Genomic DNA, 72,089 nt, shown 5'->3' with positions numbered 1-72,089 from the left:
TGATCGTTCCCTGGAAGACCAGTAGCAGTTTCCGAAGCACATCTGGAAGCATTCTGTAATCTGTGGGCTATCAGAGTGTTGATGAAACACAGAAATTGCATCGCGATAGAATACAACTGTCACCATGCGCACTTTCGTCCATGTGAGTAATGTCTCAAACAGTTTACGCTTTGATCGCTCCCTGGTAGACCAGTAGTAGTTTCCAACGCAAATCTGGAGGCATTCTGTAATCTGTGGACTATCAGAGTGTTGATGAACACTGAAATTTCATCTGGATTGAATACAACAGTCACCATGCGCACTTTCCTCCATGAGAGTAATGTCTCAAACAGTCTACGCTTTGATCGGTCCCGGGAAGACCAGTAGTACTTTCCGATGCACATCTGGAGGCATTCTGTAATCTGTGGACTATCAGAACGTTGTTGAAACACAGAAATTGCATCGGGATTGAATGCAACAGTCACCATGCGGACTTTCCTCCATGGGAGTAATGTCTCAAACAGTCTACGCTTTGATAGCTCCCTGGAAGACCAGTAGTAGTTTCCGATGCACATCTGGAGACTTTCTGTAATCTTTGGACTATCAGAGTGTTGCTGAAACACAGAAATAGCATCGTGATTGAATACAACAGTCACCATGCGCACTATCCCCCACGGGAGTAATGTCTCAAACGTTCTACGCTTTGATTGTTCCCTGGAAGACCAGTAGTTGTTTCCGATGCACATCTGGTATCGTACTGTAATCTGTGCACTATCAGAGTGTTGATGAAGCACAGAAATAGCATCGTGATTGAATACAACAGTCACCATGCGCACTTTCCTCCACGGGAGTAATGTCTCAAACTGTCTACGCTTTGATCGTTCCCTGGAAGACCAGTAGTTGTTTCCGATGCACATCTGGTATCATACTGTAATCTGTGCACTATCAGAGTGTTGATGAAACACAGAAATTGCATCGGGATTGAATACAACTGTCACCATTCGCACTTTCCTCCACAGGAGTAATGTCTCAAACAGTCTACGCTTTGATCGTTCCCTGGAAGACCAGTAGTAGTTTCCGATGCACATCTGGAGGCATCCTGTAATCTGTGGACCTTCAAAGTGTTGATGAAACACAGAAATTGCTTCGGCATTGAATACAACAGTCACCATGCGCACTTTTTACCATGGGAGTAATGTCTCAATCAGTCTATTTTTTGATCGTTCCCACGAAGACCAGTAGTAGTTTCCGATGCACATCAGGAGGCAATCTGTAATCTGTGGACTATCAGAGTGTTGATGAAACACAGAAATTGCATCGGGATTGAATACAACAGTCACCATGCGCACTGTCCTCCATATGAGTAATGTCTCAAACTGTCATCGATTTGATCGTTCCGTGAAGACCAGTAGTAGTTTCCGATGCACATCTGGAGGCATTCAGTAATCTGTGGTCTATACAGGTGTTGATGAAACACAGAAATTGAATCGGCATTGAATACAACAGTCACCATGCGAACTTTCCTCCATGGGAGTAATGTCTCAAACAGTCTACGCCTTGATGGTTCCCTGGAGGACCAGTAGTAGTTTCCGATGCACATCTGGAAGCATTCTGTAATCTGATGAGTATCTGAGTGTTGATGAAACACAGAAATAGCTTCGTGATTGAATACAACAGTCACCATGCGCACTTTCCTCCACGGGAGGAATGTCTCAAACAGTCTACGCTTTGATCGTTCCATGGAAGACCAGTAGTAGTTTCCGATGCACATCTGGAGGTATTCTGTATCTGTGGACTATCAAAGTGTTGATGAAACACAGAAATAGCATCGGGATAGAATACAACAGTCACCATGCGCACTTTCCTCCACGGGAGTAATGGCTCAAACAGTCTACGCTTTGATCGTACCCTGGAAGACCAGTAGTAGTTTCCGATGTGCATCTGGAGGCATTCTGTAATCTGTGGACTATCAGAGTGTTGATGAAAATCAGAAATTGCATCGGGATTGAATACAACAGTCACCATGCGCACTTTCCTCCATGGGAGTAATGTCTCTAACGGTCTACCCTTTGATTGTTCCATGGAAGACCAGTAGTAGTTTCAGATGCAGGTCTGGATTCAATCTGTAATCTGTGGACTATCAGAGTGTTGATGAAACACAGAAATTGCATCGGGATTGAATACAACAGTCACCATCCGCACTTTCCTCCATGGGTGTAATGTCTGAAACATTCTACGCTTTGATCGTTCCCTGGAAGACCAGTAGTAGTTTCCGATGCACAATTGGAGGCATTCTGTAATCTGTGGACCTTAGAAATGTTGATGAAACACAGAAATTGCAACGGTAGTGAATACAACAGTCACCATCCGCACTTTCCTCCATGGGAGTAATGTCTGACACAGTCTACGCTTTGATCGTTCTAAGGAAGGCCAGTAGTAGTTTCCGATGCACAACTGGAGGCATTCTGTAATCTGTGGACCTTAGAAATGTTGATGAAATTCAGAAATTGCATCGTTGATTGAATACAACAGTCACCATGCGCACTTTCCTCCATGGGAGTAATGTCTCTAAAGGTCTACGCTTTGATCGTTCCATGGAAGACCAGTAGTAGTTTCAGATGCACGTCTGGTGGCATTCTGCAATCTGAACAATATCAGCGTGTAGATGAAACAAAAAAATTGCATCGGGATTGAATACAACAGTCACCATGCGCACTTTCCTCCATGGGAGTAATGTCTCAAATAGTCTACGCTTAGATCGTTCCCAGGAAGAAAAGTAATAGTTTCCGATGCACATCTGGAGGCATTCTGTAATCTGTGGAGTATCAGAGTGTTGATGAAACACAGAAATTGCATCGGGATTGATTACAACAGTCACCATGCGCACCTTCTTCCAAGGGAGTAATGTCTCAAAGAGTTTACGTTTTGATCGTACCCTGAAAGACCAGTAGTAGTTTCCGATGCACATCTGGAGGCATTCTGTAATCTGTGGACTATCAGAGTGTTCATGAAACACAGAAATTGCATCGGGATTTAATACAACAGTCACCATGCGCACTCTCCCCCATGTTAGTAATGTCTCAAACAGTCTACGCTTTGATCGTTCCCTGGAAGACCAGTGGTAGTTTCCAATGCACATCTGGAGGCATTCTGTAATCTGTGGACTAACAAAGTGTTGATGAAACACAGACATTGCATCGGGATTGAATACAACAGTTACCATGCGAACCTTCCTCCAAGGGAGTAATGTCGCAAAGAGTTTACGCTTTGATCGTTCCCTGGAAGACCAGTAGTAGTTTCCGATGCACATCTGGAGGCATTCTGTAATCTGTGGACTATCAGAGTGTTGATGAAACACAGAAATTGAATCGGGATTTAATACAACAGTCACCATGCGCACTTTCCTCCATGTTAGCAATGTCTCAAACAGTCTACGCTTTGATCTTTCCCTGGAAGACCAGTGGTAGTTTCCAATGCACATCTGCAGGCATTATGTAGTCTGTGGACTATCAGAGTGTTGATGAAACACAAAAATGGCATCGGCATTGAATACAACAGTCACCATGCGCACTTTCCTATATGGGAGTAATGACTGAAAAAGTCCACACTTTCATCGTTCCCTGGAAGACCAGTAGTAGTTTCCGATGCACATCTGGTGGCATCCTGTAATCTGTGGACTATCAGAGTGTTGATGAAACATAGAAATTGCATCGGGATTGAATAAAACAGTCACCATGCGCACTTTCCTCCGCGGGAGAAATGTCTCAAGTAGTCTACGCTTTGATCGTTCCCTGGAAGACCAATATGAGTTGACGATGCACATCTGGAGCCATTCTGTAATCTGTGGAATATCAGAGGATTGATTAAACACAGAAATTGCATCGGGATTGAATACAAAAGTCACCATGCGCACTTTCGTCCACGGGAGTAATGTCTCAAACAGTCTATGTTTGATCGTTCCCTCGAAGACCAGTAGTAGCTTCCGATGCACATCTGGAGGCATTCTGTAATCTGTGGACTATCAGAGTGTTGATGAAACACAGAAATTGCATCAGGATTGAATACAACAGTCACCATTCGCACTTTCCTCCATGGGAGTAATGTCTCAAGCCGTCTACGCTTTGATCGTTCCCTGGAAGACCAGTATTAGTTTCCGATGCACATCTGGAGGCATTCTGTAATCTGTTTACTATCAGAGTGTTGTTGAAACACAGAAATTGCCTCAGGCTTGAATACAACAGTCACCATACGGACTTTCCTCCATGGGAGTAATGTCTCAAACAGTCTACGCTTTGATCGTTACCTATATGAATAGTAGTAGTTTACGATGCAAAACTGGAGGCATTCTGTAATCTGTGGACTATCAGAGTGTTGATGAATCACAGAAATTGTATCGGGATTGAATACAACAGTCACCATGCGCACTTTCCTTCATGGGAGTAATGTCTCAAACAGTCTACGCTTTGATCGTTCCCTGGAAGACCAGTAGCAGTTTCCGAAGCACATCTGGAAGCATTCTGTAATCTGTGGACTATCAGAGTGTTGATGAAACACAGAAATTGCATCGCGATAGAATACAACTGTCACCATGCGCACTTTCCTCCATGTGAGTAACGTCTCAAACAGTTTACGCTTTGATCGCTCCCTGGTAGACCAGTAGTAGTTTCCAACGCAAATCTGGAGGCATTCTGTAATCTGTGGACTATCAGAGTGTTGATGAACACTGAAATTTCATCTGGATTGAATACAACAGTCACCATGCGCACTTTCCTCCATGAGAGTAATGTCTCAAACAGTCTACGCTTTGATCGGTCCCTGGAAGACCAGTAGTACTTTCCGATGCACATCTGGAGGCATTCTGTAATCTGTGGACTATCAGAACGTTGTTGAAACACAGAAAATGCATCGGGATTGAATGCAACAGTCACCATGCGGACTTTCCTCCATGGGAGTAATGTCTCAAACAGTCTACGCTTTGATAGCTCCCTGGAAGACCAGTAGTAGTTTCCGATGCACATCTGGAGGCATTCTGTAATCTTTGGACTATCAGAGTGTTGCTGAAACACAGATATTGCATCGGGATTGAATACAACAGTAACCATGCCACTCTCCTCCATGGGAGTGATGTCTCAAACAGTCTACCCCTTGATCGTTCCCTGGACGACCAGTAGTAGTTTCCGATGCACATCTGGAGGCATTCTGTAATGTGATGAGTATCTGAGTGTTGATGAAACACAGAAATAGCATCGTGATTGAATACAACAGTCACCATGCGCACTATCCCCCACGGGAGTAATGTCTCAAACGTTCTACGCTTTGATTGTTCCCTGGAAGACCAGTAGTTGTTTCCGATGCACATCTGGTATCGTACTGTAATCTGTGCACTATCAGAGTGTTGATGAAGCACAGAAATAGCATCGTGATTGAATACAACAGTCACCATGCGCACTTTCCTCCACGGGAGTAATGTCTCAAACTGTCTACGCTTTGATCGTTCCCTGGAAGACCAGTAGTTGTTTCCGATGCACATCTGGTATCATACTGTAATCTGTGCACTATCAGAGTGTTGATGAAACACAGAAATTGCATCGGGATTGAATACAACTGTCACCATTCGCACTTTCCTCCACAGGAGTAATGTCTCAAACAGTCTACGCTTTGATCGTTCCCTGGAAGACCAGTAGTAGTTTCCGATGCACATCTGGAGGCATCCTGTAATCTGTGGACCTTCAAAGTGTTGATGAAACACAGAAATTGCTTCGGCATTGAATACAACAGTCACCATGCGCACTTTTTGCCATGGGAGTAATGTCTCAATCAGTCTATTTTTTGATCGTTCCCACGAAGACCAGTAGTAGTTTCCGATGCACATCAGGAGGCAATCTGTAATCTGTGGACTATCAGAGTGTTGATGAAACACAGAAATTGCATCGGGATTGAATACAACAGTCACCATGCGCAGTTTCAACCATGGGAGTAATGTCTCAAACTGTCATCGATTTGATCGTTCCCTGAAGACCAGTAGTAGTTTCCGATGCACATCTGGAGGCATTCAGTAATCTGTGGTCTATACAGGTGTTGATGAAACACAGAAATTGAGTCGGCATTGAATACAACAGTCACCATGCGAACTTTCCTCCATGGGAGTAATGTCTCAAACAGTCTACGACTTGATGGTTCCCTGGAGGACCAGTAGTAGTTTCCGATGCACATCTGGAAGCATTCTGTAATCTGATGAGTATCTGAGTGTTGATGAAACACAGAAATAGCTTCGTGATTGAATACAACAGTCACCATGCGCACATTCCTCCACGGGAGGAATGTCTCAAACAGTCTACGCTTTGATCGTTCCCTTGAAGACCAGTAGTAGTTTCCGATGTGCATCTGGAGGCATTCTGTAATCTGTTGACTATCAGAGTGTTGATGAAACACAGAAATAGCATCGGGATTGAATACAACAGTCACCATGCGCACTTTCCTCCACGGGAGTAATGGCTCAAACAGTCTACGCTTTGATCGTTCCCTTGAAGACCAGTAGTAGTTTCCGATGTGCATCTGGAGGCATTCTGTAATCTGTGGACTATCAGAGTGTTGATGAAAATCAGAAATTGCATTGGGATTGAATACAACAGTCACCATGCGCACTTTCCTCCATGGGAGTAATGTCTCTAACGGTCTACCCTTTGATTGTTCCATGGAAGACCAGTAGTAGTTTCAGATGCAGATCTGGATTCAATCTGTAATCTGTGGACTATCAGAGTGTTGATGAAACACAGAAATTGCATCGGGATTGAATACAACAGTCACCATCCGCACTTTCCTCCATGGGTGTAATGTCTGAAACAGTCTACGCTTTGATCGTTCCCTGGAAGACCAGTAGTAGTTTCCGATGCACAATTGGTGGCATTCTGTAATCTGTGGACCTTAGAAATGTTGATGAAACACAGAAATTGCAACGGTAGTGAATACAACAGTCACCATCCGCACTTTCCTCCGTGGGAGTAATGTCTGAAACAGTCTACGCTTTGATCGTTCCAAGGAAGGCCAGTAGTAGTTTCCGATGCACAACTGGAGGCATTCTGTAATCTGTGGACCTTAGAAATGTTGATGAAATTCAGAAATTGCATCGTTGATTGAATACAACAGTCACCATGCGCACTTTCCTCCATGGGAGTAATGTCTCTAAAGGTCTACGCTTTGATCGTTCCATGGAAGACCAGTAGTAGTTTCAGATGCACGTCTGGTGGCATTCTGCAATCTGAACAATATCAGCGTGTAGATGAAACAAAAAAATTGCATCGGGATTGAATACAACAGTCACCATGCGCACTTTCCTCCATGGGAGTAATGTCTCAAATAGTCTACGCTTAGATCGTTCCCAGGAAGAAAAGTAATAGTTTCCGATGCACATCTGGAGGCATTCTGTAATCTGTGGAGTATCAGAGTGTTGATGAAACACAGAAATTGCATCGGGATTGATTACAACAGTCACCATGCGCACCTTCTTCCAAGGGAGTAATGTCTCAAAGAGTTTACGTTTTGATCGTACCCTGAAAGACCAGTAGTAGTTTCCGATGCACATCTGGAGGCATTCTGCAATCTGTGGACTATCAGAGTGTTCTTGAAACACAGAAATTGCATCGGGATTTAATACAACAGTCACCATGCGCACTCTCCCCCATGTTAGTAATGTCTCAAACAGTCTACGCTTTGATCGTTCCCTGGAAGACCAGTGGTGGTTTCCAATGCACATCTGGAGGCATTCTGTAATCTGTGGACTAACAAAGTGTTGATGAAACACAGAAATTGCATCGGGATTGAATACAACAGTCACCATATGCACTTTCCTCTGTGGGAGTAATGACTCAAACAGTCCACCCTTTGATCGTCCCCTGGAAGACCAGTAGTAGTTTCCGATGAACATCTGGTGGCATTCTGTAATCTGTGGACTATCACAGTGTTGATGAAACACAGAAATTGCATTGGGATTGAATAAAACAGTCACCATGCGCACTTCCCTCCGCGGGAGGTATGTTTCAAACAGTCTACGCTTTGATCGTTACCTCGAAGACCAGTAGTAGTTTCCGATGCACATCTGGTGGCATTCTGTAGACTGTAGACTATCAGAGTGTTGATGAAACACAGATATTTCATCGGGATGAATGCAACAGTCACCATGCGCACTTTCCTCCACCGGTGTAATGTCTCAAACAGTCTAAGCTTTGATCGATCCCTGGAAGACCAGTAGTAGTTTCCGATGCACACCTGGAGGCATTCCTTAATCTGTGGAGTATCAGAGTGTTGATGAAACACAGAAATTGCATCGGGATTGAATACAACAGTTACAATGCGAACCTTCCTCCAAGGGAGTAATGTCTCAAAGAGTTTACGCTTTGATCGTTCCCTGGAAGACCAGTAGTAGTTTCCGATGCACATCTGGAGGCATTCTGTAATCTGTGGACTATCAGAGTGTTGATGAAACACAGAAATTGAATCGGGATTTAATACAACAGTCACCATGCGCACTTTCCTCCATGTTAGCAATGTCTCAAACAGTCTACGCTTTGATCTTTCCCTGGAAGACCAGTGGTAGTTTCCAATGCACATCTGCAGGCATTCTGTAGTCTGTGGACTATCAGAGTGTTGATGAAACACAAAAATTGCATCGGCATTGAATACAACAGTCACCATGCGCACTTTCCTATATGGGAGTAATGACTGAAACAGTCCACACTTTCATCGTTCCCTGGAAGACCAGTAGTAGTTTCCGATGCACATCTGGTGGCATCCTGTAATCTGTGGACTATCAGAGTGTTGATGAAACATAGAAATTGCATCGGGATTGAATAAAACAGTCACCATGTGCACTTTCCTCCGCGGGAGAAATGTCTCAAGTAGTCTACGCTTTGATCGTTCCCTGGAAGACCAATATGAGTTGACGATGCACATCTGGAGCCATTCTGTAATCTGTGGAATATCAGAGGGTTGATTAAACACAGAAATTGCATCGGGATTGAATACAAAAGTCACCATGCGCACTTTCGTCCACGGGAGTAATGTCTCAAACAGTCTATGTTTGATCGTTCCCTCGAATACCAGTAGTAGCTTCCGATGCACATCTGGAGGCATTCTGCAATCTGTGGACTATCAGAGTGTTGATGAAACACACAAATTGCATCAGGATTGAATACAACAGTCACCATTCGCACTTTCCTCCATGGGAGTAATGTCTCAAGCCGTCTACGCTTTGATCGTTCCCTGGAAGACCAGTAGTAGTTTCCGATGCACATCTGGAGGCATTCTGTAATCTGTTTACTATCAGAGTGTTGTTGAAACACAGAAATTGCCTCAGGCTTGAATACAACAGTCACCATACGGACTTTCCTCCATGGGAGTAATGTCTCAAACAGTCTACGCTTTGATCGTTACCTATATGAATAGTAGTAGTTTACGATGCACAACTGGAGGCATTCTGTAATCTGTGGACTATCAGAGTGTTGATGAATCACAGAAATTGTATCGGGATTGAATACAACAGTCACCATGCGCACTTTCCTTCATGGGAGTAATGTCTCAAACAGTCTACGCTATGATCGTTCCCTGGAAGACCAGTAGCAGTTTCCGAAGCACATCTGGAAGCATACTGTAATCTGTGGACTATCAGAGTGTTGATGAAACACAGAAATTGCATCCCGATAGAATACAACTGTCACCATGCGCACTTTCCTCCATGTGAGTAATGTCTCAAACAGTTTACGCTTTGATCGCTCCCTGGTAGACCAGTAGTAGTTTCCAACGCAAATCTGGAGGCATTCTGTAATCTGTGGACTATCAGAGTGTTGATGAACACTGAAATTTCATCTGGATTGAATACAACAGTCACCATGCGCACTTTCCTCCATGAGAGTAATGTCTCAAACAGTCTACGCTTTGATCGGTCCCTGGAAGACCAGTAGTACTTTCCGATGCACATCTGGAGGCATTCTGTAATCTGTGGACTATCAGAACGTTGTTGAAACACAGAAATTGCTTTGGGATTGAATGCAACAGTCACCATGCGGACTTTCCTCCATGGGAGTAATGTCTCAAACAGTCTACGCTTTGATAGCTCCCTGGAAGACCAGTAGTAGTTTCCGATGCACATCTGGAGGCATTCTGTAATCTTTGGACTATCAGAGTGTTGCTGAAACACAGAAATTGCATCGGGATTGAATACAACAGTAACCATGCCACTCTCCTCCATGGGAGTAATGTCTCAAACAGTCTACCCCTTGATCGTTCCCTGGACGACCAGTAGTAGTTTCCGATGCACATCTGGAGGCATTCTGTAATGTGATGAGTATCTGAGTGTTGATGAAACACAAAAATAGCATCGTGATTGAATACAACAGTCACCATGCGCACTATCCCCCACGGGAGTAATGTCTCAAACGTTCTACGCTTTGATTGTTCCCTGGAAGACCAGTAGTTGTTTCCGATGCACATCTGGTATCGTACTGTAATCTGTGCACTATCAGAGTGTTGATGAAGCACAGAAATAGCATCGTGATTGAATACAACAGTCACCATGCGCACTTTCCTCCACGGGAGTAATGTCTCAAACTGTCTACGCTTTGATCGTTCCCTGGAAGACCAGTAGTTGTTTCCGATGCACATCTGGTATCTTACTGTAATCTGTGCACTATCAGAGTGTTGATGAAACACAGAAATTGCATCGGGATTGAATACAACTGTCACCATTCGCACTTTCCTCCACAGGAGTAATGTCTCAAACAGTCTACGCTTTGATCGTTCCCTGGAAGACCAGTAGTAGTTTCCGATGCACATCTGGAGGCATCCTGTAATCTGTGGACCTTCAAAGTGTTGATGAAACACAGAAATTGCTTCGGCATTGAATACAACAGTCACCATGCGCACTTTTTACCATGGGAGTAATGTCTCAATCAGTCTATTTTTTGATCGTTCCCACGAAGACCAGTAGTAGTTTCCGATGCACATCAGGAGGCAATCTGTAATCTGTGGACTATCAGAGTGTTGATGAAACACAGAAATTGCATCGGGATTGAATACAACAGTTACCATGCGCAGTTTCCTCCATGGGAGTAATGTGTCAAACTGTCATCGATTTGATCGTTCCCTGAAGACCAGTAGTAGTTTCCGATGCACATCTGGAGCCATTCAGTAATCTGTGGTCTATACAGGTATTGATGAAACACAGAAATTGAATCGGCATTGAATACAACAGTCACCATGCGAACTTTCCTCCATGGGAGTAATGTCTCAAACAGTCTACGCCTTGATGGTTCCCTGGAGGACCAGTAGTAGTTACCGATGCACATCTGGAAGCATTCTGTAATCTGATGAGTATCTGAGTGTTGATGAAACACAGAAATAGCTTCGTGATTGAATACAACAGTCACCATGCGCACTTTCCTCCACGGGAGGAATGTCTCAAACAGTCTACGCTTTGATCGTTCCCTGGAAGACCAGTAGTAGTTTCCGATGCACATCTGGAGGCATTCTGTAATCTGTGGAATTTCAAAGTGTTGAAGAAACACAGAAATTGCTTCGGGATTGAATACAACAGTCACCATGACCACTTTCCTACATGGGAGTAATTCTCAAACAGTCTACGCCTTGATCGTTGTCTGGAAGAAAGGTAGTAGTTTCCGATGCACATCTGGAGGCATTCTGTAATCTGTGGACTATCTGTGTGTAGATGAAACACAGAAATTGCATCGGGATTGAATACAACCGTCACCATGCGCACCTTCCGCCATGGGAGTAATGTCTCTAACATTCTACGATTTGATCGTTCCCTGTTAGACCAGTATTAGTTTCCGATGCACATCTGGACTCATTCTGTAATCTGTGGACCTTCAAAGTGTTGATGAAACACAGAAATTGCATCGGGATTGAATACAATAGTCACGATGCGCACTTTCCTCCATGGGAGTAATGTCTCAAACAGTCTACGCTTTGATCGTTCCCTGGAAGACCAGTAGTAGTTTCCAATGCACATCTGGAGGCATTCTGTAATCTGTGGACTAACAAAGTGTTGATGAAACACAGAAATTGCATCGGGATTGAATACAACAGTCACCATATGCACTTTCCTCCATGGGAGTAATGACTGAAACAGTCCACCCTTTCATCGTTCCCTGGAAGACCAGTATTGGTTTCCGATGAACATCTGGTGGCATTCTGTAATCTGTGGACTATCAGAGTGTTGATGAAACACAGAAATTGCATCGGGATTGATTACAACAGTCACCATGCGCACCTTCCTCCAAGGGAGTAATGTCTCAAAGAGTTTACGTTTTGATCGTTCCCTGGAAGACCAGTAGTAGTTTCCGATGCACATCTGGAGGCATTCTGTAATCTGTGGACTATCAGAGTGTTCATGAAACACAGAAATTGCATCGGGATTGAATACAACAGTCACCATATGCACTTTCCTCCGTGGGTGTAATGACTGAAACAGTCCACCCTTTGATCGTTCCCTGGAAGACCAGTAGTAGTTTCCGATGAACATCTGGTATCATTCTGTAATCTGTGGACTATCTCAGTGTTGATGAAACACAGAAATTGCATTGGGATTGAATAAAACAGTCACCATGCGACCTTTCCTCCGCAGGAGGTATGTTTCAAACAGTCTACGCTTTGATCGTTACCTCGAAGACCAGTTGTAGTTTCCGATGAACATCTGGTGGCATTCTGTAATCTGTTGACTATCAGAGTGTTGATGAAATACAAAAATTGCATCGGGATTGAATACAACAGTCACCATCCGCACTTTCCTTCACGGGAGTAATGTCTCAAACAGTCTACGCTTTGATCGTTCCCTGGAGGCCCTGTAGTAGCTTCCGATGCACATCTTGTGGCATTCTGTAATCTGTGGACCATCAGAGTGTTGATGAAACACAGAGATTGCATCGGGATCGAATACAGCAGTCACCATGCGCACTCTCCTCCATGAAATTGTAGTGTCTCATACAGCCTACGCCTTGATCGTTCTCTGGAAGACCAGTAGTAGTTTCCGATGCACATCTGGAGGCATTCTGTAATCTGTCTACTATCAGAGTGTTGATGAAACACAGAGATTGCATCGGGATGGAATACAGCAGTCACCATGCGCACTTTCCTCCACCGGAGTAATGTCTCTAACAGTCTACGCTTTGATCGTTCCCTGGAAGACCAGTAGTAGTTTCCGATGCACATCTGGAGGCATTCTGTAATCTGTTTACTATCAGAGTGTTGTTGAAACACAGAAATTGCCTCAGGCTTGAATACAACAGTCACCATACGGACTTTCCTCCATGGGAGTAATGTCTCAAACAGTCTACGCTTTGATCGTTACCTATATGAATAGTAGTAGTTTACGATGCACAACTGGAGGCATTCTGTAATCTGTGGACTATCAGAGTGTTGATGAATCACAGAAATTGTATCGGGATTGAATACAACAGTCACCATGCGCACTTTCCTTCATGGGACTAATGTCTCAAACAGTCTACGCTTTGATCGTTCCCTGGAAGACCAGTAGCAGTTTCCGAAGCACATCTGGAAGCATACTGTAATCTGTGGACTATCAGAGTGTTGATGAAACACAGAAATTGAATCCCGATAGAATACAACTGTCACCATGCGCACTTTCCTCCATGTGAGTAATGTCTCAAACAGTTTACGCTTTGATCGCTCCCTGGTAGACCAGTAGTAGTTTCCAACGCAAATCTGGAGGCATTCTGTAATCTGTGGACTATCAGAGTGTTGATGAACACTGAAATTTCATCTGGATTGAATACAACAGTCACCATGCGCACTTTCCTCCATGAGAGTAATGTCTCAAACAGTCTACGCTTTGATCGGTCCCTGGAAGACCAGTAGTACTTTCCGATGCACATCTGGAGGCATTCTGTTATCTGTGGACTATCAGAACGTTGTTGAAACACAGAAATTGCATCGGGATTGAATGCAACAGTCACCATGCGGACTTTCCTCCATGGGAGTAATGTCTCAAACAGTCTACGCTTTGATAGCTCCCTGGAAGACCAGTAGTAGTTTCCGATGCACATCTGGAGGCATTCTGTAATCTTTGGACTATCAGAGTGTTGCTGAAACACAGAAATTGCATCGGGATTGAATACAACAGTAACCATGCCACTCTCCTCCATGGGAGTAATGTCTCAAACAGTCTACCCCTTGATCGTTCCCTGGACGACCAGTAGTAGTTTCCGATGCACATCTGGAGGCATTCTGTAATGTGATGAGTATCTGAGTGTTGATGAAACACAAAAATAGCATCGTGATTGAATACAACAGTCACCATGCGCACTATCCCCCACGGGAGTAATGTCTCAAACGTTCTACGCTTTGATTGTTCCCTGGAAGACCAGTAGTTGTTTCCGATGCACATCTGGTATCGTACTGTAATCTGTGCACTATCAGAGTGTTGATGAAGCACAGAAATAGCATCGTGATTGAATACAACAGTCACCATGCGCACTTTCCTCCACGGGAGTAATGTCTCAAACTGTCTACGCTTTGATCGTTCCCTGGAAGACCAGTAGTTGTTTCCGATGCACATCTGGTATCTTACTGTAATCTGTGCACTATCAGAGTGTTGATGAAACACAGAAATTGCATCGGGATTGAATACAACTGTCACCATTCGCACTTTCCTCCACAGGAGTAATGTCTCAAACAGTCTACGCTTTGATCGTTCCCTGGAAGACCAGTAGTAGTTTCCGATGCACATCTGGAGGCATCCTGTAATCTGTGGACCTTCAAAGTGTTGATGAAACACAGAAATTGCTTCGGCATTGAATACAACAGTCACCATGCGCACTTTTTACCATGGGAGTAATGTCTCAATCAGTCTATTTTTTGATCGTTCCCACGAAGACCAGTAGTAGTTTCCGATGCACATCAGGAGGCAATCTGTAATCTGTGGACTATCAGAGTGTTGATGAAACACAGAAATTGCATCGGGATTGAATACAACAGTCACCATGCGCAGTTTCCTCCATGGGAGTAATGTCTCAAACTGTCATCGATTTGATCGTTCCCTGAAGACCAGTAGTAGTTTCCGATGCACATCTGGAGGCATTCAGTAATCTGTGGTCTATACAGGTATTGATGAAACACAGAAATTGAATCGGCATTGAATACAACAGTCACCATGCGAACTTTCCTCCATGGGAGTAATGTCTCAAACAGTCTACGCCTTGATGGTTCCCTGGAGGACCAGTAGTAGTTTCCGATGCACATCTGGAAGCATTCTGTAATCTGATGAGTATCTGAGTGTTGATGAAACACAGAAATAGCTTCGTGATTGAATACAACAGTCACCATGCGCACTTTCCTCCACGGGAGGAATGTCTCAAACAGTCTACGCTTTGATCGTTCCCTGGAAGACCAGTAGTAGTTTCCGATGCACATCTGGAGGCATTCTGTAATCTGTGGAATTTCAAAGTGTTGAAGAAACACAGAAATTGCTTCGGGATTGAATACAACAGTCACCATGACCACTTTCCTCCATGGGAGTAATTCTCAAACAGTCTACGCCTTGATCGTTGTCTGGAAGAAAGGTAGTAGTTTCCGATGCACATCTGGAGGCATTCTGTAATCTGTGGACTATCTGTGTGTAGATGAAACACAGAAATTGCATCGGGATTGAATACAACCGTCACCATGCGCACCTTCCGCCATGGGAGTAATGTCTCTAACATTCTACGATTTGATCGTTCCCTGTTAGACCAGTATTAGTTTCCGATGCACATCTGGACTCATTCTGTAATCTGTGGACCTTCAAAGTGTTGATGAAACACAGAAATTGCATCGGGATTGAATACAATAGTCACGATGCGCACTTTCCTCCATGGGAGTAATGTCTCAAACAGTCTACGCTTTGATCGTTCCCTGGAAGACCAGTAGTAGTTTCCAATGCACATCTGGAGGCATTCTGTAATCTGTGGACTAACAAAGTGTTGATGAAACACAGAAATTGCATCGGGATTGAATACAACAGTCACCATATGCACTTTCCTCCGTGGGAGTAATGACTGAAACAGTCCACCCTTTCATCGTTCCCTGGAAGACCAGTATTGGTTTCCGATGAACATCTGGTGGCATTCTGTAATCTGTGGACTATCAGAGTGTTGATGAAACACAGAAATTGCATCGGGATTGATTACAACAGTCACCATGCGCACCTTCCTCCAAGGGAGTAATGTCTCAAAGAGTTTACGTTTTGATCGTTCCCTGGAAGACCAGTAGTAGTTTCCGATGCACATCTGGAGGCATTCTGTAATCTGTGGACTATCAGAGTGTTCATGAAATACAGAAATTGCATCGGGATTGAATACAACAGTCACCATATGCACTTTCCTCCGTGGGTGTAATGACTGAAACAGTCCACCCTTTGATCGTTCCCTGGAAGACCAGTAGTAGTTTCCGATGAACATCTGGTATCATTCTGTAATCTGTGGACTATCTCAGTGTTGATGAAACACAGAAATTGCATTGGGATTGAATAAAACAGTCACCATGCGACCTTTCCTCCGCAGGAGGTATGTTTCAAACAGTCTACGCTTTGATCGTTACCTCGAAGACCAGTTGTAGTTTCCGATGAACATCTGGTGGCATTCTGTAATCTGTTGACTATCAGAGTGTTGATGAAATACAAAAATTGCATCGGGATTGAATACAACAGTCACCATCCGCACTTTCCTTCACGGGAGTAATGTCTCAAACAGTCTACGCTTTGATCGTTCCCTGGAGGCCCTGTAGTAGCTTCCGATGCACATCTTGTGGCATTCTGTAATCTGTGGACCATCAGAGTGTTGATGAAACACAGAGATTGCATCGGGATCGAATACAGCAGTCACCATGCGCACTCTCCTCCATGAAATTGTAGTGTCTCATACAGCCTACGCCTTGATCGTTCTCTGGAAGACCAGTAGTAGTTTCCGATGCACATCTGGAGGCATTCTGTAATCTGTCTACTATCAGAGTGTTGATGAAACACAGAGATTGCATCGGGATGGAATACAGCAGTCACCATGCGCACTTTCCTCCACCGGAGTAATGTCTCTAACAGTCTACGCTTTGATCGTTCCCTGGAAGACCAGTAGTAGTTTCCGATGCACATCTGGAGGCATTCCTTAATCTGTGGACTATCAGAGTGTTGATGAAACACAGAAATTGCATCCGGATTGAATACAACAGTCACCATGCACACTTTCTTTAATGGGAGTAATTTCTCAAATAGTCTAAGCTTAGATCGTTCCCAGAGAGACCAGTAGTAGTTTCCGATGCACATCTGGAGGCATTCTGTAATCTGTGGACTATCAGAGTGTTGATGAAACACAGATATTGAATCGGGATATAATACAACAGTCACCATGCGCACTTTCCTCAATGTTAGCAATGTCTCAAACAGTCTACGCTTTGATCTTTCCCTGGAAGACCAGTGGTAGTTTCCAATGCACATCTGCAGGCATTCTGTAATCTGTGGACTATCAGAGTGTTGATGAAACACAAAAATTGCATCGGCATTGAATACAACAGTCACCATGCGCACTTTCCTATATGGGAGTAATGACTGAAACAGTCCACATTTTGATCGTTCCCTGGAAGACCAGTAGTAGTTTCCGATGCACATCTGGTGGCATCCTGTAATCTGTGGACTATCAGAGTGTTGATGAAACACAGAAATTGCATCGGGATTGAATAAAACAGTCACCATGCGCACTTTCCTCCACGGGAGAAGTGTCTAAAACAGTCTACGCTTTGATCGTTCCCTGGAAGACCAATATGAGTTGACGATGCACATCTGGAGCCATTCTGTAATCTGTGGAATATCAGAGGGTTGATTAAACACAGAAATTGCATCGGGATTGAATACAAAAGTCACCATGCGCACTTTCGTCCACGGGAGTAATGTCTCAAACAGTCTATGCTTTGATCGTTCCCTCGAAGACCAGTAGTAGCTTCCGATGCACATCTGGAGGCATTCTGTAATCTGTGGACCTTCAAAGTGTTGATGAAACACGGAAATTGCATCGTGATTGAATACAACAGTCACCATGCGCACTTTCCTTCATGGGAGTAATGTCTCAAACAGTCTACGCTTTGATCGTTCCCTGGAAGACCAGTAGCAGTTTCCGATGCACATCTGGAAGCATTCTGTAATCTGTGGACTATCAGAGTGTTGATGAAACACAGAAATTGCATCGCGATAGAATACAACTGTCACCATGCGCACTTTCCTCCATGTGAGTAATGTCTCAAACAGTTTACAGTTTGATCGCTCCCTGGTAGACCAGTAGTAGTTTCCGACGCAAATGTGGAGGCATTCTGTAATCTGTGGACTATCAGAGTGTTGATGAACACTGAAATTTCATCTGGATTGAATACAACAGTCACCATGCGCACTTTCCTCCATGAGAGTAATGTCTCAAACAGTCTACGCTTTGATCGGTCCCTGGAAGACCAGTAGTACTTTCCGATGCACATCTGGAGGCATTCTGTAATCTGTGGACTATCAGAACGTTGTTGAAACACAGAAATTGCATCGGGATTGAATGCAACAGTCACCATGCGGACTTTCCTCCATGGGAGTAATGTCTCAAACAGTCTACGCTTTGATAGCTCCCTGGAAGACCAGTAGTAGTTTCCGATGCACATCTGGAGGCATTCTGTAATCTTTGGACTATCAGAGTGTTGCTGAAACACAGAAATTGCATCGGGATTGAATACAACAGTAACCATGCCACTCTCCTCCATGGGAGTAATGTCTCAAACAGTCTACCCCTTGATCGTTCCCTGGACGACCAGTAGTAGTTTCCGATGCACATCTGGAGGCATTCTGTAATGTGATGAGTATCTGAGTGTTGATGAAACACAAAAATAGCATCGTGATTGAATACAACAGTCACCATGCGCACTATCCCCCACGGGAGTAATGTCTCAAACGTTCTACGCTTTGATTGTTCCCTGGAAGACCAGTAGTTGTTTCCGATGCACATCTGGTATCGTACTGTAATCTGTGCACTATCAGAGTGTTGATGAAGCACAGAAATAGCATCGTGATTGAATACAACAGTCACCATGCGCACTTTCCTCCACGGGAGTAATGTCTCAAACTGTCTACGCTTTGATCGTTCCCTGGAAGACCAGTAGTTGTTTCCGATGCACATCTGGTATCTTACTGTAATCTGTGCACTATCAGAGTGTTGATGAAACACAGAAATTGCATCGGGATTGAATACAACTGTCACCATTTGCACTTTCCTCCACAGGAGTAATGTCTCAAACAGTCTACGCTTTGATCGTTCCCTGGAAGACCAGTAGTAGTTTCCGATGCACATCTGGAGGCATCCTGTAATCTGTGGACCTTCAAAGTGTTGATGAAACACAGAAATTGCTTCGGCATTGAATACAACAGTCACCATGCGCACTTTTTACCATGGGAGTAATGTCTCAATCAGTCTATTTTTTGATCGTTCCCACGAAGACCAGTAGTAGTTTCCGATGCACATCAGGAGGCAATCTGTAATCTGTGGACTATCAGAGTGTTGATGAAACACAGAAATTGCATCGGGATTGAATACAACAGTCACCATGCGCAGTTTCCTCCATGGGAGTAATGTCTCAAACTGTCATCGATTTGATCGTTCCCTGAAGACCAGTAGTAGTTTCCGATGCACATCTGGAGGCATTCAGTAATCTGTGGTCTATACAGGTATTGATGAAACACAGAAATTGAATCGGCATTGAATACAACAGTCACCATGCGAACTTTCCTCCATGGGAGTAATGTCTCAAACAGTCTACGCCTTGATGGTTCCCTGGAAGACCAGTAGTAGTTTCCGATGCACATCTGGTGGCATCCTGTAATCTGTGGACTATCAGAGTGTTGATGAAACACAGAAATTGCATCGGGATTGAATAAAACAGTCACCATGCGCACTTTCCTCCACGGGAGAAGTGTCTAAAACAGTCTACGCTTTGATCGTTCCCTGGAAGACCAATATGAGTTGACGATGCACATCTGGAGCCATTCTGTAATCTGTGGAATATCAGAGGGTTGATTAAACACAGAAATTGCATCGGGATTGAATACAAAAGTCACCATGCGCACTTTCGTCCACGGGAGTAATGTCTCAAACAGTCTATGCTTTGATCGTTCCCTCGAAGACCAGTAGTAGCTTCCGATGCACATCTGGAGGCATTCTGTAATCTGTGGACCTTCAAAGTGTTGATGAAACACGGAAATTGCATCGTGATTGAATACAACAGTCACCATGCGCACTTTCCTTCATGGGAGTAATGTCTCAAACAGTCTACGCTTTGATCGTTCCCTGGAAGACCAGTAGCAGTTTCCGATGCACATCTGGAAGCATTCTGTAATCTGTGGACTATCAGAGTGTTGATGAAACACAGAAATTGCATCGCGATAGAATACAACTGTCACCATGCGCACTTTCCTCCATGTGAGTAATGTCTCAAACAGTTTACAGTTTGATCGCTCCCTGGTAGACCAGTAGTAGTTTCCGACGCAAATGTGGAGGCATTCTGTAATCTGTGGACTATCAGAGTGTTGATGAACACTGAAATTTCATCTGGATTGAATACAACAGTCACCATGCGCACTTTCCTCCATGAGAGTAATGTCTCAAACAGTCTACGCTTTGATCGGTCCCTGGAAGACCAGTAGTACTTTCCGATGCACATCTGGAGGCATTCTGTAATCTGTGGACTATCAGAACGTTGTTGAAACACAGAAATTGCATCGGGATTGAATGCAACAGTCACCATGCGGACTTTCCTCCATGGGAGTAATGTCTCAAACAGTCTACGCTTTGATAGCTCCCTGGAAGACCAGTAGTAGTTTCCGATGCACATCTGGAGGCATTCTGTAATCTTTGGACTATCAGAGTGTTGCTGAAACACAGAAATTGCATCGGGATTGAATACAACAGTAACCATGCCACTCTCCTCCATGGGAGTAATGTCTCAAACAGTCTACCCCTTGATCGTTCCCTGGACGACCAGTAGTAGTTTCCGATGCACATCTGGAGGCATTCTGTAATGTGATGAGTATCTGAGTGTTGATGAAACACAAAAATAGCATCGTGATTGAATACAACAGTCACCATGCGCACTATCCCCCACGGGAGTAATGTCTCAAACGTTCTACGCTTTGATTGTTCCCTGGAAGACCAGTAGTTGTTTCCGATGCACATCTGGTATCGTACTGTAATCTGTGCACTATCAGAGTGTTGATGAAGCACAGAAATAGCATCGTGATTGAATACAACAGTCACCATGCGCACTTTCCTCCACGGGAGTAATGTCTCAAACTGTCTACGCTTTGATCGTTCCCTGGAAGACCAGTAGTTGTTTCCGATGCACATCTGGTATCTTACTGTAATCTGTGCACTATCAGAGTGTTGATGAAACACAGAAATTGCATCGGGATTGAATACAACTGTCACCATTTGCACTTTCCTCCACAGGAGTAATGTCTCAAACAGTCTACGCTTTGATCGTTCCCTGGAAGACCAGTAGTAGTTTCCGATGCACATCTGGAGGCATCCTGTAATCTGTGGACCTTCAAAGTGTTGATGAAACACAGAAATTGCTTCGGCATTGAATACAACAGTCACCATGCGCACTTTTTACCATGGGAGTAATGTCTCAATCAGTCTATTTTTTGATCGTTCCCACGAAGACCAGTAGTAGTTTCCGATGCACATCAGGAGGCAATCTGTAATCTGTGGACTATCAGAGTGTTGATGAAACACAGAAATTGCATCGGGATTGAATACAACAGTCACCATGCGCAGTTTCCTCCATGGGAGTAATGTCTCAAACTGTCATCGATTTGATCGTTCCCTGAAGACCAGTAGTAGTTTCCGATGCACATCTGGAGGCATTCAGTAATCTGTGGTCTATACAGGTATTGATGAAACACAGAAATTGAATCGGCATTGAATACAACAGTCACCATGCGAACTTTCCTCCATGGGAGTAATGTCTCAAACAGTCTACGCCTTGATGGTTCCCTGGAGGACCAGTAGTAGTTTCCGATGCACATCTGGAAGCATTCTGTAATCTGATGAGTATCTGAGTGTTGATGAAACACAGAAATAGCTTCGTGATTGAATACAACAGTCACCATGCGCACTTTCCTCCACGGGAGGAATGTCTCAAACAGTCTACGCTTTGATCGTTCCCTGGAAGACCAGTAGTAGTTTCCGATGCACATCTGGAGGCATTCTGTAATCTGTGGAATTTCAAAGTGTTGAAGAAACACAGAAATTGCTTCGGGATTGAATACAACAGTCACCATGACCACTTTCCTCCATGGGAGTAATTCTCAAACAGTCTACGCCTTGATCGTTGTCTGGAAGAAAGGTAGTAGTTTCCGATGCACATCTGGAGGCATTCTGTAATCTGTGGACTATCTGTGTGTAGATGAAACACAGAAATTGCATCGGGATTGAATACAACCGTCACCATGCGCACCTTCCGCCATGGGAGTAATGTCTCTAACATTCTACGATTTGATCGTTCCCTGTTAGACCAGTATTAGTTTCCGATGCACATCTGGACTCATTCTGTAATCTGTGGACCTTCAAAGTGTTGATGAAACACAGAAATTGCATCGGGATTGAATACAATAGTCACGATGCGCACTTTCCTCCATGGGAGTAATGTCTCAAACAGTCTACGCTTTGATCGTTCCCTGGAAGACCAGTAGTAGTTTCCAATGCACATCTGGAGGCATTCTGTAATCTGTGGACTAACAAAGTGTTGATGAAACACAGAAATTGCATCGGGATTGAATACAACAGTCACCATATGCACTTTCCTCCGTGGGAGTAATGACTGAAACAGTCCACCCTTTCATCGTTCCCTGGAAGACCAGTATTGGTTTCCGATGAACATCTGGTGGCATTCTGTAATCTGTGGACTATCAGAGTGTTGATGAAACACAGAAATTGCATCGGGATTGATTACAACAGTCACCATGCGCACCTTCCTCCAAGGGAGTAATGTCTCAAAGAGTTTACGTTTTGATCGTTCCCTGGAAGACCAGTAGTAGTTTCCGATGCACATCTGGAGGCATTCTGTAATCTGTGGACTATCAGAGTGTTCATGAAATACAGAAATTGCATCGGGATTGAATACAACAGTCACCATATGCACTTTCCTCCGTGGGTGTAATGACTGAAACACTCCACCCTTTGATCGTTCCCTGGAAGACCAGTAGTAGTTTCCGATGAACATCTGGTATCATTCTGTAATCTGTGGACTATCTCAGTGTTGATGAAACACAGAAATTGCATTGGGATTGAATAAAACAGTCACCATGCGACCTTTCCTCCGCAGGAGGTATGTTTCAAACAGTCTACGCTTTGATCGTTACCTCGACGACCAGTTGTAGTTTCCGATGAACATCTGGTGGCATTCTGTAATCTGTTGACTATCAGAGTGTTGATGAAATACAAAAATTGCATCGGGATTGAATACAACAGTCACCATCCGCACTTTCCTTCACGGGAGTAATGTCTCAAACAGTCTACGCTTTGATCGTTCCCTGGAGGCCCTGTAGTAGCTTCCGATGCACATCTTGTGGCATTCTGTAATCTGTGGACCATCAGAGTGTTGATGAAACACAGAGATTGCATCGGGATCGAATACAGCAGTCACCATGCGCACTCTCCTCCATGAAATTGAGGGGTCTCATACAGCCTACGCCTTGATCGTTCTCTGGAAGACCAGTAGTAGTTTCCGATGCACATCTGGAGGCATTCTGTAATCTGTCTACTATCAGAGTGTTGATGAAACACAGAGATTGCATCGGGATTGAATACAGCAGTCACCATGCGCACTTTCCTCCACCGGAGTAATGTCTCTAACAGTCTACGCTTTGATCGTTCCCTGGAAGACCAGTAGTAGTTTCCGATGCACATCTGGAGGCATTCCTTAATCTGTGGACTATCAGAGTGTTGATGAAACACAGAAATTGCATCCGGATTGAATACAAGAGTCACCATGCACACTTTCTTTAATGGGAGTAATGTCTCAAATAGTCTAAGCTTAGATCGTTCCCAGAGAGACCAGTAGTAGTTTCCGATGCACATCTGGAGGCATTCTGTAATCTGTGGACTATCAGAGTGTTGATGAAACACAGAAATTGCATCGCGATAGAATACAACTGTCACCATGCGCACTTTCCTCCATGTGAGTAATGTCTCAAACAGTTTACAGTTTGATCGCTCCCTGGTAGACCAGTAGTAGTTTCCGACGCAAATGTGGAGGCATTCTGTAATCTGTGGACTATCAGAGTGTTGATGAACACTGAAATTTCATCTGGATTGAATACAACAGTCACCATGCGCACTTTCCTCCATGAGAGTAATGTCTCAAACAGTCTACGCTTTGATCGGTCCCTGGAAGACCAGTAGTACTTTCCGATGCACATCTGGGGGCATTCTGTAATCTGTGGACTATCAGAACGTTGTTGAAACACAGAAATTGCATCGGGAATGAATACAACAGTCACCATGCGGACTTCGCTCCTTGGGAGTAATGTCTCAAACAGTCTACGCTTTGATAGCTCCCTGGAAGACCAGTAGTAGTTTCCGATGCACATCTGGAGGCATTCTGTAATCTGATGAGTATCTGAGTGTTGATGAAACACAGGAATAGCATCGTGATTGAATACAACAGTCACCATGCGCACTTTCCTCCACGGGAGTAATGTCTCAAACAGTCTACGCTTTGATAGCTCCCTGGAAGACCAGTAGTAGATTCCGATGCACATCTGGAGGCATTCTGTAATCTGTGGACTATCAGAGTGTTGATGAAACACAGAAATTGAATCGGCATTGAATACAACAGTCACCATGCGAACTTTCCTCCATGGGAGTAATGTCTCAAACAGTCTACGCCTTGATCGTTCCCTGGAGGACAAGTAGTAGTTTCCGATGCACATCTGGAGGCATTCTGTAATCTGATGAGTATCTGAGTGTTGATGAAACACAGAAATAGCGTCGTGATTGAATACAACAGTCACCATGCCCACTTTCCTCCACGGGAGTAATGTCTCAAACAGACTACGCTTTGATCGTTCCCTGGAAGACCAGTAGTTGTTTCGGATGCACTTCTGGCATCATACTGTAATCTGTGCACTATCAGAGTGTTGATGAAACACAGAAATTGCATCGGGATTGAATACAACTGTCACCATTCGCACTTTCATCCACAGGAGTAATGTCTCAAATATTCTACGCTTTGATCGTTCCCTGGAAGACCAGTAGTAGTTTCCGATGCACATCTGGAGAGATTCTGTAATCTGTGGACCTTCAAAGTGTTGATGAAACACAGAAATTGCTTCGGGATTGAATACAACAGTCACCATGCGCACTTTCCTCCATCGGAGTAATGTCTCAATCAGTCTATTCTTTGATCGTTCCCGCGAAGACCAGTAGTAGTTTCCGATGCACATCTGGAGGCAATCTGAAATCTGTGGACTATCAGAGTGTTGATGAAACACAGAAATTGCATCGGCATTGAATACAACAGTCACCATGCGAATTTTCCTCCATGGGAGTAATGTCTCAAACAGTCTACCCCTTGATCGTTCCCTGGAGGACCAGTAGTAGTTTCCGATGCACATCTGGAGGAATTCTGTAATGTGATGAGTATCTGAGTGTTGATGAAACACAGAAATTGAATCGGCATTGAATACAACAGTCACCATGCGAATTTTCCTCCATGGGAGTAATGTCTCAAACAGTCTACGCTTTGATCGTTCCCTGGGAGACCAGTAGTTGTTTCCGATGCACATCTGGTATCATACTGTAATCTGTGCACTATCAGAGTGTTGATGAAACACAGAAATTGCATCGGGATTGAATACAACTGTCACCATTCGCACTTTCCTCCATGGGAGTAATGTCTCAAACAGTCTACGCTTTGATAGTTCCCTGGAAGACCAGTAGTACTTTCCGATGCACATCTGGAGGCATTCTGTAATCTGTGGACTGTCAGAATGTTGATCAAACACAGAAATTGCATCGGGATTCAATACAACGGTCGCCATGCGCACTTTCCTCCATGGGAGTAATGTCTCAAACTGTCATCGATTTAATCGTTCCCTGAAGACCAGTAGTAGTTTCCGATGCACATCTGGAGGCATTCTGTAATCTGTGGTCTATACAGGTGTTGATGAAACACAGAAATTGCATCGGCATTGAATACAACAGTCACCATGCGAACTTTCCTCAATGGGAGTAATGTCTCAAACAGTCTATGCCTTGATCGTTCCCTGGAGGATCAGTTGTAGTTTCCGATTCACATCTGGATGCATTCTGTAATCTGGTGAGTATCTGAGTGTTGATGAAACACAGAAATAGCATCGTGATTGAATACAACAGTCACCATGCGCAGTTTCCTCCACATTAGTAATGTCTCAAACAGTCTACGCTTTGATCGTTCCCTGGAAGACCAGTAGTTGTTTCCGATGCACATCTGGTATCGTACTGTAATCTGTGCACTATCAGAGTGTTGATGAAACACAGAAATTGCATCGGGATTGAATACAACTGTCACCATTCGCACTTTCCTCCACAGGAGTAATGTCTCAAAAATTCTACGCTTTGATCGTTCCCTGGAAGACCAGTAGTAGTTTCCGATGCACATCTGGAGGCATTCTGTAATCTGTGGAATTTCAAAGTGTTGAAGAAACACAGAAATTGCTTCGGGATTGAATACAACAGTCACCATGACCACTTTCCTCCATTGGAGTAATTCTCAAACAGTCTACGCTTTGATCGTTCCCTGGAAGACCAGTAGCAGTTTCCGATGCACATCTGGAAGCATTCTGTAATCTGTGGACTATCAGAGTGTTGATGAAACACAGAAATTGCATCGCGATAGAATACAACTGTCACCATGCGCACTTTCCTCCATGTGAGTAATGTCTCAAACAGTTTACAGTTTGATCGCTCCCTGGTAGACCAGTAGTAGTTTCCGACGCAAATGTGGAGGCATTCTGTAATCTGTGGACTATCAGAGTGTTGATGAACACTGAAATTTCATCTGGATTGAATACAACAGTCACCATGCGCACTTTCCTCCATGAGAGTAATGTCTCAAACAGTCTACGCTTTGATCGGTCCCTGGAAGACCAGTAGTACTTTCCGATGCACATCTGGAGGCATTCTGTAATCTGTGGACTATCAGAACGTTGTTGAAACACAGAAATTGCATCGGGAATGAATACAACAGTCACCATGCGGACTTTGCTCCATGGGAGTAATGTCTCAAACAGTCTACGCTTTGATAGCTCCCTGGAAGACCAGTAGTAGTTTCCGATGCACATCTGGAGGCATTCTGTAATCTGATGAGTATCTGAGTGTTGATGAAACACAGGAATAGCATCGTGATTGAATACAACAGTCACCATGCGCACTTTCCTCCACGGGAGTAATGTCTCAAACAGTCTACGCTTTGATAGCTCCCTGGAAGACCAGTAGTAGATTCCGATGCACATCTGGAGGCATTCTGTAATCTGTGGACTATCAGAGTGTTGATGAAACACAGAAATTGAATCGGCATTGAATACAACAGTCACCATGCGAACTTTCCTCCATGGGAGTAATGTCTCAAACAGTCTACGCCTTGATCGTCCCCTGGAGGACAAGTAGTAGTTTCCGATGCACATCTGGAGGCATTCTGTAATCTGATGAGTATCTGAGTGTTGATGAAACACAGAAATAGCGTCGTGATTGAATACAACAGTCACCATGCCCACTTTCCTCCACGGGAGTAATGTCTCAAACAGACTACGCTTTGATCGTTCCCTGGAAGACCAGTAGTTGTTTCGGATGCACATCTGGCATCATACTGTAATCTGTGCACTATCAGAGTGTTGATGAAACACAGAAATTGCATCGGGATTGAATACAACTGTCACCATTCGCACTTTCCTCCACAGGAGTAATGTCTCAAACAGTCTACGCTTTGATCGGTCCCTGGAAGACCAGTAGTTGTTTCCGATGCACATCTGGTATCGTACTGTAATCTGTGCACTATCAGAGTGTTGATGAAACACAGAAATTGCATCGGGATTGAATACAACTGTCACCATTCGCACTTTCCTCCACAGGAGTAATGTCTCAAACATTCTACGCTTTGATCGTTCCCTGGAAGACCAGTAGTAGTTTCCGATGCACATCTTGAGGCATTCTGTAATCTGTGGAATTTCAAAGTGTTGAAGAAACACAGAAATTGCTTCGGGATTGAATACAACAGTCACCATGACCACTTTCCTCCATTGGAGTAATTCTCAAACAGTCTACGCCTTGATCGTTGTCTGGAAGAAAAGCAGTAGTTTCCGATGCACATCTGGAGGCATTCTGTAATCTGTGGACTATCTGAGTGTTGATGAAACACAGGAAATTGCATCGGGATTGAATACAACAGTCACCATGCGCACCTTCCGCCATGGGAGTAATGTCTCAAACATTCTACGATTTGATCGTTCCCTGTTAGACCAGTAGTAGTTTCCGATGCACATCTAGAGGCATTCTGTAATCTGTGGACCTTCAAAGTGTTGATGAAACACAGAAATTGCATCGGGATTGAATACAACAGTCACCATGACCACTTTCCTCCATGGGAGTAATTCTCAAACAGTCTACGCCTTGATCGTTGTCTGGAAGAAACGTAGTAGTTTCCGATGCACATCTGGAGGCATTCTGTAATCTGTGGACTATCAGAGTGTTGATGAAACACAGAAAATGCATCGGGATTGAGTAGAGCAGACACCATGCGCACTTTCCTCCATGGGAGTAATGTCACAAACAGTCTGTGGTTTGATCGTTCCCTGGAAGCCCAGTATTAGTTTCCGATGCACATCTGGACTCATTCTGTAAACTGTGGACCTTCAAAGTGTTGATGAAACACAGAAATTGCATCGGGATTGAATACAACGGTCACGATGCGCACTTTCCTCCATGGGAGTAATGTCTCAAACAGTTTACGTTTTGATCGTTCCCTGGAAGACCAGTTGTAGTTTCCGATGCACATCTGGAGGCATTCTGTAATCTGTGGGATATGAGAGTGTTGATGAACACTGAAATTGCATCGGGATTGAATACAACAGTCACCATGCGGACTTTCCTCCATGGGAGTCATGTCTCAAACAGTTTACGCTTTGATCGTTCCCTGGAAAACCAGTTGTAGTTTCCGATGCACATCTGGAGGCATTCTGTAATCTGTGGAATATGAGAGTGTTGATGAACACTGAAATTGCATCGGGATTGAATACAACAGTCACCATGCGGATTTTCCTCCATGGGAGTAATGTCTCAAACAGTCTATGCTTTGATCGTTCCCTGGAAGACCATTAGTACTTTCCGATGCACATCTTTAGGCATTCTGTAATCTGTGGACTGTCAGAGTGTTGATGAAACACAGACATTGCATCGGGATTCAATACAACGGTCGCCATGCCCACTTTCCTCCATGGGAGTAATGTCTCTATCTGTCATCGATTTGATCATTCCCTGAAGACCAGTAGTAGTTTCCGATGCACATCTGGAGGCATTCTGTAATCAGTGGTCTACACAGGTGTTGATGAAACACAGAAATTGCATCGGCATTGAATACAACAGTCACCATGCGAACTTTCCTCCATGGGAGTAATGTCTCAAACAGTCTACGATTTGATCGCTCCCAGGAAGACCAGTGGTACTTTCCGATGCACATCTGGAGGCATTCAGTAATCTGTGGACTATCAGAATGTTGTTGAAACACAGAAATTGTATCGGGATTGAATACAGCAGTCACAATGCGGACTTTCCTCCATGGGAGTAATGTCTCAAACAGTCTACGCTTTGATAGTTCCCTGGAAGACCAGTAGTACTTTCCGATGCACATCTGGAGGCATTCTGTAATCTGTGGACTGTCAGAATGTTGATGAAACACAGAAATTGCATCGGGATTCAATACAACGGTCGCCATGCGCACTTTCCTCCATGGGAGTAATGTCTCTAACTGTCATCGATTTAATCGTTCCCTGAAGACCAGTAGTAGTTTCCGATGCACATCTGGAGGCATTCTGTAATCTGTGGTCTATACAGGTGTTGATGAAACACAGAAATTGCATCGGCATTGAATACAACAGTCACCATGCGAACTTTCCTCAATGTGAGTAATGTCTCAAACAGTCTATGCCTTGATCGTTCCCTGGAGGACCAGTAGTAGTTTCCGATTCACATCTGGAGGCATTCTGTAATCTGGTGAGTATCTGAGTGTTGATGAAACACAGAAATAGCATCGTGATTGAATACAACAGTCACCATGCGTAGTTTCCTCCACGGGAGTAATGTCTCAATCAGTCTACGCTTTGATCGTTCCCTGGAAGACCAGTCGTTGTTTCCGATGCACATCTGGTATCATACTCTAATCTGTGCACTATCAGAGTGTTGATGAAACACAGAAATTGCATGGGGATTGAATACAACTGTCACCATTCGCACTTTCCTCCACAGGAGTAATGTCTCAAACATTCTACGCTTTGATCGTTCCCTGGAAGACCAGTAGTAGTTTCCGATGCACATCTTGAGGCATTCTGTAATCTGTGGAATTTCAAAGTGTTGAAGAAACACAGAAATTGTTTCGGGATTGAATACAACAGTCACCATGACCACTTTCCTCCATAAGAGTAATTCCCAAAAAGTCTACGCCTTGATCGTTGTCTGGAAGAAAAGCAGTAGTTTCCGATGCACATCTGGAGGCATTCTGTAATCTGTGGACTATCTGAGTGTTGATGAAACACAGAAATTGCATCGGGATTGAATACAACAGTCACCATGCGCACCTTCCGCCATGGGAGTAATGTCACAAACATTCTACGATTTGATCGTTCCCTGTTAGACCAGTAGTAGTTTCCGATGCACATCTAGAGGCATTCTGTAATCTGTGGACCTTCAAAGTGTTGATGAAACACAGAAATTGCATCGGGACTGAATACAACAGTCACCATGACCACTTTCCTCCATGGGAGTAATTCTCAAACAGTCTACGCCTTGATCGTTGTCTGGAAGAAACGTAGTAGTTTCCGATGCACATCTGGAGGCATTCTGTAATCTGTGGACTATCAGAGTGTTGATGAAACACAGAAAATGCATCGGGATTGAGTAGAACAGACACCATGCGCACTTACCTCCATGGGAGTAATGTCACAAACAGTCTGTGGTTTGATCGTTCCCTGGAAGACCAGTATTAGTTTCCGATGCACATCTGGACTCATTCTGTAATCTGTGGACCTTCAAAGTGTTGATGAAACACAGAAATTGCATCGGGATTGAATACAACAGTCACCATGCGGACTTTCCTCCATGGGAGTAATGTCTCAAACAGTTTACGCTTTGATCGTTCCCTGGAAGACCAGTTGTAGTTTCCGATGCACATCTGGAGGCATTCTGTATTCTGTGGAATATGAGAGTGTTGATGCACACTGAAATTGCATCGGGATTGAATACAACAGTCACCATGCGGACTTTCCTCCATGGGAGTAATGTCTCAAACAGTTTACGCTTTGATCGTTCCCTGGAAGACCAGTTGTAGTTTCCGATGCACATCTGGAGGCATTCTGTAATCTGTGGAATATGAGAGTGTTGATGAACACTGAAATTGCATCGGGATTGAATACAACAGTCACCATGCGGAGTTTCCTCCATGGGAGTAATGTCTCAAACAGTCTATGCTTTGATCGTTCCCTGGAAGACCATTAGTACTTTCCGATGCACATCTTTAGGCATTCTGTAATCTGTGGACTGTCAGAGTGTTGATGAAACACAGACATTGCATCGGGATTCAATACAACGGTCGCCATGCCCACTTTCCTCCATGGGAGTAATGTCTCAATCTGTCATCGATTTGATCATTCCCTGAAGACCAGTAGTAGTTTCCGATGCACATCTGGAGGCATTCTGTAATCTGTGGTCTACACAGGTGTTGATGAAACACAGAAATTGCATCGGGATTGAATACAGCAGTCACAATGCGGACTTTCCTCCATGGGAGTAATGTCTCAAACAGTCTACGCTTTGATAGTTCCCTGGAAGACCAGTAGTAGTTTCCGATGCACATCTGGGGGCATTCTGTAATCTGTGGACTATCAGAGTGTTAATGAAACACAGAAATTGCATCGGGATTGAATACAACAGTAACCATGCCACTTTCCTCCATAGGAGTAATGTCTCAAACAGTCTACGCTTTGATCGTTCCCTGGAAGAACAGTAGTAGTTTCCGATGCACATCTGGAGGCATTCTGTAATCTGTGCACTATCAGAGTGTTGATGAAACACAGAAATTGCATCGGGATTGAATACAACAGTTACCATGCGCACTTTCCTCCGTGCGAGTTATGTCACAAACAGTCTACAGTTTGATCGTTCCCTGGAAGAAGAGTAGTAGTTTCCGATGCACATCTAGAGGCATACTGTATCTGTGGACTATCAGAGTGTTGATGAAACACAGAAATTTAATCGGGATTGAATACAACTGTCACCATTCGCACTTTCCTCCACAGGTCTAATGTCTCAAACATTCTACGCTTTGATCGTTCCCTGGAAGACCAGTGGTAGTTTCCGATGCACATCTGGAGGCATTCTGCAATCTGTGGACCTTCAAAGTGTTGATGAAACACAGAAATTGCTTCGGGATTGAATACAACAGTCACCATGCGCACTTTCCTCCATGGGAGTAATGGCTCAATCAGTCTATTCTTTGATCGTTCCCGCGAAGACCAGTAGTACATTCCGATGCACATCTGGAGGCATTCTGTAATCTGTGGACAGTCAGAGTGTTGATGAAACACAGAAATTGCATCGGGATTCAATACAACGGTCGCCATGCGCACTTTCCTCCATGGGAGTAATGTCTCAAACTGTCATCGATTTGATCGTTCCCTGAAGACCAGTAGTAGTTTCCGATGCACATCTGGAGGCATTCTGTAATCTGTGGTCTATACAGGTGTTGATGAAACACAGAAATTGCATCGGGATTGAATACAAAAGTCACCATGCGATCTTTCCTCCATGGGAGTAATGTCTCAAACAGTCTACGCCTTGATCGTTCCCTGGAGGACCAGTAGTAGTTTCCGATTCACATCAGGAGGCATTCTGTAATCTGATAAGTATCTGAGTGTTGATGAAACACAGATATTGCATCGGGATTGAATACAACTGTCACCATTCGCACTTTCCTCCACAGGAGTAATGTCTGAAACATTCTACGCTTTGATCGTTCCCTGGAAGACCAGTAGTAGTTTCCGATGCACATCTGGAGGCATTCTGTAATCTGTGGACTTTCAAAGTGTTGAAGAAACACAGAAATTGCTTCGGGATTGAATACAACAGTCACCATGACCACTTTCCTCCATGGGAGTAATTCTCAAACAGCTTACGACTTGATCGTTGTCTGGAAGAAAAGTAGTAGTTTCCGATGCACATCTGGATGCATTCTGTAATCTGTGGACTACCTGAGTGTTGATGAAACACAGAAATTGCATCGGGATTGAATACAACAGTCGACATGCGCACTTTCCGCCATGGGAGTAATGTCTCAAACATTCCACGATTTGATCGTTCCCTGTCAGACCAGTAGTAGATTCCGATGCACATCTGGAGGCATCCTGTAATCTGTGGACCTTCAAAGTGTTGATGAAACACAGAAATTGCATCGGGATTGAATACAACAGTCACCATGACCACTTTCCTCCATGGGAGTAATTCTCAAACAGTCTACGCCTTGATCGTTGTCTGGAAGAAAAGTAGTAGTTTCCGATGCACATCTGGAGGCATTCTGTAATCTGTGGACTATCAGAGTGTTGATGAAACACAGAAAATGCATCGGGATTGAGTGGAACAGTCACCATGCGCACTTTCCTCCATGGGAGTAATGTCTCAATCAGTCTATTTTTTGATCGTTCCCACGAAGACCAGTAGTAGTTTCCGATGCACATCTGGAAGCAATCTGTAATCTATGGACTATCAGAGTTTTGATGAAACACAGAAATTGCATCGGGATTGAATACAACAGTCACCATTCGCACTTTCCTCCATGGGAGTAATGTCTCAAACAGTCTACGCTTTGATCGCTCCCAAGAAGACCAGTGGTACTTTCCGATGCACATCTGGAGGCATTCTGTAATCTGTGGACTATCAGAATGTTGTTGAAACACAGAAATTGCATCGGGATTGAATTCAACAGTCACCATGCGGACTTTCCTCCATGGGAGTAATGTCTCAAACAGTCTACGCTTTGATGGTTTCCTGGAAGACCAGTAGTAGTTTCCGATGCACATCTGGACGCATTCTGTAATCTGTGGACTATCAGAGTGTTGATGAAACACAGAAATTGCATCGGGATTGAATACAACAGTAATTATGCCACTTTCCTCCATGGGAGTAATGTCTCAAACAGTCTACGCTTTGATCGTTCCCTGGAAGAACAGTAGTAGTTTCCAATGCACATCTGGAGGCATTCTGTAATCTGTGCACTATCAGAGTGTTGATGAAGCACAGAAATAGCATCGTGAAGAATACAACCGTCACCATGCGCACTTTCCTCCACGGGAGTAATGTCTCAAACAGTCTACGCTTTGATCGTTCCCTGGGAGACCAGTAGTTGTTTCCGATGCACATCTGGTATCATACTGTAATCTGTGCACTATCAGAGTGTTGATGAAACACAGAAATTGCATCGGGATTGAATACAACTGTCACCATTCGCACTTTCCTCCATGGGAGTAATGTCTCAAACAGACTACGCTTTGATAGTTCCCTGGAAGACCAGTAGTACTTTCCGATGCACATCTGGAGGCATTCTGTAATCTGTGGACTGTCAGAATGTTGATGAAACACAGAAATTGCATCGGGATTCAATACAACGGTCGCCATGCGCACTTTCCTCCATGGGAGTAATGTCTCAAACTGTCATCGATTTAATCGTTCCCTGAAGACCAGTAGTACTTTCCGATGCACATCTGGAGGCATTCTGTAACCTGTGGTCTATACAGGTGTTGATGAAACACAGAAATTGCATCGGCATTGAATACAACAGTCACCATGCGAACTTTCCTCAATGGGAGTAATGTCTCAAACAGTCTATGCCTTGATCGTTCCCTGGAGGACCAGTTGTAGTTTCCGATTCACATCTGGATGCATTCTGTAATCTGGTGAGTATCTGAGTGTTGATGAAACACAGAAATAGCATCGTGATTGAATACAACAGTCACCATGCGCAGTTTCCTCCACAGGAGTAATGTCTCAAACAGTCTACGCTTTGATCGTTCCCTGGAAGACCAGTAGTTGTTTCCGATGCACATCTGGTATCATACTGTAATCTGTGGACTATCAGTGTGTTGATGAAACACAGAAATTGCATCGGGATTGAATACAACTGTCACCATTCGCACTTTCCTCCACAGGAGTAATGTCTCAAACATTCTACGCTTTGATCGTTCCCTGGAAGACCAGTAGTAGTTTCCGATGCACATCTGGAGGCATTCTGTAATCTGTGGAATTTCAAAGTGTTGAAGAAACACAGAAATTGCTTCGGGATTGAATACAACAGTCACCATGACCACTTTCCTCCATTGGAGTAATTCTCAAACAGTCTACGCCTTGATCGTTGTCTGGAAGAAAAGCAGTAGTTTCCGATGCACATCTGGAGGCATTCTGTAGTCTGTGGACTATCTGAGTGTTGATGAAACACAGAAATTGCATCGGGATTGAATACAACAGTCACCATGCGCACCTTCCGCCATGGGAGTAATGTCTCAAACATTCTACGATTTGATCGTTCCCTGTTAGACCAGTAGTAGTTTCAGATGCACATCTAGAGGCATTCTGTAATCTGTGGACCTTCAAAGTGTTGATGAAACACAGAAATTGCATCGGGATTGAATACAACAGTCACCATGACCACTTTCCTCCATGGGAGTAATTCTCAAACAGTCTACGCCTTGATCGTTGTCTGGAAGAAACGTAGTAGTTTCCGATGCACATCTGGAGGCATTCTGTAATCTGTGGACTATCAGAGTGTTGATGAAACACAGAAAATGCATCGGGATTGAGTAGAGCAGACACCATGCGCACTTTCCTCCATGGGAGTAATGTCACAAACAGTCTGTGGTTTGATCGTTCCCTGGAAGACCAGTATTAGTTTCCGATGCACATCTGGACTCATTCTGTAATCTGTGGACCTTCAAAGTGTTGATGAAACACAGAAATTGCATCGGGATTGAATACAACAGTCACGATGCGCACTTTCCTCCATGGGAGTAATGTCTCAAACAGTTTACGTTTTGATCGTTCCCTGGAAGACCAGTTGTAGTTTCCGATGCACATCTGGAGGCATTCTGTATTCTGTGGAATATGAGAGTGTTGATGAACACTGAAATTGCATCGGGATTGAATACAACAGTCACCATGCGGACTTTCCTCCATGGGAGTCATGTCTCAAACAGTTTACGCTTTGATCGTTCCCTGGAAGACCAGTTGTAGTTTCCGATGCACATCTGGAGGCATTCTGTAATCTGTGGAATATGAGAGTGTTGATGAACACTGAAATTGCATCGGGATTGAATACAACAGTCACCATGCGGACTTTCCTCCATGGGAGTAATGTCTCAAACAGTCTATGCTTTGATCGTTCCCTGGAAGACCATTAGTACTTTCCGATGCACATCTTTAGGCATTCTGTAATCTGTGGACTGTCAGAGTGTTGATGAAACACAGACATTGCATCGGGATTCAATACAACGGTCGCCATGCCCACTTTCCTCAATGGGAGTAATGTCTCAATCTGTCATCGATTTGATCATTCCCTGAAGACCAGTAGTAGTTTCCGATGCACATCTGGAGGCATTCTGTAATCTGTGGTCTACACAGGTGTTGATGAAACACAGAAATTGCATCGGCATTGAATACAACAGTCACCATGCGAACTTTCCTCCATGGGAGTAATGTCTCAAACAGTCTACGATTTGATCGCTCCCAGAAGACCAGTGGTACTTTCCGATGCACATCTGGAGGCATTCAGTAATCTGTGGACTATCAGAATGTTGTTGAAACACAGAAATTGTATCGGGATTGAATACAGCAGTCACAATGCGGACTTTCCTCCATGGGAGTAATGTCTCAAACAGTCTACGCTTTGATAGTTCCCTGGAAGACCAGTAGTACTTTCCGATGCACATCTGGAAGCATTCTGTAATCTGTGGACTGTCATAATGTTGATGAAACACAGAAATTGCATCGGGATTCAATACAACGGTCGCCATGCGCACTTTCCTCCATGGGAGTAATGTCTCAAACTGTCATCGATTTAATCGTTCCCTGAGGACCAGTAGTAGTTTCCGATGCACATCTGGAGGCATTCTGTAATCTGTGGTCTATACAGGTGTTGATGAAACACAGAAATTGCATCGGCATTGAATACAACAGTCACCATCACCACTTTCCTCCATAAGGGTAATTCCCAAAAAGTCTACGCCTTGATCGTTGTCTGGAAGAAAAGCAGTAGTTTCCGATGCACATCTGGAGGCATTCTGTAATCTGTGGACTATCTGAGTGTTGATGAAACACAGAAATTGCATCGGGATTGAATACAACAGTCACCATGCGCACCTTCCGCCATGGGAGTAGTGTCACAAACATTCTACGATTTGATCGTTCCCTGTTAGACCAGTAGTAGTTTCCGATGCACATCTAGAGGCATTCTGTAATCTGTGGACCTTCAAAGTGTTGATGAAACACAGAAATTGCATCGGGACTGAATACAACAGTCACCATGACCACTTTCCTCCATGGGAGTAATTCTCAAACAGTCTACGCCTTGATCGTTGTCTGGAAGAAACGTAGTAGTTTCCGATGCACATCAGGAGGCATTCTGTAATCTGTGGACTATCAGAGTGTTGATGAAACACAGAAAATGCATCGGGATTGAGTAGAACAGACACCATGCGCACTTTCCTCCATGGGAGTAATGTCACAAACAGTCTGTGGTTTGATCGTTCCCTGGAAGACCAGTATTAGTTTCCGATGCACATTTGGACTCATTCTGTAATCTGTGGACCTTCAAAGTGTTGATGAAACACAGAAATTGCATCGGGATTGAATACAACAGTCACCATGCGGACTTTCCTCCATGGGAGTAATGTCTCAAACAGTTTACGCTTTGATCGTTCCCTGGAAGACCAGTTGTAGTTTCCGATGCACATCTGGAGGCATTCTGTATTCTGTGGAATATGAGAGTGTTGATGAACACTGAAATTGCATCATGATTGAATACAACAGTCACCATGCGGACTTTCCTCCATGGGAGTAATGTCTCAAACAGTTTACGCTTTGATCGTTCCCTGGAAGACCAGTTGTAGTTTCCGATGCACATCTGGAGGCATTCTGTAATCTGTGGAATATGAGAGTGTTGATGAACACTGAAATTGCATCGGGATTGAATACAACAGTCACCATGCGGAGTTTCCTCCATGGGAGTAATGTCTCAAACAGTCTATGCTTTGATCGTTCCCTGGAAGACCATTAGTACTTTCCGATGCACACCTTTAGGCATTCTGTAATCTGTGGACTGTCAGAGTGTTGATGAAACACAGACATTGCATCGGGATTCAATACAACGGTCGCCATGCCCACTTTCCTCCATGGGAGTAATGTCTCAATCTGTCATCGATTTGATCATTCCCTGAAGACCAGTAGTAGTTTCCGATGCACATCTGGAGGCATTCTGTAATCTGTGGACTATCAGAGTGTTGATGAAACACAGAAATTGCATCGGCATTGAATACAACAGTCACCATGCGACCTTTCCTCCATGGGAGTAATGTCTCAAACAGTCTACGGTTTGATCGCTCCCAGGAAGACCAGTGGTACTTTCCGATGCACATCTGGAGGCATTCTGTAATCTGTGGACTATCACAATGTTGTTGAAACACAGAACTTGTATCGGGATTGAATACAGCAGTCACAATGCGGACTTTCCTCCATGGGAGTAATGTCTCAAACAGTCTACGCTTTGATAGTTCCCTGGAAGACCAGTAGTAGTTTCCGATGCACATCTGGAGGCATTCTGTAATCTGTGGACTATCAGAGTGTTGATGAAACACAGAAATTGCATCGGGATTGAATACAACAGTAACCATGCCACTTTCCTCCATGGGAGTAATGTCTCAAACAGTCTACGCTTTGATCGTTCCCTGGAAGAACAGTAGTAGTTTCCGATGCACATCTGGAGGCATTCTGTAATCTGTGCACTATCAGAGTGTTGATGAAACACAGAAATTGCATCGGGATTGAATACAACAGTTACCATGCGCACTTTCCTCTGTGCGAGTTATGTCACAAACAGTCTACAGTTTGATCGTTCCCTGGAAGAAGAGTAGTAGTTTCCGATGCACATCTAGAGGCATACTGTATCTGTGGACTATCAGAGTGTTGATGAAACACAGAAATTTAATCGGGATTGAATACAACTGTCACCATTCGCACTTTCCCCCACAGGTCTAATGTCTCAAACATTCTACGCTTTGATCGTTCCCTGGAAGACCAGTAGTAGTTTCCGATGCACATCTGGAGGCATTCTGTAATCTGTGGACCTCCAAAGTGTTGATGAAACACAGAAATTGCTTCGGGATTGAATACAACAGTCACCATGCGCACTTTCCTCCATGGGAGTAATGGCTCAATCAGTCTATTCTTTGATCGTTCCCGCGAAGACCAGTAGTACATTCCGATGCACATCTGGAGGCATTCTGCAATCTGTGGACAGTCAGAGTGTTGATGAAACACAGAAATTGCATCGGGATTCAATACAACGGTCGCCATGCGCACTTTCCTCCATGGGAGTAATGTCTCAAACTGTCATCGATTTGATCGTTCCCTGAAGACCAGTAGTAGTTTCCGATGCACATCTGGAGGCATTCTGTAATCTGTGGTCTATACAGGTGTTGATGAAACACAGAAATTGCATCGGGATTGAATACAAAAGTCACCATGCGATCTTTCCTCCATGGGAGTAATGTCTCAAACAGTCTACGCCTTGATCGTTCCCTGGAGGACCAGTAGTAGTTTCCGATTCACATCAGGAGGCATTCTGTAATCTGATGAGTATCTGAGTGTTGATGAAACACAGATATTGCATCGGGATTGAATACAACTGTCACCATTCGCACTTTCCTCCACAGGAGTAATGTCTGAAACATTCTACGCTTTGATCGTTCCCTGGAAGACCAGTAGTAGTTTCCGATGCACATCTGGAGGCATTCTGTAATCTGTGGACTTTCAAAGTGTTGAAGAAACACAGAAATTGCTTCGGGATTGAATACAACAGTCACCATGACCACTTTCCTCCATGGGAGTAATTCTCAAACAGCTTACGACTTGATCGTTGTCTGGAAGAAAAGTAGTAGTTTCCGATGCACATCTGGATGCATTCTGTAATCTGTGGACTACCTGAGTGTTGATGAAACACAGAAATTGCATCGGGATTGAATACAACAGTCACCATGCGCACTTTCCGCCATGGGAGTAATGTCTCAAACATTCCACGATTTGATCGTTCCCTGTTAGACCAGTAGTAGTTTCCGATGCACATCTGGAGGCATCCTGTAATCTGTGGACCTTCAAAGTGTTGATGAAACACAGAAATTGCATCGGGATTGAATACAACAGTCACCATGACCACTTTCCTCCATGGGAGTAATTCTCAAACAGTCTACGCCTTGATCGTTGTCTGGAAGAAAAGTAGTAGTTTCCGATGCACATCTGGAGGCATTCTGTAATCTGTGGACTATCAGAGTGTTGATGAAACACAGAAAATGCATCGGGATTGAGTGGAACAGTCACCATGCGCACTTTCCTCCATGGGAGTAATGTCTCAATCAGTCTACTCTTTGATCGTTCCCACGAAGACCAGTAGTAGTTTCCGATGCACATCTGGAAGCAATCTGTAATCTATGGACTATCAGAGTGTTGATGAAACACAGAAATTGCATCGGGATTGAATACAACAGTCACCATTCGCACTTTCCTCCATGGGAGTAATGTCTCAAACAGTCTACGCTTTGATCGTTCCCTGGAAGACCAGTAGTACTTTCCGTTTCACATCTGGAGGCATTCTGTAATCTGTGGACTGTCAGAGTGTTGATGAAACACAGACATTGCATCGGGATTCAATACAACGGTCGCCATGCGTACTTTCCTCCATGGGAGTAATGTCTCAACCTGTCATCGATTTGATCATTCCCTGAAGACCAGTAGTAGTTTCCGATGCACATCTGGAGGCATTCTGTAATCTGTGGTCTACACAGGTGTTGATGAAACACAGAAATTGCATCGGCATTGAATACAACAGTCACCATGCGAACTTTCCTCCATGGGAGTAACGTCTCAAACAGTCTACGCTATGATCGCTCCCAAGAAGACCAGTGGTACTTTCCGATGCACATCTGGAGGCATTCTGTAATCTGTGGACTATCAGAATGTTGTTGAAACACAGAAATTGCATCGGGATTGAATACAACAGTCACCATGCGCACTTTCCTCCATGGGAGTAATGTCTCAAACAGTCTACGCTTTGATGGTTCCCTGGAAGACCAGTAGTAGTTTCCGATGCACATCTGGACGCATTCTGTAATCTGTGGACTATCAGAGTGTTGATGAAACACAGAAATTGCATCGGGATTGAATACAACAGTAACCATGCCACTTTCCTCCATGGGAGTAATGTCTCAAACAGTCTACGCTTTGATCGTTCCCTGGAAGAACAGTAGTAGTTTCCAATGCACATCTGGAGGCATTCTGTAATCTGTGCACTATCAGAGTGTTGATGAAACACAGAAATTGCATCGGGATTGAATACAACAGTCACCATGCGCACTTTCCTCCATGGGAGTAATGTCTCAATCAGTCTATTCTTTGATCGTTCCCACGAAGACCAGTAGTAGTTTCGATGCACATCTGGAGGCATTCTGCAATCTGATGAGTATCTGAGTGTTAATGAAACACAGAAATTGCATCGTGATTGAATACAACAGTCACCATGCGCACTTTCCCCCATGGGGTAATGTCTATAACAGTCTACGCTTTGATCGTTCCCTGGAAGACCAGTAGTTGTTTCCGATGCACATCTGGTATCATACTGTAATCTGTGCACTATCTGAGTGTTGATGAAACACAGAAATTGCATCGGGATTGAATACAACAGTCACCATGCGCACTTTCCCCCATGGGAGTAATGTCTCAAACATTAGTCTCCGATGCACATCTGGAGGCATTCTGTAATCTGTGGACTATCAGAGTGTTGATGAAACACAGAAAATGCATCGGGATTGAATACAACAGTCACCATGCGCACTTTCCTCCATGGGAGTAATGTCTCAAACAGTCTACGATTTGATCGTTCCCTGGAAGACCAGTAGTAGTTTCCGATGCACATCTGGAGGCATTCTGTAATCTGTGGACACTCAAAGTTTTGATGAAACACAGTAATTGCATCGGGATTGATTACAACAGTCACCATGCGCACTTTCCTCCATGGGAGTAATGTCTCAAACAGTTTACGCTTTGATCGTTCCCTGGAAGACCAGTAGTAGTTTCCGATGCACATCTGGAGGCATTGTGTAATCTGTGGACTATGAGAGTGTTAATGAACACTGAAATTGCATTGGGATTGAATACAGCAGTCACCATGCGGACATTCCTCCATGGGAGTAATATCTCAAACAGTCTACGCTTTGATCGTTCCCTGGAAGACCAGTAGTAGTTTCCGATGCACATCTGGAGGCATTCTGTAATCTGTGGACTATCAGAGTGTTGATGAAACACAGAAATTGCATTGTGATTGATTACAACAGTAACCATGCCACTTTCCTCCATGGGAGTATTGTCTCAAACAGTCTACTCTTTGATCGTTCCCTGGAAGAACAGTAGTAGTTTCCGATGCACATCTGGAGGCATTCTGTAATCTGTGGACTATCAGAGTGTTGATGAAACATAGAAATAGCATCGAGATTGAATACAACAGTCACCATGCGCACTGTCCTCCACGTGAGTAATGTCTCAAACAGTCTACGATTTGATCGTTCCCTGGAAGAGCAGTATGAGTTTCCGATGCATATCTGGAGCCAGTCTGTAATCTGTGGACTATCAGAGGGTTGATGAAACACAGAAATTGCATCGGGATTGAATACAAAATTCACCATGCGCACTTTCCTCCACGGGAGTAATTTCTCAAACAGTCTACGCTTTGATCGTTCCCTGGAAGACCAGTAGTTGTTTCCGATGCACATCTGGTGTCATACTGTAATCTGTGCACTATCAGAGTGTTGATGAAACACAGAAATGGCATCGGGATTGAAAACATGTGTCACCATTCGCACTTTCCTCCACAGGAGTAATGTCTCAAACATTCTACGCTTTGATCGTTCCCTGGAAGACCAGTAGTAGTTTCCGATGCACATCTGGAAGCATTCTGTAATCTGTGGACCTTCAAAGAGTTGGTGAAATACAGAAATTGCATCGGGATTGAATACAACAGTCACCATGAACACTTTCTTCCATAAGAGTAATTCGCAAACAGTCTACGCCTTGATCGTTGTCTGGAAGAAAAGTAGTAGTTTCCGATGCACATCTGGAGGCATTCTGTAATCTGTGGACTATCTGAGTGTTGATGAAAGTCAGAAATTACATCGGGATTGAATACAACAGTCACCATGCGCACTTTCCCCCATGTGAGTAATGTCTCAAACATTCTACGCTTTGATCGTTCCCTGTTAGACCAGTATTAGTTTCCGATGCACATCTGGAGGCATTCTGTAATCTGTGGGCCTTCAAAGTGTTATGAATCACAGAAATTGGATCGGGATTGAATACAACATTCACAATGACCACTTTCCTCCATGGGAGTAATTCTCAAACAGTCTACGCCTTGATCGTTGTCTGGAAGAAAAGTAGTAGTTTCCGATGCACATCTGGAGGCATTCTGTAATCTGTGGACTATCAGAGTGTTGATGAAACACAGAAAATGCATCGGGATTGAGTACAACAGACACTATGCGCACTTTCCTCCGTTGGAGTCATGTCTCAAACAGTCTACGATTTGATCGTTCCCTGGAAGACCAGTAGTAGTTTCCGATGCACATCTGGACTCATTCTGTAGTCTGTGGACCTTCTAAGTGTTGATGAAACACAGAAATTGCATCGGGATTGAATACAACAGTCACCATGCCACTTTCCTCCATGGGAGTAATGTCTCAAACAGTTTACGCTTTGATCGTTCCCTGGAAGACAAGTAGTAGTTTCCGATGCACATCTGGAGGCATTCTGTAATCTGTGGATTATGAGAGTGTTGATGAACACTGACATTGCATCGGGATTGAATACAACAGTCACCATGTGGACTTTCCTCCATGGGAGTAATATCTCAAACAGTCTACGCTTTGATCGTTCCCTGGATGACCAGTAGTAGTTTCCGATGCACATCTGGAGTCATTCTGTAATCTGTGGACTATCAGAGTGTTGATGTAACACAGAAATAGCATCATGATTGAATACAACAGTCACCATGCGCAATTTCCTCCACGGGAGTAATGTCTCAACAGTCTACGCTTTGATCGTTCCCTGGAAGACCTGTATGAGTTTCCGAACCACATCTGGAGCCATTCTGTAATCTGTGGACTATCAGAGGGTTGATGAAACACAGAAATTGCATCGGGATTGAATACAAAAGTCACCATGCGCACTTTCCTCCATGCGAGTAGTGTCTCAATCAGTCTATTCTTTGATCGTTCCCACGAAGACCAGTAGTAGTTCCCGATGCACATCTGGAGGCAATATGTAATCTGTGGACTATCAGAGTGTTGATGAAACACAGAAATTGCATCGGGATTCAATACAACGGTCGCCATGCGCACTTTCCTCTGTGGGAGTAATGTCTCAAACTGTCATCGATTTGATCGTTCCCTGAGGACCAGTAGTAGTTTCCGATGCACATCTGGAGGCATTCTGTAATCTGTGGTCTATACAGGTGTTGATGAAACACCGAAATTGCGTCGGGATTGAATACAACAGTCACCATGCCACTTTCCTTCATGGGAGTAATGTCTCAAACAGTCTACGCTTTGATCGTTCCCTGGAGGACCAGTATGAGTCTCCGATGCACATCTGGAGTCATTCTGTAATCTGTGGACTATCAGAGGTTTGATGAAACACAGAAATTGCATCGGGATTGAATACAACAGCCACCATGACCACTTTCCTCCATGGGAGTAATTCTCAACAGTCTACGCCTTGATCGTTGTCTGGAAGAAAAGTAGTAGTTTCCGATGCACATCTGGAGGCATTCTGTAATCTGTGAACTATCTGAGTGTTGATGAAACACAGAAATTGCATCGGGATGGAATACAACAGTCACCGTGCCACTTTCCTCCATGGGAGTAATGTCTCAAACAGTCTACGCTTTGATCGTTCCCTGGAAGAACAGTAGTAGTTTCCGATGCACATCTGGAGGCATTCTGTAATCTGTGGACTATCAGAGTGTTGATGAAACACAGAAATTGCATCGGGATTGAATACAACAGTAACCACGCCACTTTCCTCCATGGGAGTAATGTCTCAAACAGTCTACGCTTTGATCGTTCCCTGGAAGAACAGTAGTAGTTTCCGATGCACATCTGGAGGCATTCTGTAATCTGTGGACTATCAGAGTGTTGATGAAACACAGAAATTGCATCGGGATTAAATACAATAGTCACCACGCGCACTTTCCTCCGTGCAAGTAATGTCTCAAACAGTCTACAGTTTGATCGTTCCCTGTAAGACCAGTATGAGTTTCCGATGCACATCTGGAGCCATTCTGTAACCTGTGGACTATCAGAGGGTTGATGAAACACAGAAATTGCATCGGGATTGAATACAACAGTCACCATGCGCACTTTCCTCCATGGGAGTAATGTCTCAATCAGTCTATTCTTTGATCGTTCCCACGAAGACCAGTAGTAGTTTCCGATGCACATCTGGAGGCAATCTGTAATCTGTGGACTATCAGAGTGTTTATGAAACACAGAAATTGCATCGGAATTGAATACAACAGTCACCATTCGCACTTTCCTCCATGTGAGTAATGTCTCAAACAGTCTTCGCTTTGATCGTTCCCTAGAAGACCAGTAGTACTTTCCGATGCACATCTGGAGGTATTCTGTAATCTGCGGACTATCAGAGTGTTGATGAAACACAGAAATTGCATCGGGATTCAATACAACAGTCGCCATGCGCACTTTCCTCCACGGGAGTAAAGTCTCAAACAGTCTACACTTAGATCGTTCCCTGGAAGACCAGTAGTTGTTTCCGATGCACATCTGGTATCATACTGTAATCAGTGCACTATCAGAGTGTTGATGAAACACTGAAATTGCATCGGGATTGAATACAACTGTCACCATTTGCACTTTCCTCCACAGGAGTAATGTCTCAAACATTCTACGCTTTGATCGTTCCCTGGAAGACCAGTAGTAGTTTCCGATGCACATCTGGAGCCATTCTGTAATCTGTGGACATTCAAATTGTTGATGAAACACAGAAATTGCATCGGGATTGAATACAACAGTCACGATGACCACTTTCCTCCATGGGAGTAATTCTCAAACAGTCTACGCCTTGATCGTTGTCTGGAAGAAAAGTAGTAGTCTCCGATGCACATCTGGAGGCATTCCGTAATCTGTGGACTATCTGAGTGTTGATGAAACACAGAAAAAGCTTCGGGATTGAGTAGAAAAAACAGACACCATGCACATTTTCCTCCATGGGAGTAATGTCGCAAACAGTCTACACTTTGATCGTCCCCTGGAAGACCAGTAGTAGTTTCCGATGCACATCTTGACTCATTCTATAATCTGTGGACGTTCAAAGTGTTGATGAAACACAGAAATTGCATCGGGATTGAATACAACAGTCACCATGCGCACTTTCCTCCATGGGAGTAATGTCTCAAACTGTTTACGCTTTGATCGTTCCCTGGAAGACCAGTAGTAGTTTCCGATGCACATCTGGAGGCATTCCGTAATCTGTGGACTATGAGAGTGCTGATGAACACTGAAATTGCATCGGGATTGAATACCACAGTCAACATGCGGACTTTCCTCCATGGGAGTAATATCACAAACAGACTACGCTTTGATCGTTCCCTGTAAGACCAGTAGTAGTTTCCGATGCACATCTGGAGGCATTCTGTAATCTGTGGACTATCAGAGTGTTGATGAAACACACTAATTGCATCGGGATTGAATACAACAGTTACCATGCGCACTTTCCTCCGTGCGAGTAATGTCACAAACAGTCTACAGTTTGATCGTTCCCTGGAAGACCAGTAGTAGTTTCCGATGCACATCTGGAGGCATTCTGTATCTGTGGACTATCAGAGTGTTGATGAAACACAGAAATCGCATCGGGATTGAATACAACAGTGACCATGCGCAATTTCCTCCACAGGAGTAATGTCTCAAACAGTCTACGCTTTGATCGTTCCCTGGAAGACCTGTATGAGTTTCCGATGCACATCTGGAGCCATTCTGTAATCTGTGGACTATCAGAGTGTTGATGAAACACAGAAATTGCATCGGGATTGAATACAAAAGTCACCATGCGCACTTTCCTCTATGCGAGTAATGTCTCAAACAGTCTATGTTTTGATCGTTCCCTCGAAGATCAGTAGTAGTTTCCGATGCACATCTGGAGGCATTCTGTAATCTATGGACCTTCAAAGTGTTGATGAAACACAGAAATTGCATCGTGATAGAATACAACAGTTACCATGCGCACTTTCCTCCATTGGAGTAATGTCTCAATCAGTCTATTCTTTGATCGTTCCCACGAAGACCAGTAGTACTTTCCGATGCACATCTGGAGGCAATCGTTAATCTGTGGACTATCAGAGTGTTAATGAAACACAGAAATTGCATCGTGATTGAATACAACAGTCACCATTCGCACTTTCCTCCTTGGGAGTAATGTCTCAAACAGTCTACGCTTTGATCGTTCCCTGGAAGACCAGTAGTACTTTCTGATGCACATCTGGAGGCATTCTGTAATCTGTGTACTCTCAGAGTGCTGATGAAACACAGAAATTGCATCGGGATTCAGTACAACGGTCGCCATGCGCACTTTCCTCCGTGGGAGTCATGTCTCAAACTGTCATCGATTTGATCGTTCCCTGAGGACCAGTAGTAGTTTCCGATGCACATCTGGAGGCATTCTGTAATCTGTGGTCTATACAGGTGTTGATGACACACAGAAATTGCATCGGCATTGAATAAAACAGTCACCATGCGAACTTTCCTCCATGGGAGTAATGTCTCAAACAGTCTACGCCTTCATCGTTCCCTGGAGGACCAGTATGAGTCTCCGATGCACATCTGGAGCCATTCTGTAATCTGTGGACTATCAGAGGTTTGATGAAACACAGAAATTGCATCGGGATTGAATACAACAGTCACCATGACCACTTTCCTCCATGGGAGTATTTCTCAACAGTCTACGCCTTGATCGTTGTCTGGAAGAAAAGTAGTAGTTTCCGGTGCACATCTGGAGGCATCCTGTAATCTGTGGACTATCAGAGTGTTGATGAAACACAGAAATTGCATCGGGATTGAATACAACAGTAACCATGCCACTTTCCTCCATGGGAGTAATGTCTCAAACAGTCTACGCTTTGATCGTTCCCTGGAAGAACAGTAGTAGTTTCCGATGCACATCTGGAGGCATTCTGTAATCTGTGGACTATCAGAGTGTTGATGAAACACAGAAATTGCATCGGGATTGAATACAATAGTCACCATGCGCACTTTCCTCCGTGCAAGTAATGTCTCAAACAGTCTACAATTTGATCGTTCCCTGGAAGACCAGTATGAGTTTCCGATGCACATCTGGAGCCATTCTGTAACCTGTGGACTATCAGAGGGTTGATGAAACACAGAAATTGCATCGGGATTGAATACAAAAGTCACCATGCGATCTTTCCTCCATGGGAGTAATGTCTCAAATAGTCTATGCTTTGATCGTTCCCTCGAAGACCAGTAGTAGTTTGCGATGCACATCTGGAGGCATTCTGTAATCTGTGGACCTTCAAGGTGTTGATGAAACACAGAAATTGTATCGTGATTGAAAACAACAGTCACCATGCGCACTTTCCTCCATGGGAGTAATGTCTCAATCAGTCTATTCTTTGATCGTTCCCACGAAGACCAGTAGTAGTTTCCGATGCACATCTGGAGGCAATCTGTAATCTGTGGACTATCAGAGTGTTGATGAAACACAGAAATTGCATCAGAATTGAATACAACAGTCACCATTCGCACATTCCTCCATGGGAGTAATGTCTCAAACAGTCTACGCTTTGATCGTTCGATGGAAGACCAGTAGTACTTTCCGATGCACATCTGGAGGCATTCTGTAATCTGCGGACTATCAGAGTGTTGATGAAACAGAGAAATTGCATCGGGATTCAATACAACAGTCGCCATGCGCCCTTTCCTCCATGGGAGTAAAGTCTCAAACAGTCTACGCTTTGATCGTTCCCTGGCAGACCAGTAGTTGTTTCTTATGCACATCTGGTATCATACGGTAATCTGTGCACTATCAGAGTGTTGATGAAACACTGAAATTGCATCGGGATTGAATACAACTGTCACCATTTGCACTTTCCTCCATGGGAGTAATGTCGCAAACAGTCTACACTTTGATCGTCTCCTGGAAGACCAGTAGTAGTTTCCGATGCACATCCTGACTCATTCTGTAATCTGTGGACGTTCAAAGTGTTGATGAAACACCGAAATTGCATCGGGATTGAATACAACAGTCACCATGCGCACTTTCCTCCATGGGAGTAATGTCTCAAACTGTTTACGCTTTGATCGTTCCCTGGAAGACCAGTAGTAGTTTCCGATGCACATCTGGAGGCATTCCGTAATCTGTGGACTATGGGAGTGTTGATGAACACTGAAATTGCATCGGGATTGAATACCACAGTCACCATGCGGACTTTCCTCCATGGGAGTAATATCACAAACAGACTACGCTTTGATCGTTCCCTGTAAGACCAGTAGTAGTTTCCGATGCACATCTGGAGGCATTCTGTAATCTGTGGACTATCAGAGTGTTGACGAAACACACAAATTGCATCGGGATTGAATACAACAGTTACCATGCGCACTTTCCTCCGTGCGAGTAATGTCACAAACAGTCTACAGTTTGATCGTTCCCTGGAAGACCAGTAGTAGTTTCCGATGCACATCTGGAGGCATTCTGTATCTGTGGACTATCAGAGTGTTGATGAAACACAGAAATAGCATCGGGATTGAATACAAAAGTCACCATGCGCACTTTCCTCCATGCGAGTAATGTCTCAAACAGTCTATGCTTTGATCGTTCCCTCGAAGACCAGTAGTAGTTTCCGATGCACATCTGGAGGCATTCTGTAATCTGTGGACCTTCAAAGTGTTGATGAAACACAGAAATTGCATCGTGATTGAATACAGCAGTTACCATGCGCACTTTCCTCCATGGGAGTAATGTCTCAATCAGTCTATTCTTTGATCGTTCCCACGAAGACCAGTAGTACTTTCCGATGCACATCTGGAGGCAATCGTTAATCTGTGGACTATCAGAGTGTTAATGAAACACAGAAATTGCATCGGGATTGAATACAACAGTCACCATTCGCACTTTCCTCCATGGGAGTAATGTCTCAAACAGTCTACGCTTTGATCGTTCCTTGGAAGACCAGTAGTACTTTCCGATGCACATCTGGAGGCATTCTGTAATCTGTGTACTCTCAGAGTGTTGATGAAACACAGAAATTGCATCGGGATTCAATACAACGGTCGCCATGCGCACTTTCCTCCGTGGGAGTAATGTCTCAAACTGTCATCGATTTGATCGTTCCCTGAGGACCAGTAGTAGTTTCCGATGCACATCTGGAGGCATTCTGTAATCTGTGGTCTATACAGGTGTTGATGACACACAGAAATTTCATCGGCATTGAATAAAACAGTCACCATGCGAACTTTCCTCCATGGGAGTAATGTCTCAAACAGTCTACGCCTTCATCGTTCCCTGGAGGACCAGTAGTAGTTTCCGATGCACATCTGGAGGCATTCTATAATCTGATGAGTATCTGAGAGTTGATGAAACACAGAAATTGCATCGTGATTGAATACAACAGTCACCATGCGCACTTTCCTCCACGGGAGTAATGTCTCAAACAGTCTACGATTTGATCGTTCCCTGTAAGACCAGTAGTTGTTTCCTATGCACATCTGGTATCATTCTGTAGTCTGTGCACTATCAGAGTGTTGATGAAACACAGAAATTGCGTCGTTATTGAATACAACTGTCACCATGCGAACTTTTCTACATCTACATCTACATCCGTACTCCGCAAGCCACCTGACGGTGTGTGGCGGAGGGTACCCTGAGTACCTCTATCGGTTCTCCCTTCTATTCCAGTCTCGTATTGTACGTGGAAAGAAGGATTGTCGGTATGCTTCTGTGTGGGCTCTAATCTCTCTGATTTTATCCTCATGGTCTCTTCGCGAGATATACGTAGGAGGGAGCAATATACTGCTTGACTCTTCGGTGAAGGTATGTTCTCGAAACTTCAACAAAAGCCCGTACCGAGCTACTGAGCGTCTCTCCTGCAGAGTCTTCCACTGGAGTTTATCTATCATCTCCGTAACGCTTTCGCAATTACTAAATGATCCTGTAACGAAGCGCGCTGCTCTCCGTTGGATCTTCTCTATCTCTTCTATCAACCCTACCTGGTGCGGATCCCACACTGCTGAGCAGTATTCAAGCATTGGGCGAACAAGCGTACTGTAACCTACTTCCTTTGTTGTCGGATTGCATTTCATTAGGATTCTTCCAATGAATCTCAGTCTGGCATCTGTTTTACCGACGATCAACTTTATATGATCATTCCATTTTAAATCACTCCTAATGCGTACTCCCAGATAATTTATGGAATTAACTGCTTCCAGTTGCTGACCTGCTATTTTGTAGCTAAATGATAAGGGACCTATCTTTCTATGTATTCGTATCACATTACACTTCGCTACATTGAGATTCAATTGCCATTCCGTGCACCATGCGTCAATTCGCTGCAGATCCTCCTGCATTTCATTACAATTTTCCATTGTTGCAACCTCTCGATACACCACAGCATCATCTGCAAAAAGCCTCAGTGAACTTCCGATGTCATCCACCAGGTCATTTATGTATATTGTGAATAGCAACGGTCCTATGACACTCCCCTGCGGCACACCTGAAATCACTCTTACTTCGGAAGACTTCTCTCCATTGAGAATGACGTGCTGCGTTCTGTTATCTAGGAACTCCTCAATCCAATCACACAATTGATCTGATAGTCCGTATGCTCTTACTTTGTTCATTAAACGACTATGGGGAACTGTGTCAAACGCCTTGCGGAAGTCAAGAAACACGGCATCTACCTGTGAACCCGTGTCTAAGGCCCTCTGAGTCTCGTGGACGAATAGCGCGAGCTGGGTTTCACACGATCGTCTTTTTCGAAACCCATGCTGATTCCTACAGAGTAGATTTCTAGTCTCCAGAAAAGACATTATACTCGAACATAATACGTGTTCCAAAATTCTACAACTGATCGACGTTAGAGATATAGGTCTATAGTTCTGCACATCTGTTCGACGTCCCTTCTTGAGAACGGGGATGACCTGTGCCCTTTTCCAATCCTTTGGAACGCTTCGCTCTTTTAGAGACCTACGGTACACCGCTGCAAGAAGGGGGGCAAGTTCCTTCGCGTACTCTGTGTAAAATCGAACTGGTATCCCATCAGGACCAGCGGCCTTTCCTCTTTTGAGCGATTTTAATTGTTTCTCTATCCCTCTGTCGTCTACTTCGATATCTACCATTTTGTCAACTGTGCGACAATCTAGAGAAGGAAGCACAGTGCAGTCTTCCTCTGTGAAACAGCTTTGGAAGAAGACATTTAGTAATTCGGCCTTTAGTCTGTCATCCTCTGTTTCAATACCATTTTGGTCACAGAGTGTCTGGACATTTTGTTTTGATCCACCTACCGCTTTGACATAGGACCAAAATTTCTTAGGATTTTCTGCCAAGTCAGTACATAGAACGTTACTTTCGAATTCATTGAAAGCCTCTCGCATAGCCCTCCTCACACTACATTTCGCTTCGCGTAATTTTTGTTTGTCTGCAAGGCTTTGGCTATGTTTATGTTTGCTGTGAAGTTCCCTTTGCTTCCGCAGCAGTTTTCTAACTCGGTTGTTGTACCACGGTGGCTCTTTTCCATCTCTTACGATCTTGCTTGGCACATACTCATCTAACGCATATTGTACCATGGTTTTGAACTTTGTCCACTGATCCTCAACACTATCTGCACTTGAGACAAAACTTTTGTGTTGAGCCGTCAGGTACTCTGTAATCTGCTTTTTGTCACTTTTGCTAAACAGAAAAATCTTCCTACCTTTTTTAATATTTCTATTTACGGCTGAAATCATCGACGCAGTAACCGCTTTATGATCGCTGATTCCCTGTTCTGCATTAACTGATTCAAATAGTTCGGGTCTCTTTGTCACCAGAAGGTCTAATATATTATCGCCACGAGTCGGTTTTCTGTTTAACTGCTCAAGGTAGTTTTCAAATAAAGCACTTAAAAATATTTCACTGGATTCTTTGTCCCTGCCACCCGTTATGAACGGAGTAATGTCTCAAACATTCTACGCTTTGATCGTTCCCTGGAAGACCAGTAGTAGTTTCCGATGCACATCTGGAGGCATTCTGTAATCTGTGGACCTTCAAAGTGTTGATGAAACACAGAAATTGCATCGGGATTGAATACAACAGTCACCATGACCACTTTCCTCCATGGGAGTAATTCCCAAACAGTCTACGCCTTGATCGTTGTCTGGAAGAAAAGTAGTAGTTTCCGATGCACTTCTGGCGGCATTCTGTAATCTGTGGCCTGTCAGAGTGTTGATGAAACACAGAAAATGCATCGGGATTGAGAAAAAAGACACCATGCGCACTTTCCTCCATGGGAGTAATGTCGCAAACAGTCTACACTTTGATCGTACCCTGGAAGACCAGTAGTAGTTTCCGATGCACATCTGGACTCATTCTGTAATCTGTGGACCTTCAAAGTGTTGATGAAACACAGAAATTGCATCGGGATTGAATACAACAGTCACCATGCGCACTTTCCTCCATGGGAGTAATGACTCAAACAGTTTACGCTTTGATCGTTCCCTGGAAGACCAGTAGTAGTTTCCGATGCACATCTGGACTCATTCTGTAATCTGTGGAACTCCAAAGTGTTGATGAAACACAGAAATTTCATCGGGATTGAATACAACAGTAACCATGCCACTTTCGTCCATGGGAGTAATGTCTCCAACAGTCTACGCTTTGATCGTTCCCTGGAAGAACAGTAGTAGTTCCCGATGCACATCTGGAGGAATTCTGTAATCTGTGGACTATCAGAGTGTTGATGAAACACAGAAATAGCATCGGGACTGAATACAACAGTCACCATGCGCCCTTTCTCCACGGGAGTAATGTCTCAAACAGTCTACGATTTGATCGTTCCCTGGAAGACCAGTAGTTGTTTCCGATGCACATCTGGAGGCATTCTGTAATCTGTGGACCTTCAAAGTGTTGATGAAACACAGAAACTGCATCGTGATTGAATACAACACTCCCCATGCGCACTTTCCTCCATGGGAGTAATGTCTCAATCAGTCTATTCTTTGATCGTTCCCACGAAGACCAGTAGTAGTTTCCGATGCACATCTGGAGGCATTCTGTGGTCTATACAGGTGTTGATGAAACACAGAAATTGCATCGGCATTGAATAAAACAGTCACCATGCCACTTTCGTCCATGGGAGTAATGTCACAAACAGTCTACAGTTTGATCGTTCCCTGGAAGACTAGTAGTAGTTTACGATGCACATCTGGAGGCATTCTGTATCTGTGGACTATCAGAGTGTTGATGAAACACAGAAATAGCATCGGGATTGAATACAACAGTCACCATGCGCAATTTCCTCCACGGGAGTAATGTCTCAAACAGTCTACGCTTTGATCGTTCCCTGGAAGACCTGTATGAGTTTCCGATGCACATCTGGAGCCATTCTGTAATCTGTGGACTATCAGAGTGTTGATGAAACACAGAAATTGCATCGGGATTGAATACAAAAGTCACCATGCGCACTTTCCTCCATGCGAGTAATGTCTCAAACAGTCTATGCTTTGATCGTTCCCTCGAAGACCAGTAGTAGTTTCCGATGCACATCTGGAGGCATTCTGTAATCTGTGGACCTTCAAAGTGTTGATGAAACACAGAAATTGCATCGTGATAGAATACAACAGTCACCATGCGCACTTTCCTCCATGGGAGTAATGTCTCAAATAGTCTACGCTTTGATCGTTCCCTGGAAGACCAGTAGTAGTTTCCGATGCACATCTGGAGGCATTCTGCAATCTGTGGTCTATACAGGTGTTGATGACACACAGAAATTGCATCGGCATTGAATAAAACAGTCACCATGCGAACTTTCCTCCATGGGAGTAATGTCTCAAACAGTCTACGCCTTCATCGTTCCCTGGAGGACCAGTAGTAGTTTCCGATGCACATCTGTGGGCATTCTATAATCGGATGAATATCTGAGTGTTGATGAAACACAGAAATTGCATCGGGATTGAATACAACAGTCACTATGCGCAATTTCCTCCACGGGAGTAATGTCTCAAACAGTCTACGATTTGATCGTTCCCTGGAAGACCAGTAGTTGTTTCCGATGCACATCTGGTATCATACTGTAGTCTGTGCACTATCAGAGTGTTGATGAAACACAGAAATTGCATCGTTATTGAATACAACTGTCACCATTCGCACTTTCCTCCACAGGAGTAATGTCTCAAACATTCTATGCTTTGATCGTTCCCTGGAAGACTAGTAGTAGTTTCCGATGCACATCTGGAGGCATTCTGTAATCTGTGGACCTTCAAAGTGTTGATGAAACACAGAAATTGCATCGGGATTGAATACAACAGTCACCATGACCACTTTCCTCCATGGGAGTAATTCCCAAACAGTCTACGGCTTGATCGTTGTCTGGAAGAAAAGTAGTAGTTTCCGATGCACTTCTGGCGGCATTCTGTAATCTGTGGCCTGTCACAGTGTTGATGAAACACAGAAAATGCATCGGGATTGAGAAAAAAGACACCATGGGCACTTTCCTCCATGGGAGTATTGTCGCAAACAGTCTACACTTTGATCGTCCCCTGGAAGACCAGTAGTAGTTTCCGTTGCACATCTGGACTCATTCTGTAATCTGTGGACCTTCAAAGTGTTGATGAAACACAGAAATTGCATCGGGATTGATTACAACAGTCACCATGCGCACTTTCCTCCATGGGATTAATGACTCAAACAGTTTACGCTTTGATCGTTCCCTGGAAGACCAGTAGTAGTTTCCGATGCACATCTGGAGGCATTCCGTAATCTGTGGACTATGAGAGTGTTGATGAACACTGAAATTGCATCGGGATTGAATACCACAGTCACCATGCGGACTTTCCTCCATGGGAGTAATATCTGAAACAGACTACTCTTTGATCGTTAACTGGAAGACCAGTAGTAGTTTCCGATGCACATCTGGACTCATTCTATAATCTGTGGAACTCCAAAGTGTTGATGAAACACAGAAATTTCATCGGGATTGAATACAACAGTGACCATGCCACTTTCGTCCATGGGAGTAATGTCTCCAACAGTCTACGCTTTGATCGTTCCCTGGAAGAACAGTAGTAGTTTCCGATGCACATCTGGAAGAATTCTGTAATCTGTGGACTATCAGAGTGTTGATGAAACACAGAAATAGCATCGGAACTGAATACAACAGTCACCATGCGCACTTTCTCCACGGGAGTAATGTCTCAAACAGTCTACGCTTTGATCGTTCCCTGGAAGCCCAGTATGAGTTTCCGATGCACATCTGGAGCCATTCTGTAATCTGTGGACAATCAGAGGGTTGATGAAACACAGAAATTGCATCGGGATTGAATACAACAGTAACCATGCCACTCTCGTCCATGTGAGTAATGTCTCAAACAGTCTACGCTTTGATCGTTCCCTGGAAGACCAGTAGTACTTTCCGATGCACATCTGGAGGCATTCTGTAATTTTCTACTATCAGAGTGTTGATGAAACACAGAAATTGCATCGGGATTCAATACAACGGTCGCCATGCGCACTTTCCTCCATGGGAGTAATGTCTCAAACTGTCATCGATTTGATCGTTCCCTGAAGACCATTAGTAGTTTCCGATGCACATCTGGAGGCATTCTGTGGTCTATACAGGTGTTGATGAAACACAGAAATTGAATCGGCATTGAATACAACATTCACCATGCGAACTTTCCTCCATGAGAGTAATTTCGCAAACAGTCTACGCTGTGATCGTTCCCTGGAGGACCAGTAGTAGTTTCCGATGCACATCTGGAGGCATTCTGTAATCTGATGAGTATCTGAGTGTTGATGAAACACAGAAATTTCATCGTGATTGAATGCAACACTCACCATGCGAACTTTCCTCCACGGGAGTAATGTCTCAAACAGTCTACGCTGTGATCGTTCCCTGGAAAACCAGTAGTTGTTTCCGATGCACATCTCTTATCATACTGTAACCTGTGCACTATCAGAGTGTTGATGAAACACAGAAATTGCATCGGGATTGAATACAACTGTTACCGTTCGCACTTTCCTCCACAGAAGTAATGTCTCAAACATTCTACGCTTTGATCGTTCCCTGGAAGACCAGTAGTAGTTTCCGATGCACATCTGGAGGCATTCTGTAATCTGTGGACTATCTGAGTGTTGATGAAACATAGAAATTGCATCGGGATTGAATACAACAGTCACCATGCGCACTTTCCCCCATGGGAGTAATGTCTCAAACATTCTACGTTTGATCCTTCCCTGTTAGACCAGTAGTAGTTTCCGATGCACATCTGGAGACATTCTGTAATCTGAGGACCTTCAAAGTGTTGATGAAACACAGAAATTGCATCGGGATTGAATACAAGAGTCACCATGACCACTTTCCTCCATGGGATTATTGTCTCAAACAGTCTACGTTTTGATCGTCCCCTGGAAGACAGTAGTAGTTTCCGATGCACATCTGGAGGCATTCTGTAATCTGTGGACTATCAGAGTGTTGATGAAACACAGAAATTACATCGGGATTGAATACAACAGTAACCATGCCACTTTCGTCCATGGGAGTAATGTCTCAAACAGTCTACGTTTTGATCGTCCCTGGAAGAACAGTAGTAGTTTCCGATGCTCATCTGGAGGAATTCTGTAATCTGTGGACTATCAGAGTGTTGATGAAACACAGATATTGCATCTGGATTGAATACAACAGTCACCATGCGCACTTCCCTCCATGGGAGTAATGTCTCAAACAGTCTACGCTTTGATCGTTTCCTGGAAGACCAGTAGTAGTTTCCGATGCACATCTGGAGGCATTCTGTAATCTGTGGACTATCAGAGTGTTGATGAAACACAGAAATTGCATCGGGATTGAATACAACAGTAACCATGCCACTTTCGTCCATGGGAGTAATGTCTCAAACAGTCTACGCTTTTATCGTCCCTGGAAGAACAGTAGTAGTTTCCGATGCTCATCTGGAGGAATTCTGTAATCTGTGGACTATCAGAGGGTTGATGAAACACAGAAATTGCATCGGGATTGAATACAAAAGTCACCATGCGCACATTCCTCCACGGGAGTAATGTCTCAAACGGTCTATGCTTTGATATTTCCCTCGAAGACCAGTAGTAGATTCCGATGCACATCTGGAGGCATTCTGTAATCTGTGGACCTTCAAAGTGTTGATGAAACACTCAAATTGCATCGTGATTGAATACAACAGTCACCATGCGCACTTTCCTCCATGGGAGTAATGTCTCAATCAGTCTATTCTTTGATCGTTTTCACGAAGACCAGTAGTAGTTTCCGATGCACATCTGGAGGCAATCTGTAATCTGTGGACCTTCAAAGTGTTGATAAAACACAGAAATTACATCGGGATTGAATACAACAGTAACCATGCCACTTTCGTCCATGGGAGTAATGTCTCAAACATTCTACGCTTTGATCGTTCCCTGGAAGACCAGTAGTACTTTCAGATGCACATCTCGAGGCATTCTGTAATCTGTGGACTATCAGAGTGTTGATGAAACACAGAAATTGCATCTGGATTGAATACAACAGTCACCATGCGCACTTTCCCCCATGGGAGTAATGACTCAAACATTCTACGCTTTGATCGTTCCCTGTTAGACCAGTAGTAGTTTCCGATGCACATCGGGACTCATTCTGTAATCTGTGGACTATCAGAGTGTTGATGACACACAGAAATTGCATCGGGATTGTATTCAACAGTCCCCATGCGCACTTTCCTCATTGGGAGTAATGTCTCAAACAGTCTACGCTTTGATCATTCCCTTTACGACCAGTAGTAGTTTGCGATACACATCGGGAGGCATTCTGTAATCTGTGGACTATCAGAGTGTTGATGAAACACAGAAAATGCATTGTGATTCAGTACAACAGTCACCATGCGTACTTTCCTCCATGGGAGTAATGTCCAAACAGTCACGCTTTGATCGTTCTCTGGATGACAAGTAGTAGTTTCCGATGCACAACTGCACTCATTCTGTAATCTGTGGACCTGCAAAGTGTTGATGAAACACAGAAATTGCATCGGGATTGAATACAACAGTCACCATGCTCACTATCCTCCATGGGAGTAATGTCTCAAACAGTTTACGCTTTGATCGTTCCCTGGAAGACCAGTAGTGGTTTGCGATGCACATCTGGAGGCATTCTGTAATCTGTGGACCTTCAAAGTGTTGATAAAACACAGAAATTACATCGGGATTGAATAAAAGAGTCACCATGACCACTTTCCTCCATGGGAGTAATATCTCAAACAGTCTACGCTTTGATCGTTACCTGGAATACCAGTAGTAGTTTCCGATTCACATCTGGAGGCATTCTGTAATCTGTGGACTATCCGAGTGCTAATGAAACACAGAAATTGCATCGGGATTGAATACAACAGTCACCACCACCACTTTCCTCCATGGGAGTAATGTCTCAAACAGTCTACGCTTTAATCGTTCCCTGGAAGAACAGTAGTAGTCCCGATGCACATCTGGAGGCATTCTGTAATCTGTGGACCTTCAAAGTGTTGATGAAACACAGAAATTGCATCGGGATTGAATACAACGGTCACCATGCGCACTTTCCTCCATGGGAGTAATGTCTCAAACAGTCTACGCTTTGATCGTTCCCTGGAAGACCAGTAGTAGCTTCCGATGAACATCTGGTGGCATTCTGTAATCTGTTTACTATCAGAGTGTTGTTGAAACACAGAAATTGCCTTGGGCTTGAATACAACAGTCACCATGCGCACTTTTCTCCATGGGAGTAATATCTCAAACAGTCTACGCTTTGATCGTTACCTGGAATACCAGTAGTAGTTTCCGATTCACATCTGGAGGCATTCTGTAATCTGTGGACTATCCGAGTGCTAATGAAACACAGAAATTGCATCGGGATTGAATACAACAGTCACCATGCGCACTTTCCTCCATGGGAGTAATGTCTCAAACAGTTTACGCTTTGATCGTTCCCTGGAAGACCGGTAGTAGTTTCCGATGCACATCTGGAGGCATTCTGTAATCAGTGGACTATGAGAGTGTTGATGAACACTGATATTGCATCGGGATTGAATACAACAGTCACCATACGCACCTTAATCCATGGGAGTAATGTCTCAAACAGTCTATGCTTTGATCGCTCCCTGGAAGACCAGTAGTAGTTTCCGATGCACATCTGGAGGCATTCTGTAATCTGTGGACTATCAGAGTGTTGATGAAACACAGATATTGCATCGGGATTGATTATAACAGTAACCATGCGCACTTTCCTCCATGGGAGTAATGTCTCAAACAGTCTACGGTTTGGTCGTTCCCTGGAAGACCAGTAGTAGTTTCCGATGCACATCAATTGGCATTCTGTAGTCTGTGGACTATCAGAGTGTTGTTGAAACACAGAAATTGCATCAGGATTAAATATAACAGTAACCATGCGCACTTTCCTCCATGGGAGTAATGTCTCTAACAGTCTACGCTTTTCATCGTTCCCTGGAAGGCCAGTAGTAGTTTCCGATGCACAACGTGAGTCATTCTGTAATCTGTGGACTATCAGAGTGTTGTTGAAACACAGAAATTGCTTCGGGATTGTATACAACAGTCACCATGCGCACTTTCCTCCATGGGTGTAATGTCTCAAACAGTCTGCGCTTTGATCATTCCCTTTACGACCAGTAGTAGTTTCCGATGCACATCTGGAGGCATTCTGTAATCTGTGGACAATCAGAGAGTTGATGAATCACAGAAATTGCATCGGGATTGAATACAACAGTCACAATGCGCACTTCCTCCATGGGAGTAATGTCTCAAACAGTTTACGCTTTGATCGTTCCCTGGAAGACCGGTAGTATTTTCCGATGCACATCTGGAGGCATTCTGTAATCAGTGGACTATGAGAGTGTTGATGAACACTGAAATTGCATCGGGATTGAATACAACAGTCACCATGCGCACCTTAATCCATGGGAGTAATGTCTCAAACAGTCTATGCTTTGATCGCTCCCTGGAAGACCAGTAGTAGTTTCCGATGCACATCTGGAGGCATTCTGTAATCTGTGGACTATCAGAGTGTTGATGAAACACAGAAATTGCATCGGGATTGAATACAACAGTAACCATGCCACTTTCCTTCATGGGAATAATGTCTCAAACAGTCTACGGTTTGATCGTTCCCTGGAAGACCAGTAGTAGTTTCCGATGCACATCAATTGGCAATCTGTAGTCTGTGGACTATCAGAGTGTTGTTGAAACACAGAAATTGCATCAGGATTAAATATAACAGTAACCATGCGCACTTTCCTCCATGGGAGTAATGTCTCTAACAGTCTACGCTTTTTATCGTTCCCTGGAAGGCCAGTAGTAGTTTCCGATGCACAACTTGAGTCATTCTGTAATCTGTGGACTATCAGAGTGTTGTTGATACACAGAAATTGCATCGGGATTGAATACAACAGTAACCACGAGCTCTTTCCTCCATGGGAGTAATGTTTCAAACAGTCTACGGTTTGATCGTTCCTGGAAGACCAGTAGTTGTTTCCGATGCACATCTGGTGGCATTCTGTAGTCTGTGGACTATCAGAGTGTTGTTGAAACACAGAAATTGCATCAGGATTAAATACAACAGTAACCATGCGCACTTTCCTCCGTGGGAGTAATGTCTCAAACAGTCTACGCTTTGATCGTTCCCTGGACGAACAGTAGTAGTTTCCGATGCACATCTGGAGGCATTCTGTAATCTCTGGACTATCAGTGTGTTGATGACACACAGAAATTGCATCGGGATTGTATACAACAGTCACCATGCGCACTTTCCTCCATGGGTGTAATATCTCAAACAGTCTGCGCTTTGATCATTCCCTTTACGACCAGTAGTAGTTTCCGATGCACATCTGGAGGCATTCTGTAATCTGTGGACTATCAGAGAGTTGATGAATCACAGAAATTGCATCCGGATTGAATACAACGGTCACCATGGGCACTTTCCTCCATGGGAGTAATGTCTCTAACAGTCTACGCTTTTTATCGTTCCCTGGAAGACCAGTAATAGTTTCCGATGCACAACTTGAGTCATTCTGTAATCTGTGGACTATCAGAGTGTTGTTGAAACACAGAAATTGCATCAGGATTAAATACAACTGTAACCATGCGCACTTTCCTCCATGGGAGTAATGTCTCAAACAGTCTACGCTTTGATCGTTCCTTGGAAGAACAGTAGTAGTTTCCGATGCACATCTGGAGGCATTCTGTAATCTGTGGACTATGAGAGTGTTGATGAACACTGAAATTGCATCGGGATTGAATACAACAGTCACCATGCGCATCTTCCTCCATGGCAGTAATGTCTCAAACAGTCTACGCTTTGATCGCTCCCTCGAATACCAGTAGTAGTTTCCGATGCACATCTGGAGGAATTCTGTAATCTGTGGACTATCAGAGTGTTGATGAATCACAGAAATTGCATCGGGATTGAATACAACGGTCACCATGCGCCCTTTCCTCCATGCGAGTAATGTCTCAAACAGTCTACGCTTTGATCGTTCCCTGGAAGACCAGTAGTAGCTTCCGATGAACAACTGGTGGCATTCTGTAATCTGTTTACTATCAGAGTGTTGTTGAAACACAGAAATTGCCTTGGGCTTGAATACAACAGTCACCATGCGCACTTTTCTCCATGGGAGTAATATCTCAAACAGTCTACGCTTTGATCGTTACCTGGAATACCAGTAGTAGTTTCCGATTCACATCTGGAGTCATTCTGTAATCTGTGGACTATCCGGGTGCTAATGAAACACAGAAATTGCATCGGGATTGAATACAACAGTCACCACGACCACTTTCCTCCATGGGAGTAATGTCTCAAACAGTCTACGCTTTGATCGTTCCCTGGAAGAACAGTAGTAGTCCCGATGCACATCTGGAGGCATTCTGTAATCTGTGGACCTTCAAAGCGTTGATGAAACACAGAAATTGCATCGGGATTGAATACAACCGTCACCATGCGCACTTTCCTCCATGGGAGTAATGTCTCAAACAGTCTACGCTTTGATCGTTCCCTGGAAGACCAGTAGTAGTTTCCGATGCACATCTGGACGCATTCTGTAATCTGTGGACCTTCAAAGTGTTGATGAAACACAGAAATTGCATCGGGATTGAATACAACAGTCACAATGCGCACTTTCCTCCATGGGAGTAATGTCTCAAACAGTTTACGCTTTGATCGTTCCCTGGAAGACCGGTAGTAGTTTCTGATGCACATCTGAAGGCATTCTGTAATCTGTGGACTATGAGAGTGTTGATGAACACTGAAATTGCATCGGGATTGAATACAACAGTCACCATGCGCATCTTCCTCCATGGCAGTAATGTCTCAAACAGTCTACGCTTTGATCGCTCCCTCGAATACCAGTAGTAGTTTCCGATGCACATCTGGAGGAATTCTGTAATCTGTGGACTATCAGAGTGTTGATGAATCACAGAAATTGCATCGGGATTGAATACAACGGTCACCATGCGCACTTTCCTCCATGGGAGTAATGTCTCAAACAGTCTACGCTTTGATCGTTCCCTGGAAGACCAGTAGTAGCTTCCGATGAACAACTGGTGGCATTCTGTAATCTGTTTACTATCAGAGTGTTGTTGAAACACAGAAATTGCCTTGGGCTTGAATACAACAGTCACCATGCGCACTTTTCTCCATGGGAGTAATATCTCAAACAGTCTACGCTTTGATCGTTACCTGGAATACCAGTAGTAGTTTCCGATTCACATCTGGAATCATTCTGTAATCTGTGGACTATCCGGGTGCTAATGAAACACAGAAATTGCATCGGGATTGAATACAACAGTCACCACGACCACTTTCCTCCATGGGAGTAATGTCTCAAACAGTCTACGCTTTGATCGTTCCCTGGAAGAACAGTAGTAGTCCCGATGCACATCTGGAGGCATTCTGTAATCTGTGGACCTTCAAAGCGTTGATGAAACACAGAAATTGCATCGGGATTGAATACAACCGTCACCATGCGCACTTTCCTCCATGGGAGTAATGTCTCAAACAGTCTACGCTTTGATCGTTCCCTGGAAGACCAGTAGTAGTTTCCGATGCACATCTGGACGCATTCTGTAATCTGTGGACCTTCAAAGTGTTGATGAAACACAGAAATTGCATCGGGATTGAATACAACAGTCACAATGCGCACTTTCCTCCATGGGAGTAATGTCTCAAACAGTTTACGCTTTGATCGTTCCCTGGAAGACCGGTAGTAGTTTCTGATGCACATCTGAAGGCATTCTGTAATCTGTGGACTATGAGAGTGTTGATGAACACTGAAATTGCATCGGGATTGAATACAACAGTCACCATGGGCACCTTCCTCCATGGGAGTAATGTTTCAAACAGTCTATGCTTTGATCGCTCCCTGGAAGACCAGTAGTACTTTCCGATGCACATCTGGAGGCATTCTGTAATCTGTGGACTATCACAGTGTTGATGAAACACAGAAATTGCATCGGGATTGAATACAACAGTCACCATGCGCACTTTCCTCCATGGGAGTAATGTCTCAAACAGTCTACGGTTTGATCGTTCCCTGGAAGACCAGTAGTAGTTTCCGATGCACATCAATTGGCATTCTGTAGTCTGTGGACTATCAGAGTGTTGTTGAAAGACAGAGATTGCATGAGGATTAAATATAACAGTAACCATGCTCACTTTCCGTCATGGGAGTAATGTCTCTAACAGTCTACGCTTTTTATCGTTCCCTGGAAGGCCAGTAGTAGTTTCCGATGCACAACTTGAGTCATTCTGTAATCTGTGGACTATCAGAGTGTTGTTAAAACACAGAAATTGCATCGGGATTGAATACAACAGTAACCACGAGCACTTTCCTCCATGGGACTAATGTTTCAAACAGTCTACGGTTTGATCGTTCCCTGGAAGACCAGTAGTTGTTTCCGATGCACATCTGGTGGCATTCTGTAGTCTGTGGACTATCACAGTGTTGTTGAAACACAGAAATTGCATCGGGATTGAATACAACAGTCACCACGACCACTTTCCTCCATGGGAGTAATGTCTCAAACAGTCTACGCTTTGATCGTTCCCTGGAAGACCAGTAGTAGTTTCCGATGCACATCTGGACGCATTCTGTAATCTGTGGACCTTCAAAGTGTTGATGAAACACAGAAATTGCATCGGGATTGAATACCACAGTCACAATGCGCACTTTCCTCCATGGGAGTAGTGCCTCAAACAGTTTACGCTTTGATCGTTCCCTGGAAGACCGGTAGTAGTTTCCGATGCACATCTGGAGGCATTCTGTAATCTGTGGACTATGAGAGTGTTGATGAACACTGAAATTGCATCGGGATTGAATACAACAGTCACCATGCGCACCTTCCTCCATGGGAGTAATGTTTCAAACAGTCTATGCTTTGATCGCTCCCTGGAAGACCAGTAGTAGTTTCCGATGCACATCTGGAGGCATTCTGTAATCTGTGGACTATCAGAGTGTTGATGAAACACAGAAATTGCATCGGGATTGAATACAACAGTAACCATGCGCACTTTCCTCCATGGGAGTAATGTCTCAAACAGTCTACGGTTTGATCGTTCCCTGGAAGACCAGTAATAGTTTCCGATGCACATCTGGAGTCATTCTGTAATCTGTGGACTATCAGAGTGTTGTTGAAACACAGAAATTGCATCGGGATTGATTACAACAGTAACCACGAGCACTTTCGTCCATAATGTTTCAAACAGTCTACGGTTTGATCGTTCCCTGGAAGACCAGTAGTTGTTTCCGATGCACATCTGGAGGCATTCTGTAATCTCTGGACTATCAGTGTGTTGATGACACACAGAAATTGCATCGGGATTGTATACAACAGTAACCACGAGCACTTTCCTCCATGGGAGTAATGTTTCAAACAGTCTACGGTTTGATCGTTCCCTGGAAGACCAGTAGTTGTTTCCGATGCACATCTGGTGGCATTCTGTAGTCTGTGGACTATCAGAGTGTTGTTGAAACACAGAAATTGCATCAGGATTAAATACAACAGTAACCATGCGCACTTTCCTCCGTGGGAGTAATGTCTCAAACAGTCTACGCTTTGATCGTTCCCTGGAAGAACAGTAGTAGTTTCCGATGCACATCTGGAGGCATTCTGTAATCTCTGGACTATCAGTGTGTTGATGACACACAGAAATTGCATCGGGATTGTATACAACAGTCACCATGCGCACTTTCCTCCATGGGTGTAATGTCTCAAACAGTCTGCGCTTTGATCATTCCCTTTACGACCAGTAGTAGTTTCCGATGCACATCTGGAGGCATTCTGTAATCTGTGGACTATCAGAGAGTTGATGAATCACAGAAATTGCATCGGGATTGAATACAACGGTCACCATGGGCACTTTCCTCCATGGGAGTAATGTCTCTAACAGTCTACGCTTTTTATCGTTCCGTGGAAGACCAGTAATAGTTTCCGATGCACAACTTGAGTCATTCTGTAATCTGTGGACTATCAGAGTGTTGTTGAAACACAGAAATTGCATCAGGATTAAATACAACAGTAACCATGCGCACTTTCCTCCATGGGAGTAATGTCTCAAACAGTCTACGCTTTGATCGTTCCTTGGAAGAACAGTAGTAGTTTCCGATGCACATCTGGAGGCATTCTGTAATCTGTGGACTATGAGAGTGTTGATGAACACTGAAATTGCATCGGGATTGAATACAACAGTCACCATGCGCACCTTCCTCCATGGCAGTAATGTCTCAAACAGTCTACGCTTTGATCGCTCCCTCGAATACCAGTAGTAGTTTCCGATGCACATCTGGAGGAATTCTGTAATCTGTGGACTATCAGAGTGTTGATGAATCACAGAAATTGCATCGGGATTGAATACAACGGTCACCAGGCGCACTTTCCTCCATGGGAGTAATGTCTCAGACAGTCTACGCTTTGATCGTTCCCTGGAAGACCAGTAGTAGCTTCCGATGAACAACTGGTGGCATTCTGTAATCTGTTTACTATCAGAGTGTTGTTGAAACACAGAAATTGCCTTGGGCTTGAATACAACAGTCACCATGCGCACTTTTCTCCATGGGAGTAATATCTCAAACAGTCTACGCTTTGATCGTTACCTGGAATACCAGTAGTAGTTTCCGATTCACATCTGGAGTCATTCTGTAATCTGTGGACTATCCGAGTGCTAATGAAACACAGAAATTGCATCGGGATTGAATACAACTGTCACCACGACCACTTTCCTCCATGGGAGTAATGTCTCAAACAGTCTACGCTTTGATCGTTCCCTGGAAGAACAGTAGTAGTCCCGATGCACATCTGGAGGCATTCTGTAATCTGTGGACCTTCAAAGCGTTGATGAAACACAGAAATTGCATCGGGATTGAATACAACCGTCACCATGCGCACTTTCCTCCATGGGAGTAATGTCTCAAACAGTCTACGCTTTGATCGTTCCCTGGAAGACCAGTAGTAGTTTCCGATGCACATCTGGACGCATTCTGTAATCTGTGGACCTTCAAAGTGTTGATGAAACACAGAAATTGCATCGGGATTGAATACAACAGTCACAATGCGCACTTTCCTCCATGGGAGTAATGTCTCAAACAGTTTACGCTTTGATCGTTCCCTGGAAGACCGGTAGTAGTTTCTGATGCACATCTGGAGGCATTCTGTAATCTGTGGACTATCAGAGTGTTGATGAAACACAGAAATTGCATCGGGATTGAATACAACAGTCACCATGCGCACTTTCCTCCATGGCAGTAATGTCTCAAACAGTCTACGCTTTGATCATTCCCTTTACGACCAGTAGTAGTTTCCGATGCACATCTTGAGGCATTCTGTAATCTGTGGACTATCTGAATGTTGTTGAAACACAGAAATTGTATCGGAATTGAATACAACAGTCACCATGACCACTTTCCTCCATGGGAGTAATGTCTCAAACAGTCTACGCTTTAATCGTTCCCTGGAAGACCAGTAGTAGTTTCCGTTGCACATCTGGAGGCATTCTGTAATCCGTTTACTATCAGACAGTTTTTGAAACACGGAAATTGCATCGGGATTGAATACAACATTCACCATGCGGACTTTCCTCCATGGGAGGAATGACTCAAACAGTCTACGCTTTGATCGTTCCCTGGAAGACCAGTAGTACTTTCCGATGCACATCTGGAGGCATTCTGTAATCTGTGTACTCTCAGAGTGTTGATGAAACACAGAAATTGCATCGGGATTCAATACAACGGTCGCCATGCGCACTTTCCTCCGTGAGAGTAATGTCTCAAACTGTCATCGATCTTATCGTTCCATGAGGACCAGTAGTAGTTTCCGATGCACATCTGGAGGCATTCTGCAATCTGTGTTCTATACAGGTGTTGAAGACACACAGAAATTGTATCGGCATTGAATAAAACAGTCACCATGCGAACTTTCCTCCATGGGAGTAATGTCTCAAACAGTCTACGCCTTCATCGTTCCCTGGAGGACCAGTAGTAGTTTCCGATGCACATCTGGAGGCATTCTATAAATGGATGAGTATCTGAGTGTTGATGAAACACAGAAATTGCATCGTGATTGAATACAACAGTCACCATGCGCACTTTCCTCCACGGGAGTAATGTCTCAAACAGTCTACGATTTGATCGTTCCCTGGAAGACCAGTAGTTGTTTCCGATGCACATCTGGTATCATACTGTAGTCTGTGCACTAACAGAGTGTTGATGAAACACAGAAATTGCATCGTTATTGAATACAACTGTCACCATTCGCACTTTCCTCCACAAGAGTAATGTCTCAAACATTCTATGCTTTGATCGTTCCCTGGAAGACCAGTAGTAGTTTCCGATGCACATCTGGAGGCATTCTGTAATCTGTGGACCTTCAAAGTGTTGATGAAACACAGAAATTGCATCGGGATTGAATACAACAGTCACCATGACCACTTTCCTCCATGGGAGTAATTCCCAAACAGTCTACGCCTTGATCGTTGTCTGGAAGAAAAGTAGTAGTTTCCGATGCACTTCTGGAGTCATTCTGTAATCTGTGGCCTGTCAGAATGTTGATGAAAAACAGAAAATGCATCGGGATTGAGTACAAAAGACACCATGAACACTTTCCTCCATGGGAGTAATGTCGCAAACAGTCTACAATTTGATCGTCCCCTGGAAGACCAGTAGTAGTTTCCGATGCACATCTGGACCCATTCTGTAATCTGTGGACCTTCAAAGTGTTGATGAAACACAGAAATTTCATCGGGATTGAATACAACAGTGACCATGCCACTTTCGTCCATGGGAGTAATGTCTCCAACAGTCTACGCTTTGATCGTTCCCTGGAAGAACAGTAGTAGTTTCCGATGCACATCTGGAGGAATTCTGTAATCTGTGGACTATCAGAGTGTTGATGAAACACAGAAATAGCATCAGGACTGAATAAAACAGTCACCATGCGCACTTTCTCCACGGGAGTAATTTCTCAAACAGTCTACGTTTTGATCGTTCCCTGGAAGACCAGTATGAGTTTCCGATGCACATCTGGAGCCATTCTGTAATCTGTGGACTATCAGAGGGTTGATGAAACACAGAAATTGCATCGGGATTGAATACAACAGTAACCATGCCACTTTCGTCCATGCGAGTAATGTCTCAAACAGTCTACGCTTTGATCGTTCCCTGGAAGAACAGTAGTAGTTTCCGATGCACATCTGGAGCCATTCTGCATTCTGTGGACTATCAGAGGGTTGATGAAACACAAAAATCGCATCGGGATTGAATACAAAAGTCAGCATGCGCACTTTCCTCCACGGGAGAAATGTCTCAAACAGTTTATGCTTTGATCGTTCCCTCGAAGACCAGTAGTAGCTTCCGATGCACATCTGGAGGCATTCTGTAATCTGTGGACCTTCAAAGTGTTGATGAAACACAGAAACTGCATCGTGATTGAATACAACACTCACCATGCGCACTTTCCTCCATGGGAGTAATGTCTCAATCAGTCTATTCTTTGATTGTACCCACGAAGACCAGTGGTAGTTTCCGATGCACATCTGGAAACAGTCTGTAATCTGTGGACTATCAGAGTGTTGATGAAACACAGAAATTGCATCGGGATTGAATACAACAGTCACCATGACCACTTTCCTCCATGGGATTAATGTCTCAAACAGTCTACGTTTTGATCGTCCCCTGGAAGACCAGTAGTAGTTTCCGATGCACATCTGGAGGCATTCTGTAATCTGTGGACTATCAGAGTGTTGATGAAACACAGAAATTGCATCGGGATTGAATACAACAGTAACCATGCCACTTTCGTCCATGGGAGTAATGTCTCAAACAGTCTACGCTTTGATCGTCCCTGGAAGAACAGTAGTAGTTTCCGATGCTCATCTGGAGGAATTCTGTAATCTGTGGACTATCAGAGTGTTGATGAAACACAGATATTGCATCTGGATTGAATACAACAGTCACCATGCGCACTTTCCTCCATGGGAGTAATGTCTCAAACAGTCTACGCTTTGATCGTTCCCTGGAAGACCAGTAGTAGTTTCCGATGCACATCTGGAGGCATTCTGTAATCTGTGGACTATCAGAGTGTTGATGAAACACAGAAATTGCATCGGGATTGAATACAACATTAACAATGCCACTTTCGTCCATGGGAGTAATGTCTCAAACAGTCTACGCTTTTATCGTCCCTGGAAGAACAGTAGTAGTTTCCGATGCTCATCTGGAGGAATTCTGTAATCTGTGGACTATCAGAGTGTTGATGAAACACAAAAATAGCATCGGGATTGAATACAACAGTCACCATGCGCACTTTCTCCACGGGAGTAATGTCTCAAACAGTCTACGCTTAGATCGTTCCCTGGAAGACTAGTATGAGTTTCCGATGCACATCTGGAGCCATTCTCTAATCTGTGGACTATCAGAGGGTTGATGAAACACAGAAATTGAATCGGGATTGAATACAACAGTCACCATTCGCACTTTCCTCCATTGGAGTAATGTCTCAAACAGTCTACGCTTTGATCGTTCCCTGGAAGACCAGTAGTACTTTCAGATGCACATCTCGAGGCATTCTGTAATTTGTGGACTATCAGAGTGTTGATGAAACACAGAAATTTCATCTGGATTGAATACAACAGTCACCATGCGCCCTTTCCCCCATGGGAGTAATGACTCAAACATT

The sequence above is a fragment of the Schistocerca gregaria genome, chromosome 9 (genome assembly GCF_023897955.1).
Source record: "Schistocerca gregaria isolate iqSchGreg1 chromosome 9, iqSchGreg1.2, whole genome shotgun sequence".
NCBI lineage: Eukaryota > Metazoa > Arthropoda > Insecta > Orthoptera > Acrididae > Schistocerca > Schistocerca gregaria.
This window is presented reverse-complemented; position numbering follows the sequence as displayed.